Source organism: Oryctolagus cuniculus, chromosome 5, assembly GCF_964237555.1.
Source record: "Oryctolagus cuniculus chromosome 5, mOryCun1.1, whole genome shotgun sequence".
Classification (NCBI taxonomy): Eukaryota; Metazoa; Chordata; class Mammalia; order Lagomorpha; family Leporidae; genus Oryctolagus; species Oryctolagus cuniculus.
In genome coordinates, this window is record NC_091436.1 from 1,931,912 (window position 1) to 2,000,285 (window position 68,374).

The 68,374-nt window shown below is 64.2% G+C and overlaps 2 protein-coding genes across 4 annotated transcripts in view; both read right to left on the reverse strand.

Annotated features, from left to right (window-relative positions):
- Positions 1-6,180: 6,180 nt before the first annotated feature.
- On the reverse strand, positions 6,181-31,451 carry LOC103347430 (centromere protein J). 2 transcript variants are annotated; one of them, XM_051854175.2, is made up of 13 exons: positions 31,382-31,451; positions 30,412-30,552; positions 24,796-25,008; positions 23,370-23,507; positions 21,518-21,655; positions 20,745-20,856; positions 20,045-20,145; positions 19,061-19,162; positions 15,916-16,056; positions 13,181-13,265; positions 7,504-7,621; positions 6,760-6,971; positions 6,181-6,316 (listed from the first exon to the last, which is right to left on the reverse strand). In XM_051854175.2, exons 2-12 carry the CDS (start codon positions 30,463-30,465, stop codon positions 6,770-6,772), a joined length of 1,404 nt encoding a protein of 467 aa, XP_051710135.1. In that variant the 5' UTR covers positions 30,466-30,552; positions 31,382-31,451; the 3' UTR covers positions 6,181-6,316; positions 6,760-6,769. The 2 variants fall into 2 exon arrangements, with proteins under 2 accessions (XP_051710135.1, XP_051710136.1); XM_051854176.2 differs by lacking the exon at positions 24,796-25,008.
- Positions 31,452-47,927: 16,476 nt separating this feature from the next.
- The window catches only part of CCR6 (C-C motif chemokine receptor 6), a 22,155-nt gene continuing 1,708 nt past the window's right edge, over positions 47,928-68,374 (reverse strand). The window contains exons 1-3 of one of the 2 annotated variants that reach the window (XM_008252708.4): positions 59,621-59,791; positions 50,534-50,638; positions 47,928-50,432 (exon numbers count right to left, since the gene is read on the reverse strand). In XM_008252708.4, the coding sequence (XP_008250930.1) occupies positions 49,314-50,432; positions 50,534-50,542 (1,128 nt within the window). In that variant the 5' untranslated portion in view covers positions 50,543-50,638; positions 59,621-59,791 and the 3' untranslated portion in view covers positions 47,928-49,313. Of the gene's footprint in view, positions 50,433-50,533; positions 50,639-59,620; positions 59,792-68,374 lie in introns of those variants that run through there. The other variant, XM_051854177.2, reaches the window with a different exon arrangement.

The following is a 68,374-nucleotide window of genomic DNA, read 5'->3' on the forward strand; positions in this document are numbered from 1 at the left end:
TGCACCAAATGTCCCTCACTAGGTGACCACGGGAAAACACAAAGTGCCCTGCAGTAAAGAGCCAGGGAGGGGACACGGAGCCCAGGCAGGGACCTGGAGCCCAGGGAGGGGACACGGAGCCCAGGGCAGGGACCTGGAGCCCAGGGAGGGGACACGGAGCCCAGGGCAGGGACCTGGAGCCCAGGGAGGAGACTGGAGCTCAGGGAGGAGACTGGAGCCCAGGGAGGAGACTGGAGCTCAGGGAGGAGACTGGAGCCCAGGGCAGGGACCTGGAGCCCAGGGAGGAGACTGGAGCTCAGGGAGGAGACTGGAGCTCAGGGAGGAGACTGGAGCCCAGGGCAGGGACCTGGAGCCCAGGGAGGAGACTGGAGCTCAGGGAGGAGACTGGAGCTCAGGGCAGGGACCTGGAGCCCAGGGCAGGGACCTGGAGCTCAGGGAGGAGACTGGAGCTCAGGGAGGAGACTGGAGCCCAGGGCAGGGACCTGGAGCCCAGGGAGGAGACTGGAGCTCAGGGAGGAGACTGGAGCTCAGGGCAGGGACCTGGAGCCCAGGGAGGAGACTGGAGCCATGACAGCAGGTGCACCTGGGCCAGTGCCCTCCGGGCTGTGTGTGAGGAATCAGTGGACCACAGCAGAGGCCAAGGTGAGGCCCTGGGTATTTTCCGAGCCAGGCGGGACCCCGCGTCAGTGTCCTGAGCTGGCGTGGGCACCGACGCGGCAGGCTCAGCTCCGTCACAGCGGCCAGGCCAAGAGTGTGCGAGCCGGGCGTCGGCAGGGCCCCGCTCTCGCAGCTCCCAGCAGGCCCTGCTGCCCTCCCAGCCTCTGCCGGCCCTGGCCTGCTCGGCGCCGCCGGCTCGAGGATGCTTTGCCTCTGAGCACCACCATTGTCACAGGGCCTCCCTCCTGCACCGTGTCCTCACTGCCTCTCCTTGTCCACACCTCTCCTGGCAAGGACAGCCAGGGCCGACCATCTCCTCGCTGAGCTCAGCTCAGCACCACACTGCCGGGACCCTGCCTCCCGGGATGGACACAGTGTGTGTGTGGGGGGGGGGGGCACAATTAGACTCTGCGACAGAGGATGACCCCTCCGGCTGCTGGGTGGAGACACAGAGCAAGGGCCAGGCAAGAAGGATCACGCAGCAGGAAGCCACAGCGTCCCGTCCAGGGGGCCACGGTGGCCGTGTAGGGGTTGGGCCCTGGCCAGGGCTGGGATGTGACTCAGGCAGGGCCTACAGGACACACAGGGGCAGAGCCCGAGGGGCCAGGAGAGGTCCAGAGAAGGAAGCTGCCGTCCTTGGCCTGAGACGCGGGCAGAGGCTCCCGCTGTCAGCACCGCAGCTCCCGGGCTTGGGCTGAGCACCGACCCCAGGCAGGGAGGAGGCAGGGGGCCCTGCAGGTGCTGTTGGATGGGGCGAGGCGGAGCAGGCGCCGGCACTCCCCCGTGTGCACCGCGCTCAGCTGAAACAGTTCCCAACGCACCCCGCACTCTGCGCTCCTTGGTCAGCCAGGGGAGGCTTAACTACACTCGTTTATGCAAAGCTTCCCCACACCCCGGGCTGGAAGGCAGCAACCAACCGAAAAGAAAGACAACTTCTAGGCTGCGTGTCGGGAGCTGCGTTTGTCCTGTTGGGCTGGTGGGAAACGCACACTGCTTCCCTCTCGCCTGCTGCCGCCTGCCCAGCGGCTCTGGTATTGCGGTGCGAGCCGATGCCATTGGTGTGCGATGCCGACTACACCTGCTGACAGGCTGGTGCCCAGAGGGTGCGTGGGGAGTCGTGGCCCAAGCCAGTGGCCAAGCAGGGCCCTGACACCTCCGTAGCCCCGAGGGAGGCTGCCAGCTGGGAGACCTGCGGCGGCCCGGGAGCAGGTGCACGAGCCAGATTCTGTCCAGCTGCTCCTCTTCCAGTCCAGCTCTCTGGTGTGGCCCAGGAAGGCAGTGGAGGATGGCCCAGGTCCTTGGGCCCTGCACCCGCATGGGAGACCAGGAGGAAGCACCTGGCTCCTGGCTTCGGATCAGCATAGTGCTGGCCATAGCGGCCATTTGGGGGTTGAACCAATGGAAGGAAGACCTTTCTCTCTGTCTCTTTCTCTCTGTCTAACTCTGCCTGTCCAAAAAAAAAAAAAAAAAAAAAAGTTGATGAGGCCACCTTTTCACAAAACACACAGAACACAGGCTGTGGGTGTGACTCCCATAACTCTGAGTGCAGACAGGAAACACTCCTGGAAGTTGCTGCTAAAATCCTCAAGGCGTGTCCTTTATGTACAGAAGCCTCCCGCGTCCGTGGGCGCTGTGTGTCTGCGGTCGGGGCCCCTGTCCCCCGCCCCAGCGGGAGCTCCAGCTCATGCCACGTCTCAGTCCTTGACTGCGCCCGTTCACGCGGAGGTCCCCTGGGGTCGCCTGTCCTTTAAGTGCTGACAGATTGTGGACAAACAGCCTATTTGGGAAGGAGGAAGACGCGCACTCTGGGAGCTGCCGGCCGGGAGCCAAGCCCTCTGACTTCGGCCCATCGCCCGGGAAGTCCCCGGGGCTCATGGGCGCCGTCCGGGTTCAGGGGCCACGTCCGCCCAGGAAATCACCCAGCTATGGGGAGGAGGGGCCTTTCCAAGCCAGTGGAGCCCACGGTCAGGACAGAACCGGACGCGGCAGGGGCCCGGGGTGACCCAGCAGTGCATGCTGGGAGCTCCAGGCACCCGGAGGTGGCGCAGGGCTGCGGGCAGGGGCAGGCGGAGCGCCGGCGTCCTGGGTTCGTGTGGGAACACTGTGCGCTGTGCTTTCTTCCAGGTGAGGACGAGCAGCACTTACAGGGCAGTGGCACGGTGCCGGTCCCTGAGCTGGGCCCTGCGGGACGTGTCGCGGCGGCCGGGTCTGACAGACAGGCCCTCCCCTGCAGCCCACAGGGCAGCGCCTGTCCCCAGGACCCGGCTTTCGCCACCTGGGCTCGGGCTGTGTCTCTCCCCCAGGCCGGCAAGCTTTCCCTGCGGGGTCCGCTCTTGGTGGCCTGTTCTCGCCCTCCTGGGCGCTGGTTTTCCCTCCCAGGGTTTTGGGCCTGACCTCAACCTCCCGGTGTCCGTGTGTCAGCCGCACTGGCCAGCGAGCTGCGGTCAGTGTCCCCGGCCACAGGGACCCGCGCTCCACCTGCACCCCACGCCCGTCAGGGGCTCACTGCCACGGACGCCCCAGAAGACCCAGGCAACCACAGAGGAGCTCAGTCGGTGCGAACAGAACCACAGATCTGTAATGTGCCTTGCGTATCATTAGTAAGTTACACCTGGACCCCGGCAGGGCCAGTCCTGGCGTGGGGTGTGGCCTCCCAGCGCGGCCTGGACGGCTCTTCCAGTTTCTCTGGTCTGTGCGAGAATGTTGAGTGCACCCCACGGCTCCCAGAGGAGGAGCTCCCAGTCAGAGGTTCAGGCCCCAAACGCCAGCCCCGGCTGAGGTTGGGCCAGGCTGAAGCCAGGAGCCAGGACCTCGATCCGAGCCTCCGCGTGGTGGCAGGAACCCGGGGCCTTGGCACCGCGTCTGCCCCCAGCACTGGTAGGAAGCTGAGCGGGGGCAGAGCTGGGCTTGACCCAGCGTCCCGACGTGGGGTGCCGACACCCAGACTGCGTCTTCACTGCCCGGCGGCTCTTGCAGTCTGATTTTCCCACTAAGCTCAGGTTTAAGACGGGAGAGGGTGAGCGGGCAGGCATCTCAGTTTATGTCCCGGCCACGCGGCAGATACGGCTAAACAGCCAGCAGCTTCCTACCATGCTCTAGTGACATCTGTATATTTGCATCAAATTATATATATTTTGCATGTTTCCAAAGGCAGTTACAGATAGGTGGATAGGTGATAGATAGATAGAGTCTTCTATCCACAGGTTCACTTTCCACACGGCCACGGGGCCAGGCTGAAGCCAGGAGCTGCATCCACGTGGCCCCCTGGGTGCCGGGGCCCAAGCACTTGGGCCGTCTTCTGCTGCCTTCCCAGGTGCCTTAGCAGGGAGCTGGGTCTGAAGTGGAGCAGCTGGGACTTGAACTGGCGCTGTGACGGGGACGCCAGCACCGCAGGCAGCGGCTGCACCCACTGCACCTCAGCGCCAGCCGCAGCCTCTGGACATTTAGTTCAGGTTCTGTGAGCTTGGCGTGGCCTCGTGGGATAACTGAAATGACTGTCGTTGGCATCGATTGATACACATTGAAGCCGGGGGACCCACCAGCTCCACCTGAGAATAAAGTGCTCCAGACGGGAACAGCTTTAGCAGTTAGGGGCGACCTGCGGACGCTCAAGGCGTTTGCCCTTGGCTTCCTGGAGGGACGAGGGGCGATGACTCCTGCCTCTTAGTTTCCAGACCCCAGCAGCGAGTCCCCCAGGGGGTCCTGCACCAGGGCCCTGCCCCGCTCACGGCTCTCACCGCAGGGGGCAACTTCGGGAGTGCTTCCCCGGGAAATCTCTCATCCACCCCACAGGCCCGGTCAGCACTCTCTCTGCCACTGTGCAACTTCTCACGAACCCTGCAAACCCTCACGAATCACAGGACACCGGCGTTTCCAGCTTTTTAAAAACATAGTCAAGATCATTGACTATGGAGAGTTTGGTACTTGGCCTACCAGTAAGGACAGCACTTACACAGCCGCATCCTGTATCAAGTGCTACGCTCAGTCCCCACCCCAGCTTCCTGCAGGTGCAGACCCCGAGGGGCGAGGGGCAGCGGGCGATGGCTCAGGGATTGGGCCCCAGCCTCCCACACGGGAAACCTGGGTGGGGCTCCCAGCTCCTGGCTTCTGCCTGGCCCAGCCCTGGACACTGCAGGCATCTGAGAGAGGAACGAGCAGATAAGAGCATTCCCTCTCCCCCTCCCCCCTCCCCGTCTCCCCCTCCCCCTTCCCATCTCCCCCATCCCTCCCCCTCCCCCTCTCTCCTTTTCCCCCCTCCCTCTCCCCCTCCCCTCCCCCTCTTCCTCTCTCTCTCTCTTCCTCTCTCCCTCTCCCTCTCTCTCCCTCCATCTTTCCCTTTCCCTCTCCCTCTCTCTCCCTCTCCCAGCCCCTCTCCCCCTCCCCCTCTCTCCCCCTCCCCCCTCCTCCTCCTCATCCCCCTCTCTTTCTCTCCCCCTCCCCCTCTCCCTCTCCATCTCTCTCTCTCTTTCCCCCTCCCTCTGCCTCTCTCCCTCCCCCCTCCCTCCCTCCCCCTCTCCCTCTCTCCTCTCTCTCCCTCTTTCTCTCCATCTCTCTCTCCCTCTCCCGGTCCCTCCCTCCCTCCCCCTCCTCCTCCCTCTCCCTCTCCCAGTCCCTCTCCCTCTCCCAGTCCTTCTCCCCTGCCCCCTCCCTCCCCCCGCCCTCTCCCTCTCCCTCTCCCTCTGTCCCCCTCCCCTCCCTCTTTCTCTCTCCCTGGCTCTCTTGTTCTCTCTCAACCTTCAGTTGCTTTTATTTGACATGCACTTTTTGTTCTTATCACCTTTCAGGCCAATAGGAGTCGCTGCAGGGGCAAGTCTACAATGATCCTTACCCTCGGCCTTGTGAACTGTGTGACTGCAAACCCTGTCCCTGTGACCGCACGTCTGCGAGAACGAGAGAGAGAGAAGACGTGACGAGGTGGTGCCTTCTCCCGAGGCAGCCGAGCGGGGCACGCTGGTGAGGGGAGGCGGCACCACGTGAGGCTGTGCAGTGGGAGGGAAGCGTGGCTGTTACCGTGTGCAGCCTGGTCCCTGGACGCATGGGGGCAGGCGCCCCAGGCTGCAGTGTGGATCCAGCGCTGACCGGAGGCTGCGGCAGGGACTGAACCAGCCCGAGGAGCAGCCCAGCCAGCAGCCCGGCCTGCAGCAGCTCCCTCTGCGGCACCCGGCACTGCCTCTCCCTGAGCTGGGCCTGGTCTCTGGACGAGGCGGTGTCCCGTGAGGACGCAGACAAGGGCGAGCCCAGGACGTCCCGTGAGGACGGCAGGCAAGGGCGAGGCCCTGGAGCTGGGCTGAAGGCGGCTTCGCGAGGTCTGGGATGGCCCCGGGAAGACCAGGCCTCTGCCCGGGGTCACTGCAGTGGGCGTCTGGGTTTGTCTTTTCCCTTCGAAGCCAAGGCAGCCCATCATTCTGGTTCCCTCCGGGACTGCCCAGCCCTGAGCACTACCTTGTGTGCAGGGCGTATTCCAGCGCGAAGCACCCTGGCGCTGAAGGATGAGGTCTGACGCCTCCCAGAGCACACGGGCTCAGCTGACAACCAGCTCACACCACGTCGACGCGACAACGGTCGAGAAATGACTCCTCTCCTCCTGGGTCTTGGGAACTCTCCTTTTTAGTACACACATCACTGGGACGCCCGTTTGCCTCTGTGTTTTCTAAGAAACCTGCAAAACCACAAAAGGGTTGCTTGCGCCTGAGACACCTCCAGGGGACTCGCAGCCAGGGCACAAGCCCCGGCAGCACACGCAGGGTCCAGCCCCGCGTGGGACCCCTGGATTCACTGCCAGAGCTGGGGTCCCCTCCTATCTGGGCCAGCAAGGGCTCGGGGCTGAAGCCTTGGGGTCCTCGGCGGGGAGTAGTCAGACTGTTTTTGAGATGCCAGAGGAAGGGGCAAGGCGTGGTTCTGCCCAGGCAGGGGGAGAGAGAGCTCCGCGCTAATCAGCCCTCGGGGCCCCACCCGCTCCACCCCGCCCCCCATGGCGGAGCTGACTCGGAGGGTGTGGCCTGGGGGTCAGGGTTCTGCCATTTCTCCTGGGCGGGGCGCAGACCACCGGTAGGGGCCTGGCGTTGGTGGTCCCCGCTGTGTCCCGAGGTGGCAATCACGCACCTGGCTGTGCTCAGGGACCCGCTGCCCTGTGGTCCAGGATGGTGCCTCCCGTCTCGTCCTTGATCCGCACCCTCCCGCACGCGTACTTGGTCTCCTGGCGGCCGTTGGCGTACACGGTCTTCACCGAGCCGTCGGGGAAGTCCCTGCGCTTGAACTGCGCCGTGTGGATCTCCCTCTGCCCGTTGCTGAACACGATGGTCCTGTCGCCGTTCCTGCAGGGGACAGCCGGTGGGAGGACACGGCCAGGGTGGTGTGGGCGCGAGTGGGGGCTGGACACCAGCACCCAGTCCGCACTCCTCATCCAGGGTGGAGGTGAGGAGGGGACAGGTGCAGGGGCCTCAGGGCCTGGGCCGGGGGAGTGGAGGTCATGGACACAGGGGGCCCAGTGCACAGCCCCCGCTGCAGGGAAGGGAGGGGTCACTGCGGAGGACGGCCCCCGAGGGGTGGGTAACACCACCAGGAGGAAGACCCGGAGGACGGGGCCACAGTAGCCAGGACAGCAGCTGCAGAACTGGAGCAGTGGACAGAGGCGGGGGCCAGGAGGCGACACAGCCCCCCACTCAGCAGCCTCGGGACTGCAGGGGTGCAGGGCAGTCTTCCCCAGCTGCGTCCCCCTGCCACGCTGCATTCTGGGGTGAGGACGGCCTCCCCCTCTGCACCCCCCAGCAACACTGTCTACATCAGTTGGCGGAAATCCCCGAACTCCAAACCCGAAGCAGAGAAGCTCCTGCCCGCGGTTCTGACCTCCTCACGGTCACGGTGGTGCCGTCGGGGTACAAGGTCTCCTGCTGGCCGTCCCTAAGCCGCTTCACCGTCCCATCTGGAAACAGGATCTCCCTGGAGCCGTCGGGGTGCAGCGTCTCTGCAGAGCGCGGGAGAGCAGCCGTCACAGCCCTGTGCACCCCGGAGCGAGCAGAGGGCTCCCTTCTCAAGGACGCACTAGGGCAGGGCCGCCGGCGGGAGAGCGAGGGCCAGGCCAGCCGGAGCCTCAGGTGAACGGCGAGTAACCTCCACGCAGCCGCGTCCCGGATACTGCACGGGGCACCTGCGCCTCGGGATGCGGCCGCAGACCAGGTCCAAGACCGAGCAGCAGTGAAAACCCTAAACACCTTTGAACACTTGGTGCCCGAAGGCTGCTCTCCCGGCCTCACTCTGTCCCTTCACCTCCCACAGCCTGTGCCCGGGGCCCAGGCTCCCTCATTAGCCCCACAGCACTGGCCTGCCCACCGTGACCTCTGACCCTTGACCTTCCCATCTACTCGGCGCTTTCTCTTGCAGCATGGGGCTGCACCACGAACTCAGAAGAACCGTGATTCAGAGATGCCCAGCCCTGCACAGAGGTGGGCCCTGGGCTCCGCCGCCCAACCACGCAGCACACGCAGCACACGCAGCACACGCAGCCCAGACCAAGCTCCGTGGAGGTGTTTGTGAAAACACAGAAGAGCTCCCGATGCAAACCTAAACGACTGCTTTCTATTTGTTCTTTTTGTTTTTTTTTCTTTTGTTTTTTTTTTCTTTTATTTTTTTTTCTTTGAAAGGGTTAGAGAGAGAGAGAGGGACACAGAGCTATGGGGGTGGACACCCACACCACACCCCACACACAGAGCTATGGGGTAGACACCCACACCACACCCCACACACAGAGCTATGGGGTGGACGCCCCTCACTACGCCCTAAACACAGAGCTATGGGGTGGATGCCCCTCACTACGCCCTAAACACAGAGCTATGGGGGTGGATGCCCCTCACTACGCCCTAAACACAGAGCTATGGGGGTGGACACCCACACCACACCCCACACACAGAGCTATGGGGGTGGACACCCACACCACACCCCACACACAGAGCTATGGGGGTGGACACCCACACCACACCCTACACACAGAGCTGTGTGGGTAGACACCCACACCACACCCCACACACAGAGCTGTGGGGGTGGACACCCACACTACACCCTACACACAGAGCTGTGTGGGTAGACACCCACACCACGCCCCACACACACAGCTATGGGGGTGGACGCCCCACACCACGCCCTAAACACAGAGCTATGGGAGTGGACACCCCATACCACACCCCACACACAGAGCTATGGGGGTGGACGCCCCATACCACACCCCACACACAGAGCTATGGGGGTGGACGCCCACACCACACCCCACACACAGAGCTGTGGGGGTGGACACCCACACCACACCCTACACACAGAGCTGTGTGGGTAGACACCCACACCATGCCCCACACACACAGCTATGGGGGTGGACACCCACACCTCGCCCCAGGATGGCCCCAGGCACAGCCGGGCAGGTCCCACACTATGAAAAAGTGTGGGACCTGCCCACGGGAAGCTGTTGTGGGTAGCGAGTATGTGGGAAACCCTCTGTCTCTCTACCTTTCAGTTAAGGTGAGAGTAATGAACAATCACACACTTCCAGCACCGCACAGGTGGTGACAGGCGGACGGCACGGATGCCCGCGGCACCTGGGGGCGCTAGGACCCCAGGCCTTGTCTCTGGGGTGTGGCGCTCGGCCGCTGGGCTCGCTCTGCTCACCCGGGCAGCCCCACCCTGGGAGGGCCACGAGCCTTCCCTAGAGAAACAGCATTCATCAAATTTGAAAGAACTGGAACAAGGAAGCGCCCTTGGTTTGTTAGCTCGCTCTGTTCAACCACGACGGCTTCCTGTTTCCGACAGCTTTGATCCCGCTACAGCCCCGGTGGGGGTAAGCCTTGTCGTTCACCCAGTTTCTGCTTCTCTGGAAGACCGAGGGCAGTGCCAACCCACGTTCATCGGGAAGGGCGGCGTCACGGTGACGCCCTGACAGACAGAGCACTCTGTGACGTAAAGACGAGCGGGCAAACAAGGCGCCTTCCCGGGAGCCGGGCACCAGCCTGCGCACTGGGCGAGGAGCCAGGTCCCTGTCCCTGGCCACCTGGTGGCTGTGGCCCAGAACCCTGGACAGCTGAGCCCTCCCTGAGGCAGCTCGAGGCCATGTCAGGGCCTGAGGGTTGCTGGGGGAGGTGCGGGAGAAGTGCCCAACACCCACAGATCAGCCCCAGGCGGGTCCACTTCAGACTCACGCCCAGCAGGAAGCTACATTGTATCCCATGCAAAGATCTCTATTGAAACATTCCTGCTGCTGCAAACCAGGCAGAGAACCACACACACACACACATGTATACGCACACACGCACACATGCACACTAATCCAGAGAGTACTATGGTTTCACAAGGCAAGCAGAGGGCTGCCCAGACCACGTGAGAAGCGAGGGTCAGGGATAGAGAGGTTCAGAGACACGAGGACAGGCCACTCCAGGACGGGCCACGAAAAAGCCCCCACAGCGTGGTGGGGTTGTCAGGCCTCCCTGGCGTTGCAGCTGAGAAACCTTCTTATTGAAAACGCTAAACCTCAGGGCTGGCTCTGTGGTGCAGCGGGTTAAGCTGCCGTTTGCAATGCCAGCATCCCATAATCCCAGGCGGACGCCAGTTCAAGTCCCGGCTGCTCCACATCCTATCCAGCCCCCTGCTAAAGGCCTGGGAAAGCAGCAGAGGATGGTCCAAGTGTTTGGGCCCCTGCAACCATGTGGAAGACCTGGAGGAAGCTCCTGGCTCCCGGCTCCTGGCTCCTGGCTCCTGGCTCCTGGCTTCAGCCTGACCCAGCCCCAGCTGTTGTGGCCATTTGAGGAGTGAGCCAGATTGAAAATCTCTGTCTGTCTCTCCCTCTCTCTATCACTCTGCTTTCAAATAAATAAATCTTTAAAGACAAGGGCAAGCCCAGCCCCTGCAGCATGCGGGCAGGAACTGGCTCGGGAGTGGGCGTGGCAGCAAGGATGGCCTCCAGGGACCACCTGAGACCCCCCAGAGACTGACTGAGACCACCAGTGACCACCTAAGACCCCCAGAGACCACCCGAGACCCCCTGAGACCGCCTGAGACCACCAGTGACCCCCAAGACCCCCAGAGACTTCCCAAGATCCCCAGAGACTGCCCAAGACCCCCAGAGACCGCCCAAGACCCCCAGAGACCACCTGAGGCCCCAAGAGACGACCCAAGACTCCCAGAGACCGCCCGAGACCACCCAAGACCCCAGAGACCACCCAAGACCCCCAGAGACAGCCTGAGACCCCCAGAGACCGCCTTCTCGGGTGTTACTGGCATCAGCACCACACCCAACCTTAAAGAGGAAGGCCTGGAAATTCAGGTGAGACACCAACCCCGTAGCCAGTTCTGCCAGCAGAGTGCCACGTGGGCACACACCCTGCCGCTCGGTGTAGATCCAGAGAGGACACAGACACAGGCAAGAATCTATCCCAGACCCCACCAGACACTGACACAGAGCCTGGGAGGGGAGTGCTCCAGGGAGCCCGCGTGAGTGGGGCCGGAACTCTGGGCCTGGCCAGCCCTTCTGCAAGCCCCACAGAGCGTCAGAGACCCAGGCCCAGCCCAGGGGAGGCCGCGGGGCTTCACACACCCAGCACCGTGCGGGCACTGCTGCAGCCAGCGGCGTTCTGCCGCGGGCTCGGGGAAGGCACCCGCCCCACTGCTGCAGCCACGACAGGGACCCGCGCCCGGACCGACCAGGGATACGGTGCTGCCACACGCTGAGCACGCCGTGCCTGGGAGCCGTGGAATCCTCAGCACCGGCCCCCGACTCCTTCTCTGACTCACACGCCTGGGCTGCGAGGTCCGCCTGGCCGGGTCCCTGGTGAGCCCAGGTGGCCTAAGCAAAGAGCGTGTCCCTGGACTCCCTCCCCCACCCAGGAGACCCCGCCCAGCAATGCCACTTCCCAGGTCTGCAAGTGAGAAATCTGGCCTCAAGTCCTTTTAAAAAAAATTTAATTTAGGGGCCAGCACTGTGCCATAGGTTAAGCCTCTGCCTGCAGCACCGGCATCCCATATGGGACCAGTTCGTGACCCGGCTGCTCCACTTCCGATCCAGCTCTCTGCTGTGGCCTGGGAACGCAGTGGAAGATGGCCCAAGTGCTTGGGCCCCTGCACCTGCGTGGGAGACCCGGTGGAAGCTCCTGGCCCAGCTCCCACTGTTGCAGGCGTTTGGGAGTGAACCAGCAGATGGAAGACACCTCTCCCCGACACCTTCTCCTTCTCTCTCTGTATCTCTGCCTTTCAAATAAATAAATACATCTTTTTTAAAAAAAATTTTACATTTATGGTTGCACTTCTTAAAAGAGAAAAGGGAGGGGCAGTGCTGGCATTCCATATGGGCGCCGGTTCAAATCCCTGTTGCTCCACTTCCCATCCAGCTCTCTGCTGTGGCCTGGGAAAGCAGTGGAAGATGGCCCAAGTCCTTGGGCCCCTGCACCCTCATGGGAGACCTGGCAGAAGCTCCTGGCTCCTGGTTTCAGATTGGCTCAGCTCTGTACATTGCGGCCATTAGGGGAGTGAACCAGTGGATGGAAGACCTCTCTCTCTCTCTTTCTCTCTCTGCCTCTCCTTCTCTCTCAGTGTAACTCTTTCAATAAAATAAATAAATTTTAAAAAATTCTGCCGTGTGGGCGGGGCTCCCCTCTGGTGGCTGACAGCACTGACCACTGAGCCGCCCCTCGCTGGGGCACTGCGGGGCCGGGGAGGAGCTCTGGGCAGGAGCATGAGGACACTCGCATGATGGGCGTGTCGGCTCTGGCCAGGAGGAGAAACCCGCAAGGCCAGGCGTCTCCGTCTCCCGGCGGTGCCTGCTCCAGAGAGCAAGGGCTTCAGGAAAGCCCGTGCTACTTGGTGAAAACTAGCGGCCTGTGACACCTGCCACGCCACGCCACGCCACATGGAAACCCGTGCCCAGGGATGAGGCTGGAGGCATCGGAAGCCATAGCCCCGTGGTGAGTTCGTGAGAGTCAGGAGCAAAGCACAGTTGTTTTTCACTGAGCAGGTTAAGCCCTGAGCCCCCTGGGGAGGGTGCCCAGCAGGTTCCGTGCCCGCTGAGCCCGCGTTCTAGCAGGTTCCGTGCCCGCTGAGCCCACGTTCTAGCAGGTTCCGTGCCCGCTGAACCCCACGTTCTAGCAGGTTCCGTGCCCGCTGAACCCCACGTTCTAGCAGGTTCCGTGCCCGCTGAGCCCATGTTCTAGCAGGTTCCGTGCCCGCTGAGCCCGCGTTCTAGCAGGTTTCGTGCCCGCTGAACCCACGTTCTAGCAGGTTCCGTGCCCGCTGAGCCCGCGTTCTAGCAGGTTCCGTGCCCGCTGAACCCCACGTTCTAGCAGGTTCCGTGCCCGCTGAACCCACGTTCTAACAGGTTCCGTGCCCGCTGAGCCCGCGTTCTAGCAGGTTCCGTGCCCGCTGAACCCCACGTTCTAGCAGGTTCCGTGCCCGCTGAACCCACGTTCTAACAGGTTCCGTGCCCGCTGAGCCCACGTTCTAGCAGGTTCCGTGCCTGCTGAGCCCGCGTTCTGCACGCCCCACCGAGGACACTCACCTCTCTGCTTGTTGGGGAACTGCAGCACCTCCAGCCCGCTGGGGTAGGTCGTGTGTGTCGTCCCCGCCTCCGCGTAGTAATAGACCTGTCAGCACCAGAGGAGCTGCTAGCCGGGGTTAAATCCAGGAAGGACTTCCTGCAGGGGTGACAGCCCCCGCCCCCAGCCTCGTCCCTGGGCGCCCTCAGCAGCGGGGTCGGGGAGCCCAGAAGCTGAGATGAGGATGTGGAGTGGCCCTGGCCTCCCCGGGCAGCCAAACCTGCAGGCTGCAGAACCTAGAGCGTGCGGGGCCTGCATCCGACCTGGGGGGTGCGAGCCGAAGCCCCAGAGCGAGAACCAGGCGCAGCTGGAGACAGCCCAGAAAGCACCAGCCCGTCCTCAGACCCCCAGAACCGGGCCTCCCGGAGTGTCACTCGTCAGAAGTTTCCAAGAGTTGTGACGCCTTCTGGTTTCCAGGAAGGTGGTAAAAGGAGGAGTGGAAGGGGGATACGGGGGGCAGCGGTGAGGGGAGGGGGCTACAGAGGGGACAGGGGTGTGTGGGGGAATACAGAGGGGACAGGGGTGTGGGGGGAATACAGAGGGGACAGGGGTGTGGGGAGGGGGCTATAGAGAGGACAGGGGTGTGGGGAGGAGGCTACAGAGGGGACAGGGGTGTGGGGAGGGGGGAATACAAAGGGGACAGGGGTGTGGGGAGAATACAGAAGGGACAGGGGTGTGGGGAGGGGGGAATACAAAGGGGACAGGGGTGTGGGGAGAATACAGAAGGGACAGGGGTGTGGGGAGGGGGCTACAGAGGGGACAGGGGTGTGGGGAGGGGGATACAGAGGGGACAGGGGTGTGGGGAGGGGGATACAGAGGGGACAGGGGTGTGGGGAGGGAGCTACAGAGGGGACAGGGGTGTGGGGAGGGGGCTACAGAGGGGACAGGGGTGTGGGGAGGGGGCTACAGAGGGGACAGGGGTGTGGGGAGGGGGATACAGAGGGGACAGGGGTGTGGGGAGGGGGATACAGAGGGGACAGGGGTGTGGGGAGGGGAATACAGAGGGGACAGGGGTGTGGGGAGGGGGCTAAGAGGGGACAGGGGTGTGGGGAGGGAGCTACAGAGGGGACAGGGGTGTGGGGAGGGGGATACAGAGGGGACAGGGGTGTGGGGAGGGAGCTACAGAGGGGACAGGGGTGTGGGGAGGGAGCTACAGAGGGGACAGGGGTGTGGGGAGGGGGCTACAGAGGGGACAGGGGTGTGGGGGGAATACAGAGGGGACAGGGGTGTGGGGAGGGGGCTAAGAGGGGACAGGGGTGTGGGGAGGGGGCTACAGAGGGGACAGGGGTGTGGGGGGAATACAGAGGGGACAGGGGTGTGGGGAGGGGGCTACAGAGGGGACAGGGGTGTGGGGAGGGGGATACAGAGGGGACAGGGGTGTGGGGAGGGGGATACAGAGGGGACAGGGGTGTGGGAAGGGGGCTAAGAGGGGACAGGGGTGTGGGGAGGGGGCTAAGAGGGGACAAGGGTGTGGGGAGGAGGGGCTTATCCCAATAAGGCTGGGTATTGGGAAAGCTGAGAACTGGGATTTCAGGAGGTTCTGCCCCGTTGCTGAAGGAATCACATTACAGGGATAATTTCTGCAGAAGCCAGATGAGAGTCATCTCCCACGCGGGCGATGACTGCCCAGGCTGGCCGTGTCCACTGGGGCCGGCTGTCCTCCAGGGCCCAGCGAGAGCCTAGTGGGACCCCCAGGGACTTCTGCGCAGACTGCACACAAGGGCAGGACAGGGAGAGGTCCCAGGCCGCACTCTGCATGTCTTAGGTTTGCCTCGCGCTCCACGTCCCCAAGCCCAGCTACGCCACGACTCCTTGCCACTGGGGCCCAAAGCTAATGGCTGAGGTGGGCTCGGAGCTCATCCCCGCGTCGCACACCCCTGCACTGGGCTGAGATGGAGAGGGTCAGGGGCGAGCAAGTGGCAGTGCCGCCTGCTGGGGCCACGCTCCTGGGAGGTCAGGACGCTGTCGCTGGGGCCCAGGAGGGCGGCTCCATCACAGCACATCAGCCAGCCAGGGGGCGTGGTGGAGTGCGTGCGGCCCGGTGCGCCGGCCGGGCCTCCGTCCCCAGAACCCTGCCCTCACCACCAGGACTTCCGGACAAGCTGGGTGTTCCATGTCCCCAGTGATCGGGACCAGGGCCGCCCTGTCCCCCGGCTGCAGAGCCATGCCTCCCGTGTGGAACCCCGGACACAGCCCAGAACCAGGATGTCCCACGCTGACCTCGAGCTCCCACGGCCTGCTGCCTTCCGCCACACCAGGCACGGCCGCACGGGCACAGCTGATGCTGAGTACTAACCCACACCCGGCAACCCACGCCCGATGCGGTCCTCCTCACAGCCCTGGCTGATTCCCTGGTGCCAGGGCACACACCGCCGCCCACGACCCCACCCCCAGCTCCACCTAAGCTGCCTGCGGGGCTGGCGCCCCCTGTGGGGGCTGGTCAGCCTGTCTGGAGGGGAGGGCGGGAGGGCAGCAGTTTGACAAGCAGTTCATCTTCCGATTAGCCACCACGTCTCATGCAGGCTGAGGTTTGGACCACGGCTGTAGCCACACGCAGGCTGGGGGGGGGGGGCTCACAGGACACAGCAGTCGAGGTTGCCCCTTCCCCCTCCCCAGTCCTGGAACTCCCAGGGCGGGAAGGAGAGGGTGAGCATGGCTTTCCCCGGCCAGCCATCGGGCTGCTGCCTGCGGTACCCACCACCTTCCGGTCCGGCTTGATGGTCTTCACATCTCCGTTAAAAAACCTGATGACGGTGGTCCGCCCATCGGCGCTGGTCTCCTTCTGGGTCCCGTCAGGGAAGGTGACGACTGTCCGGCCATCGCCCAGCGTCTGCTCCACCTGGGGGCAAACACGTGTCCGGTGAGAGCCCCCTCCGCGCGCTCTCGTCCCCTCCGCATCCCCCACTCAGCATCCCCAGTGCCAGCTGCCTGCACAGCGTGGAGGGCGTGGCTTGTGCTACTGCCCGAGGAGAACAACACAGTCCTCCATGCTGGCCTGGTGTGAATGGTGAGGCCGCGTCACGATTCCCCCACGAACACCTGTGTGTCCTAAAACACATCTGCCAGCCGTCTCCATAACCTCTGGTCCCTGAACTCGGTAAACTTGGGGCCCCCAGGAATTGTGGGAATCTCTACGTTTTTTTCCCTTTCTGTCCATCCCCGGGGTCCACAGCCCGCTCTGCCTGTCCCACGGGGCACTGATCCCAGTGGACGTAGCCGAGGACTGCACGTGCCAGGCAAACCGAAAACATCACCGTGGAAAATCAGCCCCAGGAGGGAGACCGGGATCCTCACGTGTTCCTGGGAGACGCCGGTGGCAGAGTGTGCCTCTGCTGATTGTACCTGGCTGCTCCTCTCACCCCTACACGGCTCAGAACCCAGCAGTCCTTCAACTGGAGGGAAAGGCACTGCCAGCCACCAGCAGACGCAGTGCAGTGTGCCCCCTGCTGGCCAGCAAGCAGGTGTCCTGACTGAGGGCTGAGCCAGGGCCACTCCTTCCCCACCCTCCCAAGCCAACCAGGCTGTGTGCTCAGCTGGACCCTGGAGGATGAATTCCTAACCAAGCATAAAAACTCCATTACAGGGGCCAGCGCCGTGGCATAGCGGGTAAAGCCACTGCCTGCAGTGCCGCCATCCCATTTGAGCACTGGTTCTAGTCTCGGCTGCTCCACTTCCGATCCAGCTCTCTGCCGTGGCCTGGGAAAGCAGTGGAGGATGGCCCAAGTCCGTGGGCCCCTGTACCCACGTGGGAGACCCAGAAGAAGCTCCTGGCTCCTGGCTTCGGATCGGCACAGCTCCGGCTGTTGTGGCCATCTGGGGAGTGAACCAGCGGATAGAAGACCTCTCTCTCTCTCTCTCTCTCTCTCTCTCTGCCTCTGCCTCTTTCAAATAAATAATCTTAAAAAAAAACACTCCATCAGGTTTAAAGAGCCCATTACCGCTCAGAAATGGAAAACCACAGAAAATTGTTTAAATGTTCCACGTACGAAAATCATGAAACCAAGCATGATTTCTGGAGTTTATATCAGAAACAGAATGTCGGCACCGCGTGGTGAGAGGCCGAGCGTCGGGGACGCCTCGTGGCACCAAGGCCGACGCACACATTACAGCGTTTTGTATGGGGAGCCTGAGCATCCGAGGTGGGGGGGGCTACTTGGAGATTGGTAAAGTCACAGTGGGGCGTGCAGAGCGGCTGACTTAGGGGCCGGTGCCGTGGCGGTGTGGGTTATGTCTCTGCCTGCCACACCGGCATCCCATATGGGCTCTGGCGGCTCCACTTCTGAACCAGCTCCCTGCTGATGCACCTGGGAAAGCAGCAGAAAATGGCCCGGGGGGACTTGGGCCCCTGCGCCCACATGCAAGGGCCGGATCCGGTTACTGGCTCCTGGCTTCAGCGACTGTGGCCATCCGGGCAGTGAAGCAGCAGATGGAAGACCTCTCTCTCTTCCCCCTCTCTTCCTCTTCTCTGCAACTCTGCCTTTCAAGTAAATAAAAAATAAATTGATGACCAACTAAAAACCAGCCTGCTCAGGTTTCTTGGATTCCGAGTCACCTGCAGGGGCTTTGGCAGGGCCGGGCCGGATGATTCCGTGGGCCTCACGTGCCCCGGAGCCGTGACCGACAGGCTACGGTACCTGGGGTACCGCAGGTGCAGGCGGGAGGAAGGCCTGGCCTGCCCACATTGCTGGGGCTTCCTGAGATTGAGTGACTCACTGCACACAGAGAAGCGCCCGTGAGCCCGCCCGCCGAGATGCCAGGATAAGGTATCTGAAATCTGTGGCTTTCCTTCCCGGCAGGCCCGCCTTCAACCACACGAAAGACAGATTGAAGCCCGCTCCGGCCGCTTCTGTGAGCAGCTGCTCTGGTTCTCCCCGATGCACCGCACAGATCCACGCGGCAGAGCGTGGAGGCGCCCTGGCTCCAGGCCAGCCCAAGAGGCTCAGAGGAATGAGTGTCGCGTTGCATAAGCTCCGGCGGGAGCATGACGTGGCCCAGCTCACGTGGCTCGGTCCCCAGTGTCACATGCTAATGATGCTAACAGGAAGGGGCCTCAGGACGAGGCGGGTGTGGGGCTGGGGTCCCTGGGCACTGGGCGGAGGTGGGGCAGCCCTGGGACTGCGTCCTGCCGGCTTCGTAAGAGACCACGTGGGCAGAGACAGAGGCACGCTCACTCCCTGTCTTTTTTTTTTTTTTTTTTAATTTGACAGAGTTAGACAGTGAGAGAGACAGAGAGAGAGGTCTTCCTTCCATTGGTTCACCCCCAAATGGCCGCCACGGCCGGCGCTGCGCCGATCCAGGTGCTTCTCCCATTCGGGTGCAGGGGCCCGAGGACCTGGGCCATCCTCCACTGCACTCCCGGGCCACAGCAGAGAGCTGGCCTGGAAGAGGAGCCACCGGGACTAGAGCCCGGCGCCCACCTGAGATGCCGGTGCCGCAGGCGGAGGATTAACCACGTGAGCCACGGCGCCGGCTCCCCTCCCTGTCTTACACGCTAGCTGCCTGGGGCGTCTCGCAACAGCCAGGAAAACCCAGTGAGCGCGGGGGAGGGGCTGGACAGCCCGTGTTCCCCTCAGGAGTGAGCTCTCCACGGAGCCCACAGAACCTGCAGCCCACGCCGCTCCCAGCCCACCCGAGCCCACGAGAGCCACCAGCCCCTGCATGGCTCCTTTGGGGGCAGGGTTACACACGGAGCATGAGAGGTATCGGCGGCAAGAACAGGTGAATTTTCCTCTTGAAACATGTGTTGCTGGGTTCACCGAACGCTTGCAGGCGGCAGCCCCGGGGACAGGGGCGTGGAGCCCACGGGCCGTCCCTCGGGCACGCTGCCACCCCGCAGCCCCTACCTTGTCATGCGGGTGTTGTGTTCCCTGTGCATCCCCTTTGCCGCTGGTAGCGCCCGTGTGGTGCTCGGCTACCTGGGAAGACGCTCCCTTTCCAGGAAGATCCTGCGGAAGGGGCATGATTGGGTCTCGCGCAGTCGTCGGGGCACAGCTGGCGACGCCGGGGAACGCGCGCTGTCCCGGCACGCGGCGGTGCGTGAGGGCGCCGCCAACGCTCGGGGGGGGGGGAACTTCAGGACAAGTGGGTGCAAAAAGTCCGAGATCCCTGAGAGGGGTCTTCAAGCAGGCGTGGACCACGCACACGATGAAGAAACCGGGCAGGGACCCCAAGGTCGGGCGCAGAGCAAACGCGCCCTTCAGCTGCCTTTTCCACACACTCGGGAGCACCCAGAAATACGGTTCAGCCTTGAGTGTGGCCACCCCAGGACCTCACCTGTGTGTGGGATCCCGGCCAGCTCCCCGGGCGCCAGCGCCAGGCTCCGACTCGCTGACCGCCCGCCGGGCGGCTCTAAGGCGAACCCCGCACCCCGAGCCCAGAACAAAGCGAAGTCCAAAGACCGCTGCCGCTGGTGCTCCAGGTCGGGCGAGCTGGAACCCAGCTCGAGGGAGAGCGGAGGTCGGGCGGGCCGGGTTCTGACTCCCCCTGCCCTGAGAAAGCTGCCTCGTCGGCCGCGTTGCCAATCGGCCCTGGAAGGCGGCAGGCGACGGCTTCTAGGGCCTGGGAGTCGCTTCCCACTCGCCTTTGGTTCCATTCATTGTGGAGAGTTACGCCCAAGAACCCAGCTTTGGTCTGGACAACTCTTAAGTCTACAGGCAGCCAGCCCACAGGAGCCACGGGAGACCACGCGTCTGGGTGTGGGACAGACTGAGCCCGGGCGGAGCCGCCTCTGTGCTGTAGCATGGAAAGGCTGTGGACACCACAGACCCCCACCCGCACGCTGACCGCCCGGCATGGGCACCCCAGGCAGGGGGCTCAACCCCACTCACCTGTGGCTCGGCAGGGTCTGGGACAGAGCAGGTGCGCCCGTCGGGGTGGACGCAGGCGGGAAGCCGGCCCCTGGGACCCACAGTGGCAGCTGGTGGTGGCCCTGAAAGAACAGATGGACTGCAGGGGACAGCGCCCACGTGGCTGGACAACGCCTGACCCAGCATGCTCCCCACAGCCCACTGTGTTTTCCATGAGCTTGTTCTGCACACGTCTGGGCGGCTGCAGGCTCACACGAGAGCAGGACTCGATGAGCAGGTGCGATGCCTGTGCCTGGGCGTGGCAGGGGAAGTGCCCTGGAGTCGGCGTTGGGTGGACATGGGGACAGAGCCTCGGTCCAGGCGACTCGCAGGCTGAGAGGCGGAGGAGCCCGGGGAAGGCCTCTGCTGGCTCCACCAGGAAGGGGGCTCCCGTTCTGCACACACGGGGACACTGAGGCCTCGTCTGGGGGCTGAGTTGAGGTGGGGGTGGCAGCAGGAGGGCAAGGTGGCCAGGCCAGCGTGGGCAGGCGGCGAGGGCAGACAGAGGACAGGGCAAGGTCCAGGGCAGCCCTGGGTTCCAGGCATGGGGCTGGGTGGGTGTGCACCACGCAGCAGGGCGGGTGGGCTGCCCAGCACCAGCTCCCCAGGCCCCGGCCGCAGACCCCTCCTCCTCAGGCCGTGTGCACCGCATGGTGACCCCCGCTGCCCTGCACCTGCTCACCAGGCCGGCCTCCCGCGGGCCCCTCCTCCTCGGGCGCAGCCTCCCCAGGAGCTGGCGCTGCCCATGTCCTGCCGCGCTGTGTCTGCAGACTGCGGGAGCCCTCAGGGGCAGCCTGGAGCAAGGACAGTCAGGGCCCCCGGTCACTCCCAGGCCAGGCCCCCACCCCGCAAGGCCTCGCTCGGCCGTCAGGTTCTCAGTCACGTGCTGAGACTGTGAGACACACACCAAGTACAGAACAGGGCAGAGCAGGCTGTTTGTAATTCTATCTAATTAGTTTACTTTTTCAGTTGTTAAAAAGAAATTTGGGCCGGTGCCGCAGCTCACTAGGCTAATCCTCCACCTGCGGTGCCAGCACCCCGGCACCCTGGTTGGGGCGCTGATTCTGTCCCGGCTGCCCCTCTTCCAGGCCAGCTCTCTGCTGTGGCCCGGGAGTGCAGTGGAGGATGGCCCAAGTGCTTGGGCCCTGCACCCCATGGGAGACCAGGAGAAGCACCTGGCTCCTGGCTTCGGATCAGTGCAGCACCAGCCGTGGTGGCCTTTTGTGGGGTGAACCAACAGAAGGAAGACCTTTCTCTCTGTCCCTCTCTCTCTTACTGTCTAACTGTCTGTCAAAAAAAATAATAATAAAGAAAAAGAAATTCGAGCTTTTAATCTACAGAAACAATGAGATTAAATACATTACAAGGTCTATTCTGAACGACAAATTGCACATTCTTGTTGGACCGGAGTAAAATTTTACCTAAATCTGAATTTCAGGTACGCGTACGGGTCACCTGGTCAGCCTCACGTGCATCCAGCCTCCCTTCAAAGGCAGCCGGTCTTGCGTCCGGAGCGTCTGAGGCCACAGCTTTCCCTCTCCCTCGCCGCGGTGCAGTCTCTGAGCGGACTCTGTCCGTCTTCACACTTCCTGGCTGAAAATACGCGAGGGGGCATTTGTGCAGTTATGTCAGTCATACACCATGCTGCCTCCAGGCTAAACCATTGAGAACCTGCTTCTGCCTACAGACGGGCATGACAGGGACACTGCTTTTAAAGATCTGTGCTTATTCGAAGGTCAGAATTAGAGAGGGAGGGAGAGAGGTCTTCCATCCACTGGTTCACTCCCCAGATGGCTGCAACGGCCGGGGCTGGGCTGGGCTGAAGCCAGGAGCCAGGAGCTTTTTCCAGGTCTCCCACGTGGGTGCAGGGGCCCAAGGACTTGGGTCGTCTTCTACTGCTTTCCCAGGCCACAGCAGAGAGCTGGATGGGAAGTGGAGCATGTGGGACTTGAACCAGCACCGAACCAGTGCCGTGTGAGATGCCAGTGTCGTGGGTGGCAGCTTCACCCCCTGCACCACAACGCCGTCCCTAACACGGTGTCTTCCAAGCCATTCTAGAAGCCCGGCCCTGGGGAACCTGGGACTGTGATGGCTGATATTACAGAAAAGGCTGGGAACCGCAGTAAAATAAAGTCCCTACTACTGAGCTTTCAAACGTTCAATGCACACTGTTTTCCACCCTTTGGACCTCAAACATGTGTGGTTTGAGGTGTGGGTGAGCCAGCGCTTGGCGCTGGTCCACACGGTGCTAAGCGCTTCTCCGCACGCACACACCCAGTGAGTCCTGTGAAACGGCGACAGAGAAGGCTGCATCTCAAAGGAGCCGGAAAACCGGCCCATTTCATCCTGGGCCTCAGAGGCCACGCGCCAGGTCCGAGAAGAGCGACTTCCCGCTGTCAAGCCATGCTGGGAGCTGGAGGTTTCAGATCCTCTTTCAAGGGCCGAAGTGCTCTCGGCTCAGCAGGTGCACGGGGGAGGTGGCAGGCACAGAGGTGGGGGTGCTCTCAGCCACGTCACCCCAGCCCCGGCTGGCTTCCCACGGGCAGGGGGGCCACAAGCTGGGGTGCCGGCAAGCACACTGCTGGCGGAAGCTTCTAGAGAGGAGTCGTTTTAAGAGAAAATAGGACAGAGACACAGCGACATCCTACGCTGTGGCTTCTAAACAAAGCTCAGAGAGGCCACGTGGGAAAGCAGCAGGGACGAAACCAGTGCCGTGAGACAGGAAACAGCGGAGGGCCCTCCCCAGGCGGCGAGGGACCCCTTAAAACACGCCCCGCAGGCCCGCCTGCAGCCCGGGCTGCCACAGCCGCGTCCCCCGCTGCAGTGCCTGGGCCGTGCCTGCCTCTGGCTCCGGAGCCCGGCGTCCTGCGCATGCAGCCCCGGCTGGCTCGTCACGGGGTCCCTGCCACCCGCGTGGGAGACCCGGACGACCTGGCTCCGTCTCAGTCGTTGTGGGCACTTACAGGGGTGAAGCCCTGGATGGGAGCTCTCTGCCTGTCTGTCTGTCTGCCTGCCCCTGTCTCCCTCCTCTCTCTGCCCATCAAATTGTAAACCAGCAAACAGAGAAAGTCCCAGGCTGCCCCAACAGAAGCAGAGCTTGGTGACGGCCCTCCCGCCCCTGGCCAGGGCCCAGCCAGGCCCTCTCTCCCAGGAAAGCAGCCGGCAGAGTCTGGAGCCCGCGGCAGGGTGGCCCGGGTTCCTGTCCTTAGGAGCTCGCGCAGAGGGCGACCTTCCCGCGAGGAATGGTGGAGGCGGAGCTCGGCCCCGGCCTCTGCCCCCCTTTCCGAGCCGGAGCGCCCAGGGTCACCTTTGCAGAAGGCGAAGCTTTGGACCACGGTCTCTGCCCGGGGATGGGGGCGCTGCGGCTCCTGCCGCCCGAGCGTCTTGGCTTCATTTCTTCTTCGGCCAATGGTGGCGAATCGTTTCCAAAAGTACAGTCCGGTGCCTAAAGGCAGGTTATCACAGACCAGAGTCGGGGAAGCTCTCGGGTCACCGAAGCTGCAGCGGCCGTGAGAGGAACCTGGGCCCGGTGCTGGGCTGCGCAGGTGTCTCCGGCCTGGCGTTCTGAGTTATTCACCACAGACCTCGGTGGGGGGCTGGGCAGGGGAGGGGCCGGTGCGAGCTCCCGTCTCACTGGTGCTTCCTGACACGCCCTCCCTGAAATGCTGTCCTCACACAGACGCACCTGTGTTCAGGTGTGGACATTCCATCGCCACACTGGCGCCCGCAAGCCTCTGAGAGCTGGGCTGCTCTGCGCACCGCCTGTGGGGACCGCCCAGCCGTGGGCACCGCCCGGGGGGAATCATCCCGCCGTGGGCACCGCCCGGGGGGACCGCCCAGCCGTGGACACCGCCTGGGGGGAATCATCCCGCCGTGGGCACCGCCCGGGGGGACCGCCCAGCCGTGGACACCGCCTGGGGGGAATCATCCCGCCGTGGGCACCACCTGGGGGGAATCATCCCGCCGTGGGCACCGCCCGTGGGGACCGCCTAGCCGTGGGCTCAGTCAGGGAACCAGCAAAGCTCCAGGGGCTGGTGCCTGAAGACTGAGCAAGGCCTGGCTGACTCCCGGGGGTACCTGATACGTAAGCGCTCACCCAACACACCGTGACCCAAACAGGACACCAGAGGCAGTCTGCGGGGACACGGCTCAGTCTACGGAAGCATCCTCAGGCTCGCAGGCGAAGGTGAGCCACCCGGCTCAGCCTGTGGCCAATCCTCCCCCGACCAGGGTCCCGGCGTGCCCCCAGCTCCCACCCTCCTCCCAGGGACGCACCAGGCATCTCACTCTCCCAGAACTGTCCCCACACAAGCCAGCTCTGTGGAAGCCCGGGACCAGCACCCAGGACCTCTCCCGGGATCTTTGAGAGAAACCCTGGGCCATTGCTGCAGGCTGCTCCGTGCTTCTTTGCCACAAAGCAGACAGAACCGAGACCATGAGCCGTCTGGAGTCGGCCCAGGGGTGTTGTGCAGAGGGAGGGGCCATCAGCCTGGTGGGCGGAGAGCACCACCCTGGCGCGGCCTCACCGCTGCTGCCACGCAGGATCAGGCGCCTGGGGGAGCAGGCCCAGGACGCGGGCGCCGCAGCTCGGGGTCGGGCCGCCCTCCCCTGCACCCTTCCCTCACTGGTGGGTGGGCTGAGCAGGAGGCAGCAGGCCTCTCACCGCTGCAGGGGGACCACCCGCCTGGAGAAGGCCTCCCCTCCGAGGGCCGCTACTTCTGAGGAATGCACACCGTCTCTGGTACCGGAGGGTCCCCCGTGCGTCCCACGGAGTCCCCGTGGGCGTCCAGCCGCTGCAGCCCGGAAGCCCTCAGCTCGCTGCGGAGCTGCAGGTTCTGTCTCAGCAGTGCATCGATCTGGCCCTGCAGCCTGCTGTGCGCCCTGCACCACCGCGCCTCGTGCTGCCGGAGCTGCGTCTGGAGCCCGGCCACCTGCCGCCGCAGGAGCTGTGGTTGGGAGAACGCAGGGGAGTCGCTCAGACACCCGGGCGCACCTGCAGGGGACGCTGGCGGCAGATGTGACGGCCCACAGGTGCCTGTGATGGGCGAGGCAGGCCGGACGGTGAGGGCTTCACCTGACCCCCACCGGGCTCGCTCTGCACGACACTGCCGGGGAAGGCTGGCTGGGGAATTACTGCCCTTCGTCAAAATAGGACCGCGGCAAAGAGACTGTGGCTGTGTTCTGCTCTGGGCCTTGGCACCCCGGTGGGAGCAAGCAGGGAGCTGTGCCTGCGCACTTTGAATGAACCTGACCTGGCCTCCGTCCACACCCCTGTGCAGAGCAGACCTCAAAGTAAAAGCAGGCTGGGGCCGGTGCTGGGCACAGCGGGTGAGGCTGCTGGCTGGACTCCGGCATCCCGCACGGGTGCCACTTCTGGTCGCAGCTGCTAGGATCCAGCTCTCTGCTATGGCCTGGGAAAGCAGAGGAAGATGGCCCAGGTCCCTGGGCCCCTGCACCCGCATGGGAGACCTGGAGGAAGCTTCTGGCTTCTGGCTTTGGATCCGCCCAGCTCTGGCCATTGCAACCATCTGGAGAGTGAACCAGCGGATGGAAGACAGACAGAGAGAGTGAACCAGCGGATGGAAGATCTCTCTCTGTCTCTCTGTAAAGAGACAGAGAGAGACAGAGAGAGAGAGGTCTTCCATCCACTGGTTCACTCCCCAGACGGCCTCAACGGCCAGAGCTGTGCCAACCTGAAGCCAAGAGCCAGGAGCTTCTTCCGAGTCTCCCATGCAGGTGCAGGGGCCCAAGGACCTGGGCCATCTTCCTCTGATTTCCCAGGCCATAGCAGAGAGCTGGATGGGAAGTGGAACTGGTGTCCATGTGGGATGCTGGCACTGCAGGAGGCAGCTTTACCCACTATGCCACAGTGCTGGCCCCATACATAAATCTTTTTAAAAATCTTAAAACTCTGGCAGGCTCAGCCGCTGGGCTGTCGGGACCCCAATTGTTTTTGGACAGAAAGACAGGAAAGCGTCCAGCTCGGAAGTCGCACAGCTGAGACGCTCTACCCACAGGCAGTACGTTCACAGCTCTGGCAGGCGGGGAGAGGGGAGTGTAGCCCGTGCCCCGGGGAGAAGGCAGGCGGGGGTGCCCCGGGGAGAAGGCAGGCGGGGGACAGGCAGACACAGGACCCAAAGCCGGCCCCGCACCTACAGAGTGCAGTGCGGCCTGCCCACCTCAGCCAGGAGCACGGGTGGGCCGTAACCGCTCGCAGGCTCCCTCGGGCACCAGCGAGGGGGGAGCTGCAGGGAGCAGCCCGCCTGCCACCGCCCGCCTCCCCCACATCCCTCCGCTGTGCCCACGACTGTCCCGTGGGAAGGGGCTCGGAGCACAGCCGGGATTCCTGCAGGGAGCAGCCAGGCCCAAGGAAGCTGCCTGGCCCCTCACAGCACTCTGCCCGGGGACCTGGCCGCTGCACACCCACTTAGGACAACGTGCTGCTGTCCTTCCCCGAGGTAATCCTAGAAACAGGCAAGTGAGTGCATTGATTTCAGTCGGATTCAGGCTCTTGTTCTCTATGCCCAGGACTCCAGGGCGGGGCCGCCACCCGCAGAGGCGGGACTTGGAAGGATTCTGCCAATCAAGGCCCCGTCACCCTTCCCATGTGTAGTCTGCAGCCCAGGCAGGGACGGACAGGGAGAGCCAGGGACAGCCAGGGATGGCCAGGGACGGCCAGGGAAGCCAGGGACAGCCAGGGATGGCCAGGGACGGGCAGGGACAGGCAGGGACAGCCAGGGATGGCCAGGGACGGCCAGGGACAGCCAGGGATGGGCAGGGACGGACAGGGATAGACAGGGACGGGCAGGGACAGCCAGGGAAGGCCAGGCATGGGCAGGGATGGGCAGGGACGGACAGGGATAGACAGGGACGGGCAGGGACAGGCAGAGACAGCCAGAGACAGGCAGGGGTACAGCAGGACCCCAGGAGAGGAGACCTGGCTCCCAGCAGGGAAGCCCAGACAACAACCTCACAGCACAGGACCCAGTGCACAGAGCCCCACCCAGCCTGTGCGGCCCCTTGTACAGGCTGCTGACCCGCAGGCAGCCAAAGCAGTCGGGTGGGACTGTGGCTTCACATGGGGACACCCAAGGACAGCAGAGACCCCTCCCCACCATGGAGACCCCTCCCCAGTACAGAGACCCCTGCCTACCACAGAGACTCCTCCCCACCATGGAGACCCCTCCCCAGTACAGAGACCCTGCCTACCACAGAGACTCCTCCCCACCATGGAGACCCCTCCCCAATACAGAGACCCTGCCTACCACAGAGACCCCTCCCCACCATGGAGACCCCTCCCCAGTACAGAGACCCTGCCCACCACAGAGACCCCTCCCCACCATGAGACCCCTCCCCAATACAGAGACCCTGCCTACCACAGAGACTCCTCCCCACCATGGAGACCCTCCCCAGTACAGAGACCCTGCCTACCACAGAGACCCCTCCCCACCATGGAGACCCCTCCCCAGTACAGAGACCCCTGCCCACCACAGAGACCCCTCCCCAGTACAGAGACCCCTGCCCAGTACAGAGACCCCTCCCCGTTACAGAGACCCCTCCCCAGTACAGAGACCCCTGCCCACCACAGAGACCCCTCCCCGTTACAGAGACCCCTGCCCACCACAGAGACCCCTCCCCACCATGGAGACCCCTCCCCAATACAGAGACCCTGCCTACCACAGAGACCCCTCCCCACCATGGAGACCCCTCCCCAGTACAGAGACCCCTGCCTACCACAGAGACCCCTCCCCACCATGGAGACCCCTCCCCAGTACAGAGACCCTGCCCACCACAGAGACCCCTCCCCACCATGGAGACCCCTCCCCAATACAGAGACCCTGCCTACCACAGAGACCCCTCCCCACCATGGAGACCCCTCCCCAGTACAGAGACCCCTGCCCACCACAGAGACCCCTCCCCACCATGGAGACCCCTCCCCAATACAGAGACCCTGCCTACCACAGAGACCCCTCCCCACCATGGAGACCCCTCCCCAGTACAGAGACCCTGCCTACCACAGAGACCCCTCCCCACCATGGAGACCCCTCCCCAGTACAGAGACCCTGCCCACCACAGAGACCCCTCCCCAGTACAGAGACCCTGCCCACCACAGAGACCCCTCCCCAGTACAGAGACCCCTGCCTACCACAGAGACCCCTCCCCACCATGGAGACCCCTCCCCAGTACAGAGACCCCTGCCCACCACAGAGACCCCTCCCCAGTACAGAGACCCCTGCCCAGTACAGAGACCCCTCCCCGTTACAGAGACCCCTCCCCAGTACAGAGACCCCTGCCCACCACAGAGACCCCTCCCCGTTACAGAGACCCCTGCCCACCACAGAGACCCCTCCCCACCATGGAGACCCCTCCCCAATACAGAGACCCTGCCTACCACAGAGACCCCTCCCCACCATGGAGACCCCTCCCCAGTACAGAGACCCCTGCCTACCACAGAGACCCCTCCCCACCATGGAGACCCCTCCCCAGTACAGAGACCCTGCCCACCACAGAGACCCCTCCCCACCATGGAGACCCCTCCCCAATACAGAGACCCTGCCCACCACAGAGACCCCTCCCCAGTACAGAGACCCTGCCTACCACAGAGACCCCTCCCCACCATGGAGACCCCTCCCCAGTACAGAGACCCTGCCTACCACAGAGACCCCTCCCCACCATGGAGACCCCTCCCCAGTACAGAGACCCCTGCCCACCACAGAGACCCCTCCCCACCATGGAGACCCCTCCCCAATACAGAGACCCTGCCTACCACAGAGACCCCTCCCCACCATGGAGACCCCTCCCCAGTACAGAGACCCTGCCTACCACAGAGACCCCTCCCCACCATGGAGACCCCTCCCCAGTACAGAGACCCTGCCCACCACAGAGACCCCTCCCCACCATGGAGACCCCTCCCCAGTACAGAGACCCCTGCCTACCACAGAGACCCCTCCCCACCATGGAGACCCCTCCCCAGTACAGAGACCCCTGCCTACCACAGAGACTCCTCCCCACCATGGAGACCCCTCCCCAGCACAGAGATCCCTGCCTACCACAGAGACCCCTCCCCACCATGAGACCCCTCCCCAGTACAGAGACCCCTGCCTACCACAGAGACCCCTCCCCACCATGGAGACCCTCCCCAATACAGAGACCCCTCCCCACCATGAGACCCCTCCCCAATACAGAGACCCTGCCTACCACAGAGACCCCTCCCTACCATGGAGACCCTCCCCAGTACAGAGACCCCTGCCTACCACAGAGACCCCTCCCCGTTACAGAGACCCCTGCCCACCACAGAGACTCCTCCCCACCATGGAGACCCCTCCCCAATACAGAGACCCTGCCTACCACAGAGACCCCTCCCCACCATGGAGACCCCTCCCCAGTACAGAGACCCCTGCCCACCACAGAGACCCCTGCCTACCACGGAGACCCCTGCCCACCACAGAGACCCTGCCTACCACAGAGACCCCTGCCCACCACAGAGACCCCTGCCTACCACAGAGACCCCTGCCTACCACAGAGACCCCTGCCCACCACAGAGACCCTGCCTACCACGGAGACCCCTGCCCACCACGAGACCCCTGCCCATGACAGAGACCCTGTGCCCCTGGCTTGGGTGTGGAAGGTGCTGAGTGGCCCTGGGAGCTCCCTTAGCAGCCGGCGGTGCTCTCCCTGCGGAAGTGCCCTGAGGCTCCAGGGCCCAGCTCTCGGTGGGAGCAGCTCTGGCACCCAGGGGTGCTGACTCGGGGGGCGGGGCTGCCCCTCAGAGCCTCTGCCACCCCCAAAGCAGTCCCCTGGCTGCCTCCTGCGTCCCCTGACACGCTCGGACCTGGACTCACGTCCGTGTACCCCAGGCCCTGAGACGGCCCCTCGGCGTCTGGGGGGCGTTTGAAACTCAGGACGCCGGGCAGGAGCTGGAGTGGTGGTGAGAGGGGAGAGGCCAGGGCAGGGTGACCTCGGCCCCCGGGGGCGTGGAGGGGTCTGCGTGCAGGCTGTGGCGGCCGCACCCCCGCACCCCCGGCACACACAGACCCCTCTGCTGCCCTGAACAGAGAGGCAGCCCTGGTGCTTCGAGCTCGGCACGCGACCCAGCGCAGGCTCAGCCCGAGACAGAAGGGGCGCGGGGTCCACCACACTGGGGGCTGGGGGCTTTCATGGGCGCACTGGCTGGGCCAGGGCAGGGAAGGGGAGGGCAGGGGCTTGGGAGGCAGGCAAACGTTCTGATCTGCTTTAACAGCCATCTCCCAGGTCCAGGGAGGGACGCCGAACTCTTAGTGCACTTTCAGTCCCCCAGGAGAGGCCAGCACAGGCCAGGCTCATGGTGAGTGTCCCCCCGCTCGGCTCACCTGCATCTCCTTGGTCCTGCCGTCCTTCCTGGGTGCCCTGGCCGCGTCAGCCATCTTCTCCCGGGCCCCTGCTCCTGGGTTCCAGTCCCCCCGGCGGCCTCTGTCTGCTGTCTCCCGGACCTCCAGGTGGCCCTCAACACCCTGGCCAGAGGGAGAGGAGTCACAGGGGGCGGGGCTCCACAGTGCGGCCCCTCCCCCAGCTGGGGGTGGGGTGGGGACGCTCTCTCTTCCATGCTCTGTCTCACCCTGGGGCTGCTCAAAGTGACAAGCCTAGAGTACAAGGGGACCCCACAGCCCATGGGGCCACCGAGCGGGACACGGGTGGCAAGGCTGGGACCCCCACAGAGCTGCGTGGCCCCTAATCACACAGGTGCTCCTGGGACACGGAGAGACAGGTCAGCAGCCCAGTTTGCACGAGCTGAACAGCCCCCGGCCAGGACCCACGCTTCCCCTGGGAGGAGGGGCGGGCAGGTGCGGCACCTGCACAGCCGTGAGGCTCACGGCGCCCCAGACACCCAGGCAAGGCAGGGAACAAAGCGTCCAGGAAGTGGAGGCGCCCTCAGCCCCTTCCCGTGACCCTGGCCGGGGGGGAGCCGCTCACGGGGGAGGAGGCCGGCAGCACAGCCCGACAGAGCCTGCGGGAGCCGGCACGTGGCGGCGGTCCCGACTGACAGAGACTCCAAGTGTGGCGACACGGCACGCCCGCCAGCAGCAGGCGTCTGTGCCGCGTGTGTAAGCGTTGGAGTCAGGACGAACACGGAAGCAGGCGGCTGTTTCCTGAGGTCAGGGTCTCTGGCATCGCACAAAGACCAGCAAGACCCCACCCCACGCCGCTTGCCCAGGGCGTTCTGGAGGGGTCCCTGGGGGGCTGGGGACCATGTCTCTGAGAAATCCTCCAGCATCCTCCCCATGAGCGGCCGAGCCACCCCCCCCCCCCGCCCGGCTACACCAGCTGACCAAGAGGCCTCACCTAGCCTGGCCGGTTCGTTCTGCCAGGACCCTGTTCCCTCTGCCGTGGCGCCCCCACCCAGCCCCCAGAAGTCAGATTAATTCTAAACCGACTCCTGTCTTAAAGGGGCAGCCCGTGCGTTCAGGAGCATGCGTGGAGATGGGACCTCTGCAGACCCGCGATTTGCGTACGGCAGACTCATCACCAGGCGGCCGTCCTGTGCACACGGATGTGCAAACAGTCAGGCGTCTCCTCCCTCTGAGAAAGTGGCGTGCAACACCAGTCGTCGCTTCTCCAGCCCACGTTCTCGGGGAAATGTGCGCTTCATCTGGATGTCCAAGTGAGCGATTTGCCGGAAAGATGATGAACCCGGTGTAAGGAAGAGCTGTATCAGCTGTCGTGGTCCCACACCCAGCACGGCCACCTCAACCGTGCCCTGAGTGTGGGCGTGACCAGGACAGGGCCAGAGAAGGGCAGTGTCCAGCGTGCAACGCCCACCTCCACCTCTCACAGCACCGTGTGGGCGTGGTCAGACTTCAGGGAGCAGGTGGAGGAGCCCCCGCAGGTGCACACCGTTCTGCAGGTCAGGGTGAGGCCGGGACTCAGGGCCACAGACGTCCAAGGGCCAGGGCTCTGACTGTGCGAGGATCCCACAGCACACCCTCGAGAGGTCTGATACTGGGCTCTTGTTCTGTTCCACAGCCCCAGGTTCAAATTCTACCAGGACCAGGGGGTGGGGGCAGCACCCGGGGGCTCTGAGCACTGGATGGTCAGATCGCTGTGTTTGGCCCAGGATCAATGAGGCGCTCCTGGCTGCGTAGAGTCCCCAGTGTGCTTCCAGGCCCGTGTGCTGGTGGCACTGCGCCAGCTTTGATGACGCCACCCCAGGACGCGTCTTCCCAGACCCTGATGCAGGGTTCCCCGGCACCGTCCTTTGCTTTCAGACCACAGCTGAAGGACGCTGGCTTTGAAATGAGAATCGCGAATCGCCGACACTTAGAAAGATGAGCCCGTTGAAATCCGTACAAATGTTCCCAACGGCGAGTCCTCAGTCTGTGCCCTGCGTGACGGGGCGGGTGATAGGCCCCGTGAACACCCACATCCCCTCTTCAGGTGCCTGGGCTCAAGTCCTGGCTCTGCGTCCGAGGTCAACACACAGCGGGGAGGCGGCAGTGGTGGCCCAGACACCGGGGCCCTGCAGCCCACGTGGGAAACCAAGTGGACTTCCTGGCCTCTGACTTTGGCTGGCCCAGCACCCGCTGTTGCAGGCATTTGGGGAGTGAACCAGTGGGTGGGAGGGCCCTCTCTCTCTCTCCGATGTATTAAATGACACAGTAAACCAAAGGCGCACAGTCAGGCCAGTCTTGCACAGGTAATCCAGGTGCGTCGTCCTCAGCCAGCAGGTGTGTGGTGCCCAGGTAGAAGCAGGGGCGGGCAGGGGAGGGGAGGGCTTGCACACCCAGGGACATATTAGAGGGAAGGGCAAAACCCCAGGGTCTCTCCTGGGGACAGTCCCCTGTGCCTGTGCGTGCCTGTGTCCTGCCTTGAGGGCCACACCATCATCATCTTCAAATTCACAAGGCCCTGAGCCACAGCCAGTCTCCTGTCTCCAACCAAGAGCACGGTTACGGCAGGCCTATTACAAGCCAGGGTCCCGTGGAGACAAGCGTCTCACTCTCCCTGCAAAGGGAGTCTGGCCCCAGGAGCCGGCTCTCAGCCCCGGTGCGTTCAGGTGGGGTGACGGGCGGCCTGCAGGTGCCGTGAGAGCCTGCACAGGCACGGGGCAGGGCCACTCCCACAAGCTGGAAACACCCAGGTCTCCCACGGCAGGGGCAGGGACCCAAGCGCTCAGCCTCCACTGCCGGAGGAAGCTGGAGTCAGGGGCCGGTGGCAGAAGCTGACCCAGGCTCTCGGGCGTGGGGTGTGGGCCAACCCGGACCGCCTGCAGCATGGTCGCGGTTAAGCCGGGAGCCGTGGAGACAAAAGAACAGAAGCCCTAGGAAGCAGTGGAGCCTGCGTGGTGGTCCTGACCCAGGTCTCCTCAGCTACAGGGACGAACACGCACGTCCGTTTTCCTGTGTGCGCGTGCATGGATGCACGTGTGTGTACATGCATGCAGGCACTCGGGCGTGTGTGTGTCCATGCATGCACACATGTGAAAGTGTTTACTCTTAACAACCAACTCGGCTACTGAGGCCCAAGACACAAGTCACGCGGAGCGCCCTTCCCCAAGTCCCAGGGACGCTGGGGGTCCTTGAGAAGGAGGGGCAGGGCCAGGCCGGGCTGGAGGGGGGGTCTGTAGGGAGCTGGGGGGAGCAAGACCGAATCACGAGGCGAGCTCAGAACACGGGATTTACGCTTTTATATTTTATATATTTTATTTTTATTATTTTATATGTATATATCTTATATATTTTTATTTTAAATATTTTATTATTTCAAAGATTTATTTTATTTATTTTGAAAGAGTTAGAGAGAGAGAGACCGCCTAGCGGCGCCGGCACACCGGGTTCTAGTCCCGGTTGGGGCGCCGGATTCTGTCCCGGTTGCCCCTCTTCCAGGCCAGCTCTCTGCTATGGCCAGGGAGTGCAGTGGAGGATGGCCCAGGTGCTTGGGCCCTGCACCCCATGGGAGACCAGGAAAAGCACCTGGCTCCTGGCTCCTGCCAGGATCAGCGCGGTGCGCCGGCTGCAGCGGCGGCCATTGGAGGGTGAACCAGCGGCAAAGGAAGACCTTTCTCTCTCTGTCTCTCTCTCTCACTGTCCACTCTGCCTGTCAAAAAAAAAAAAAAAAAAAAAAAAAAAAAGAGAGAGAGAGAGAGAGAGATCTTCCATCTGCTGGTGCACTCCCCAGATGGCCAGGGCTGGGCCAGGCTGAAGCCAGGAGCCAGGAGCTTCCTCCAGGTCTCCCACGCGGGTGCAGGGGCCCAAGGACTTGAACCATCTTCCACTGCCTTCCCAGGCCATAGCAGGGAGCTGGATGGGAAGTGGAGCAGCCGGGACTTGAACCGGCGCCCACATGGCTGAACCCTCTGCACACAGAGCTGGGCCTCGCTCGGGCCTGTTTCAGAGTATCAGGAGCCGTCGTTTACGCCGGGAAATCGTGCGTGGTGAATGAGGGCTGCACGGCACATGAGCGTGGGAAGACAGCGAGGAGGCGGTTCCCAGGCAGGAGCCGTGGCCCCGCAGTGGGTGCAGGTTGGCCGGCTTGGGGTCTGGGCTGAGCAGAACCCTGGTCCCAGAGCCGGTGGGGGGGGGCCCTGGATTCCTGGGGAGGCCCGGATGGGGGAGAGGCTGTCACGGCGAAGGCAGTGCCCAGGGAGCTGGAGACTCCGCGTGCGGGAGAGATCAGGGCTCTCCGCAGCCGGCAGGGGCAGGGGTTCAGCTCATCACAGTCGTCTGTGCTGTGCCATGCACATCCCGGGTGGCCCGGCCAGCAGTGGTGCCGGAAGCTGAGGCGCAGGCTCAGTGCAGCCGCCTCCAGTCGCTTGTTCGTGGGAAACACGGGGCGGGGGCGGGGGACGGAGCAGGCCTGGGGCAAACAGCCCCCTCCGGCCCTCGCGTTCTTTCCTCGTGGCTTGGTCAAAGCCGCTTCACATTTCTGCATTTTCTGCAGCAAAACGTTTCGCCTTTATCATTAGAAAATGACCACAGATTGTAAAATAAAGTGGTTGAGAGAAGTTTAACAGGAGAAAGAACCGTTCTGCCTGGAAGGACCAATCCCGCAGGGGGCAGCGCGAGCCCCGGGGGCAGGGATGATGACTGTCACATGGGCAACGTGCCCTCCTAGTCAGCCGGAGCTACCTGCACACCACACACGCACACACACACGTATGTATGACACACACAAACACACACATGCACGCACAATACAGACACATGCACACGCATGCATTGCACACATGCACACATGAGACATGCATGCACATGTGACACACATGCATATGTGACACAGAGAGAGAGACACACACACGTGCACACACGCACACAACCTAGTTTAAGATGCCAGAGTGCTGGGCAGATGGCAGCCCCTGAGACGTGTGTCCTGCGCCTGGGAGTCTGTGAACAGGGGACCCCCCACCCTCAGGCTGTCCAGCTAAGGACAGGAGGGTCCTGGGTCACCTGTCCTCACCGTGACAGGGAGGCCGGCTGGAGACCCAGCCCCGGGCAGTGCCAGGCCCAGGGAAGGTGATTCCAGAGGTGCCGTGGCTCCCGCTGAAGGTGGAGGAGGAGGGGCCGCGGGAGCCAGGAGGGTGGGGGCCGGCCACGTCTGAGCCTGCACCGTGACGCCTGCCGTTCTGTGCTCTGTAGCCAGTGCATGCGTGTGCGTGTGTGTGAGACAGAGACCGGCACAGAAGAGAGAACTCGTGTGCAGCTGAAGTGTGGCTGTCCCACCGTCTCCAGCGCCGAGACCCCTCCCACAGCGCTCATGGCCGTAGACAGGACCCGCCCCCTCTGCTGGGCTCAGAGGGGATGGGGGTACAGCACCCCTGGGAGACGGGGATGGGCTCTGGGCGGTGCGTGCTGCAGCCCGTGGCGCTGGCACGGGGCGTGGAGCGGTGGCGACGGTGGGACCGTTTCCGTCTCAGATCAAGCGTCTGCGTGGGGAGTGACAGCTGCTGAGTTTTTCTGTTTCCATTCACGCGCTGAGAATCGCTCAGATCACCGTCAGAAAACCCGAGATGACTCTGCAAGAATATTTAAAGGTGCAGGGACGGAAAGCCACGTCTCGGGAACTGGGGGAGGATCTTCCGAGCCCGCGCTCTGCGCCGCCCCGGCACAGCCGCTGGGGTCTCGCCGGCTCCTTTTCCTACATCTTCCCTCCACGCTCACAGCGTGCGCTGTGCAAACGGAACACGGTTCTTCCGCCGGCCCCGTCCCGCGACGTTTCTAAAGCGCCTCCAGGCTTGTTTAACTCTGAATGTCCCCCGGCTTCTGACCCTTTCTCTGCTCCCCTGGATCTGAAAAAAGCCACCGAACCAGGTAGAGGCGCGAGGCAGGAGATCCGTCTGAAGGGAATTCCCAGCAATCATCAAGGTGTCACCTGTGGACAAGGGCACGTGGACAGAGTGCGCACGAGAGCCGGCCTGCAGGGGCTCCTCAGGGCAAGGTGGACAGTGGGCCCTGCAGGGGCTCAGAGGGGCCCACGTGGACAGTGGGTTGGACCTCTGACCCCTGGATGCTGTTGCAATGTCTGCATTCGCTCATCTCATTTATGGTAATTTGTGTCCCACGTGGTGACGCATGAAGACGATAAGGGTTTGAAAATCACTTTCCCTGCTGCCTCGTCTCTCGTTCTCTGTCCGAGCCTGGGGAGCTCCAGGAGATGGTGGTCCCGTGCAACTACACTCGCCCCCACCTGGGCTGCACCTGTCCCCCCCACACTCCTCCCCACCTGGGCTGCACCTGCCCCCCCACTCATCCCCTCCTGGGCTGCACCTGCCCCCCCACACTCGTCCCCACCTGGTCTGCACCTGCCCCCCCACTCGTCCCCACCTGGGCTGCACCTGTCCCCCCCCCACACACACACTTGTCCCCACCTGGGCTGCACCTGTCACCCCTGCCACAGAATTTACTGTGGCATGTGCACCGCCCAGGGCCCAGACTCCTGTCTACTGAGCCCAAGGGTGACGTGTGCACCGCCCAGGGCCCAGGCTCCTATCTACCGGACCCAGGGGTGAGGTGTGCACTGCCCAGGGCCCAGGCTCCTGTCTGCTGATTCCAGGGGTGACGTGTGCACCGCCCAGGGCCCTGGCTCCTGTCTGCTGAGCCCAGGGGTGAGGTGTGCACCGCCCAGGGCCCAGGCTACTGTCTACTGAGCCCAGGGGTGACGTGTGCACCGCCCAGGGCCCAGGCTACTGTCTGCTGATTCCAGGGGTGACGTGTGCACCTGCCCAGGGCCCAGACTCCTGTCTGCTGATTCCAGGGGTGAGGTGTGCACTGCCCAGGGCCCAGGCTACTGTCTACTGAGCCCAGGGGTGACGTGTGCACCTGCCCAGGGCCCAGACTCCTGTCTGCTGAGCCCAGGGGTGACGTGTGCACCTGCCCAGGGCCCTGGCTCCTGTCTGCTGAGCCCAGGGGTGAGGTGTGCACTGCCCAGGGCCCAGACTCTTGTCTGCTAAGCCCAGGGGTGAGGTGTGCACCGTCCAGGGCCCAGGTTACTGTGTGCTGATTCCAGGGGTGAGGTGTGCACTGCCCAGGGCCCAGGCTACTGTGTGCTGATTCCAGGGGTGAGGTGTGCACCTGCCCAGGGCCCAGACTCCTGTCTACTGAGCCCAGGGGTGAGGTGTGCACCTGCCCAGGGCCCAGACTCCTGTCTGCTGATTCCAGGGGTGACGTGTGCACTGCCCAGGGCCCAGGCTACTGTGTGCTGATTCCAGGGGTGACGTGTGCACCGCCCAGGGCCCAGGCTCCTGTCTACTGAGCCCAGGGGTGAGGTGTGCACCGCCCAGGGCCCAGACTCCTGGGTGCTGGACCCAGGGGTGACGTGTGTGCTCGTCTCACGGCCTGGAGTCTCTCAGTGGGGGTTGCGCCGTCTTTGCTGCAGGAATCCAGCCTCCTCCTCTGTCACAGCCTGGAAACCCCTGCGGGTGCCTCATAAGGGGTCTGTGCCCCTCGGTGGCTCTCAGTGAACCCTGGGCAGAGCCCTCTGCTCTGCAGGCACAGGGCCCCAGCGCAGGCATCCCTCAAGCTGTGGCTGGCCCTGGCCTCTGCCCCTGTGTGCACTTCTGCTTCCCAAGGTGCAGCCAGGACTGCGGACCCCTGGGCCCGGGGCTGAGGGCAGGGCCCGGGGCCAGCAGGTGGCTCCGTCACTCCTGCACTCTGCCCACGGCAGACCACCCAGCAGCCCACACCTTTCCCCATCTGTGCGATGGAGAAGCAAAACCTGTCTTGGGAGCCCTGGGGCACAATGCGCACTCAGCAGCCGCTCGCTGAGCTTCCGGGCTGCTCCCGCCCCACGCGCTTGGCACAGGCCCCGCCCACAGCAGCTGCTCCTCCAGACAGGATGCGGGCAAGCGTGGTGCTGCCCAGGGTTTGCTGCCCTCCCTCTGTCTAGGAAAACACCCCAGGGGGCATCTCGCCGCGGCTCCGGCCGGCTCCATCCCTGCTCGCGGCTGTGGGCTGGGACTTTCCTGCTGGTGGAAGTGGGGGGCCGTCTGACGCCCATCTGGGGAGCCAGACCCTGGGACGGCCGCCCTCCGGCAGACACAGCTCGCAGGGCACCTGCTGGAGCCAGGAAATGACTCAGGAGGCCAGGTGGCGGTGACGCCGCGGCCCGCGGCAGGTCCTGGTCCCCCTCCCCGGCCTCGCGTGTCGTCCTGCTGGCAGGCACACCCGCCTGCTGCCGCCCCCCACTCGGCTCAGACGCTGAGTCACAGTGGGGCAAACAAGACACAGACGGCAATGCTCCGGTTTTTTCAATTGTACTCGAAAGTCTGGATCCAGAGACAAGGTCAAAATTGGGTCTCAGGGTCTTCCAGGAAGGGGCTGGGGTGGGGGCCTGGGGAGGCTGGGCCCAGACGCAGCCCCTCGGCCTCCACCATCACGTGTGCCCGCGGGGCAGCCGCGCCCCGAGCAAGGCAGACTCGGCTCGCCTGCGGGCCTGCTGCGGGCTGCGCACGGCCTCGCGAGACAGAGCTCCGGACGGTCCACCGAGGTCAAACCAGAGCCGTGGGCAAGACACTTGTGCATGATGTGTGTCACATGCGTGTGCACGTGTGTGTGAGTGTGAACTGCACGTGTCTGTGTACATGTGTGCATGTGTACGCGTGTTTCTGTGTGTGAGTGTGCGTGCGTCCGTGTGTGCACATGTGTGGTGGAATGCACATAACATCGAGCCACCGTTCTGCCGATGTTAAGGTGAAGTGCAACGGCCCCGCATTTGTCCTCTTTGCTGTGTGGCTGTCGCCGCCGTCTGGCTGTCACCACCATCTGGCTGTCGCCGCCGTCTGGCTGTCGCCGCCGTCTGGCTGTCGCCGCCGTCTGTCTCGGGGCTCTGTTCTAGTGAAACTCCAGATCCGTCCCTCTGCAGCCCCTGACGGCCGAGCTCGGCCTCCGTCTCCGCACCTCGGGCCCTCCCAGCACCGGTGTGAGCATTTGTGGCTCAGGCCTGGATGGCTCCGCTCGGCGCCGCACCCTGGAGTCAGAACCCCGTCGCTCTGAGCGTGCCTGGTGCTCCTCGCCCAGCTGTTCCTGGGTGCTTGCGCTGCTGTGAGTGACGCTGGCCTCTGCTCCCAGGTCGCGGCTCCTCGGGGTGCACGCTGAGAACCGGGATTGCTGGCTCTCGCTTTGAGATGCTGCAGCCTTGCTTCCGAAGTCGGCGTGTGCAGTGTTCCCCACCACGGTGCACAGGGCTCCCCGTACCCGGCATTCCCACCACAGTGCACAGGGCTCCCCACACCCCACGTTCCCCACCACGGTGCACAGGGCTCCCCGCACCCCACGTTCCCCACCACGGTGCACAGGGCTCCCCACACCCTGCGTTCCCCACCACAGTGCACAGGGCTCCCCACACCCTGCGTTCCCCACCACAGTGCACAGGGCTCCCCGCACCCTGTGTTCCCCACCACGGTGCACAGGGCTCCCCACCGCATGTCCACGCCCACACCTGCTGTTTCCCGGCTCGCCCTGGTCGCGGGCACCGCAGCTGCCCCTGGCTGTCTCCACCCGACTCCCTGGACCTGAGCCACCCCTCCAGCCCTCGTGACTGCCTTTCTGTGTCAGACCGAGCTGACGGGGTTGATTTGAGCCCCACGGTACGGGAGAAGGGGCGGTGTTTGTCTTCCCGTGTCTTGCTTTACTTAGCATGACATTTTCTGGTTCCGCGATTTTGCCGGAAGTGGCGGGGTTTCATTCTTTCTTATTTTCTAGCTGCCGAGCATCCGTGGTGTGCACGCAGCGTGCTGGCTCTGCCCATTCAGCTGCTGGGGGCCGTGGGGAGCAGGTATCTCTTTGGTAGGAGTTTGTGTCTTTCGGGTGAGCACCCAGCCGTGGGACTTCCGCAGCACAGGGCAGGTCTATTTCTGGCTTTTTAAGCAGCGTCCACGTGTCTCCCACTGTGGCTGTACTAATTTACATCTCCCCCAGCTGCATGTCAGAGTCCCCCCCCACCCCCTCACAGCCTGGATGATGGCCAGTCCGACAGGGCGACGTGGTGTGTCCTCCGGCTCTGATTTGCATCCCCCTGGTGGCTGCTGACGAACGCTTCTTCATGTGTGGCCAGCCATTTGCGTTTCTTCTTTCTAGAACTGTCTGTGCCGGTCCTTTGCCCACCTGGAGCTAGAGGGCTGGCTGCCGGCTGTTGTCAAGTTCCCGACGTATCCCGGATGTCAGTGCTTCGTCAGGTCGTCACTCTCGCTCACAGACCCAGTGAGACGAGCGAGGAAGCAGTTAGTGTGCCCGTTTATGGATGTGGCAACTGGTACTCCAAGAGGTGCAGGGTTTGGCTGTGTCCACACGGTCACAGACGCAGACACAGTCATAGACCTGCAGGAGCTGCCCGTGCCCGGGCTGCCCCTCTGCTCCCTCTCTCAGGCCCTCTGGAGCTGTAACCAGGTGCCCTGGGCCGGGGGAGTTACAAACGAGCCTCTTTGCCCCCACTTCTGACAGCTGGGGGCCAAGACCAAGGTGTGGGCAGCTGGGTGCTCGCTGAGGGCTGCCCCTCTGCTGCGGTGGCCCTGTGACTGTGTCCTCACCTGTGGGAGGTGGGGCAGCTCCCGAGAGCTCCTTTCTCTCTGGGCCGGCCAGGCTCCCCTGTGTGCTGGGGCACCCCTGGGTGCCAGGGCTCCCTGTGTGCAGGAGGACATGGGCTGGCCGGGGCTCCCTGTGTGCAGGACGTGGGCTGGCCGGGCTCCCTGTGTGCAGGAGGACATGGGCTGGCCGGGGCTCCCTGTGTGCAGGAGGACATGGGCTGGCCGGGCTCCCTGTGTGCAGGACGTGGGCTGGCCGGGCTCCCTGTGTGCAGGAGGACATGGGCTGGCCGGGGCTCCCTGTGTGCAGGAGGACATGGGCTGGCCGGGCTCCCTGTGTGCAGGAGGACATGGGCTGGCCGGGGCTCCCTGTGTGCAGGAGGACATGGGCTGGCCGGGGCTCCCTGTGTGCAGGAGGACATGGGCTGGCCGGGGCTCCCTGTGTGCAGGAGGACATGGGCTGGCCGGGCTCCCTGTGTACAGGAAGACATGGGCTGGCAGGGGCTCCCCTGTGGGCTGGGCCGGGGCTCACTGTGTGCGGGATGTGGGCTGGGCCGGCCGGGGCTCTCCTGAGGGCTGGGCCTGGCCTCCCTGTGTGCAGGACATGGGCGGCCAGGGCTCACCATGGGCTGTGCAGGGGCTGGCACACTGACTCAGGAGAAGCAGGAGCCAATGCCTGTGGTGTGGACGGTTCCCCGCCTGGCTGATGGTGAGCCGCCCTCGCCTTAGTTGCGGGCTCACCAGATTCCAGACAGTTCTACCGTGGAATCTGCAGCTTCTCTCCCGTCCCCTTGCAGCCAGGCCCAGCCTGCCCCCTCCACCTCACCAGGCATCTGGGGGCTGGAGAACTCACGCAGAACCCACACAAGGAGCAGGCCACGGGCTGCACATTCAGCCCCTTGGGGGGCTCAGGCCGCCCTCCTACCTGCCGGTGAAGCTTAGAGTGGCGCCCGGCTGCACCTGCTTCTGGAAGCCAGAAGGAGCATGGAGCCCAGTTTGCCAGAGCCGGGAGCTGGCCCGTGACTGCCCGCCCCAGGCACTGGACGCCAGCCCAGGTTGGCCGGCGAAAGGAGACCCAAAGGCCGCCCCAGGCCCCACCGGGGTCCCCACCCGGCTGCTGGGGGTCATGGACTCAACCGGGTAACCCCGGCCCCTGTAAGGAACCAGGGGCTGATGTCAGTGACAGACAGATTTCCATTGGCTCACAAAGCATTTTTAGATTTTCAGTGTTTTGAGCTCATTTTTATGGGACCCTGCATTGTTGAAAGCCTAGATTTTCAGCTCTTCCTGAAAACCGACCTCCGACGCCGGGCCCCTCCTTCCTGCCTCTCAGAGGCCCCGCGGGCGCCGGTGCCGCTCTGCTCTGTGTCATCGCACGGAGCATCAGGACCCAGCCCTGCCCCCCGCCCCACACCCCCCACCTCCAGTCTCTCGGGGCACCGTGGCTCTGACGCTCCCTCCTCCACCGCTGCCAGGCAACCCAGGCCCCCCTTGCCCCGCGTCCCCAGAGGCAGGGCGTTGGCTTCTGCTGCCCCGCGCCACCTCGTGGGTTCTGTGTCTGTGCCGTGCCACCAGAAATGAAAACAGCAGGAGCAGGGGCTGTGTTCGTGATCCCTGAGAAGTGGGTGAGGGAAGAGGCGGACGGAGCAGGAGGAGACGAGGGGAAAGCAAAGCAAACCTGAAGGGTCACCATCCCGCTCACTCCGGGCAGCGCCTGCGCCTCTACCGCGTCCCTGGACACCAAGCGGCGACAGGGACCCGCGGGCCGGAACTGCGGTGGGGGTGCGTACCCGGCTGACCTGCCACACAATTCTGCAGTTGCTTTTATGTTAACTTTTCTCCAGAACAATGTAAAGCCCTAGGCCACCTCCTTGTCACCAGGCGCTTATCTTATCCCCAAACGTCTGGAGCACGTGGCGCACGCGCCTGCTGAGCAGGTGTCTGCGTGGTTGCCTGTGTGGGTTTCACCGCTGTGAAGTCGGGGGTCTCCTCGCCCCCGCCGCCCCCGCCAGGTCCCGCCTCTTCCTCCACCGCCAGGAACACACCTGCCAGGCAGGTTGAGAGGTGACAGGTCAGTGACCGCCCTCTCTACTGGACTCCAGGCAGCAAGGCATTGAGGGACTGAAGCAGGTGCACCCGTCTCTACCTTGCAGTTTCTCGTTCTAAGTCTGACCCAGCCATCGGCCAGCCTGCCTGATTGCCCTGTCTCCTCCACTCAGACTTTTCTGCAGGTGTCTCTCCACTGCTAGAATCAGGTTCTCGGGTGACAGTGGTGCCCTGGAAGCTCCAGCCGTGGCGGCCATTTGGGGAGTGAGCCAGCAGGTGTAAGATCTCCTCCCTCCCTCTCTCTCTCTCTTTCTCTCTCTGCCTTTCCATTATATAAAATGAATCTTTGGGAAAAGCAGCAATGATTTTCAAATTTAGAAAGTGCTTGCAAGAGAAGCCCCCCTTGCCCTGAGAGGAGCCTGGAGCTGGCGAGCTTGGACGTGCCCTGGGAGGGAGCTCCTCGGGGCTGACCACAGCCTGGCCGGGGGAGGAGCGAGGGCTGCGCTGGGCTTCCCCACCTGAGCCCCTGGGGCAGGTGGGGGAACTCCCAGCGCTCGCTCACACATCTGCTGTGCCGATTCCAGCCCAGCTACAGAACAACCACCCTTGCACCTGGACGCCTGCCGCCAGCGTCAACCACAGCTCGCTGGAAGCCACCAGACCTTGTGCTGTTTACAAAACTCCGTGATTCTTGGATGTCAAACGGCAGGAAACTTCACTCCTTAGAGCTTGCTGCCCAGGAGTTTGCGCTGGCCATTTCTTTGGCCAATTCATGGGGTTTAAAAAAAACATGGAAAGGAAGGAAGGGAAGAAAGAAGACAGCGTGGGTGAACCTGCTGGGCACCATGGCGACCTGGCCACGCTCCCCGGTGTGCGGGGCCGAGACGCAGCTGATGTAGACGGGCAGGCCCCTCAGCAGGAAGCTGGACAGAGGACACGGCCGGCTCTCCCGTGTGGGCAGAGGGGCCCCGGGGCGCCCAGACCCTGTCACAGCGCACCCAGCCCTGCGCTCCGTTCTGCCGCCCGCCCTCACTGTCCCCTCCCCCCGTGAGCCCAGGTGCAGCCTGGTGGGCGGCCCAGGTGCCTCTGAGAGCCGGGGCTCCCACCCACTCCCCCAGGGGCCCCTACGGCTGTGGGGCTCATTGTGTCCCCGGCTGTCAGTCCCTGTTGTCTCATCAGCTGACGTCAGCTTTCACACACACCCCTGGTTCCGCATTCCCACGGGGCCCCTCCTCCCTCCTGTTGGCCCTCCTGCAGCTCAGTCACATGTCAGAGACCGGGAGAGGAGACCTGCAGTAATACTGGGCCAGCTGTGTACACTAGAAGGTGCCCCAAGGACTCCATACCACCCCAAAGAACACAGGATAAGATTCTACTGATCACATATATTTATATACATATAATAAACTTTAAAATGCCCTCCAAAGGAACCAGTGCTGTGGCTTAGCAGGTAAAGCTACCGCCTGCAGTGCCGTCATCCCATGTGGGCACCAGTTCGAGTCCTGGCTGCTCCACTCCCCGTCCAGCTCTCTGCTGTGGCCTGAGAAAGCAGTAGAAGATGGCCCAAGTCCTTGGGCCCCTGCACCTTCATGGGAGACCCAGAGGAGGCTCCTGGCTCCTGGCTTCAGATTGGCACAACTCCGGCCGTTGTGGCCATTTGGGAAGTGAACCAGTGGATGGAGGACCTCGCTCTCTCTCTCTCTCTGCCTCTGCCCCTCCGTAACTCTGCCTTTCAAATAAATACATCTTAAAAAAGAAAAGCTGCCCCCTAAGGTAATGCAGGTGAAGTGTGGCCTTCGTAGCTTTGGGGAGTTTGCATACATGCTCAGTAAGGACCAAGGATTCGGGTGGGGGAGGGGGGCCCTGGCTCCGGGCAGCAGCACCCAGGTGCCAAGGCAGTGCGGACCCCCAAGGGCCTGGGTCAGCTGGAAACCCAGAGATGGGGAAGTCAGGAGTTCTGGAAATGCCGTGGGGCGTCTGTGGCCATGTGGGCCCCCTCCCCACAGTCGGCACACCCGGAGCGTCTGTGGAGTGGGAGCCGCTCCACACACTCTGGGGATCTGTGGAGTGGGGGCCCCTCCCCACACTCTGGGGATCTGTGGAGTGGGGGCCCCTCCCCACACTCTGGGGATCTGTGGAGTGGGGGCCCCTCCCCACACTCGGGGCTGTCACAGCAGCTCCGTCTCTTGGGTTCTGTGCACAAAGCCAGGCTGTCATTCATGACGGGGCAGGAGAGAGCAAGGTCCTCTTTTTTTTAAAGATCCATTTTATCTATTTGAAAGACAGAGTTACAGAGACAGGTAGAGACAGAGAGAGAGGTCTTCCATCCGCTGGTTCACTCCCCGGATGGCCGCAATGGCCGAAGCTGTGCAGATCTGAAGCCAGGAGCCAGGACCTTCCTCCAGGTCTCCCACGTGGGTGCAGGAGCCCAAGCACTTGGCCATCTTCCACTGCTCTCCCAGGCCACAGCAGAGAGCTGGATCAGAAGGGGAGCAGCCGGGACTAGAACCGGCACCCATATGGGATGCAGCACTGCAGGCCAGGGCGTTACCCGCTGCGCCCCCGCGCTGGCCTCAAGTAAGGTCCTTGTTAAAACACCCAGCTGTGCCCCTCTTATGCTTGGGCTCACCGAGTCTGGACGGGTGTCCATCTGGGGAGGACGCAGACGGGACAGCGTGGCTGCAGGGACCTGGTCTCGCGGCCTGGGCCCAGGCCTCTGTCCCGTGGGAGCCCAGGCTGCCGCTGCTTCTGGCTCTGCTGGCTGTGGCACCCTCACCCGGCCCCTGGTCTCCCCGCCGGGTGCCTGTGTCTCCGTGTCCGCACACTCCTCCCGGGCCCTTCCGCCTGTCACCAGTTACGGCCGGAAGACTGGGAGCAGGGTGATTTCCACAACCTCGGTCTTTGCCTTCAAGAAAGGGAAAAGCCCCCTGCTCCCTGTCCTCCCTTCTGTTGGCTGGAATGCGGGTAAGAAGCAGGGAGCTCCCGCAGCCCCCTGGTACCCTGAGGACGGCAGAGACCAGCTCAGCGTCCTGGACTGTCCTTGCGCCCCCGTCGTCCGCGGAGAGACAAGTCAGGGGGTGGAAAGCCAGAGCTCCGCCCCGGCTCCCACCAGGAGATCCTCACGCTGAACCACGTGTGGGATTCGCGCGCTGAGCTGTCTCCACTGCGCAGGCGCGGGCTCCGCTCCGTCCGGCGCGGGGAGCGAGGACACCGGGTGCTCCAGCCCGCGGGTGCAGCATCAGGGCGCCCGCCGCGTGCCCCCCACAGACGCGCTGTACAGAGGGACGGGCAGAAGGGGGCCGCGCCGGCACCGCCACGGCTTCCTGGCCGCCGTTCTCCCTGCGCGGAACGTGGGAGCAGCCCCGGGTGGGGAAACTGCCCCCAAGCAGCGGAGCAGACGAGAGGATGGGGAGTGGGAGGCGGGCGGGGTCGAGGGCAGGAGGTGGCCAGCGCGTGGCAATGCGGGCGTGGGGTCCCTGGGGACGCCCCTCCTCCTGGCGTTTGCATCTGAAAACTGAGAAGCCGCTGAGTACTGGAACGAGACTTCCTGGAAAGGAGGGGACCACGCGGAGACAAGGGTCTGGCCTGGGCTGGGGTCCTCAAGGGGCGAGGACCCCCCAGTCTTCAGGGTCGGCCCTCATCCAGCCTGACGCCCGCCCTCCAGGAAGCCCCCGCCCACGGGGCTCCGGGAGAAGCTGCCCTCAGCCCGGCCTTGGCCGCCGGAGCCCCCGCGGTGGCAGGGAGGCTGGAAGGAGGCTCCTGCGAGCACGCGTGTTACACGTATGTCAGCACACATGACCGGGATCTGAAAAGGACTTGAAAACGCTGTGTTTTCCTGGCCTCGCTGTCGCCTGTCCGGCCTCAGAAGCAGTTGGTGCAAAATTTCCAAAACGGGAGGCCTGAGTGCTCACGCGTGCCGAAATCGACCAGAAAGCATCGAGACCGCCCCAGCGACTTTCCAAGAGGACCCTGGGAAAACCGCCTTCCGTCGGGACGAAGAACGGGATTATGTGTAAACGTGCACGCATGTACGCACGCGTGTCACACGTATGTGCTTGATGAACACACGCGTCTGATTGCTCACTAAGAAAGTACCAGCGGATCCTGGCTCACTGCCTCCTAACCCACGGACGTGTCGAGGGCAAGGGGCTGATTCCCAGCCAGCGAGTCAGGGAGGGGCCAAGCAGAGCCCGCTGAGGTCCGGGGGATCCGGGAACGGCAGGAGGAGAGGCCCCAGGAGCCACTCAGAGCAGTGCAGGGCCCACGGCCCGCCCGCGCCATGGGGCCACGGCTGCAGGTCAGGCTGGCAGCGCCCTCGGGCAGCCGGGAGACCCCAAGATGGTTGACGCGCTATGTGAGAGGAGTCAGGTGTGCAGCGAGAGGCGCTGGTGGCCTTGCTCCCGCGACCTGAGCGCGTTCAACGGGCAGGAAACCCGGTTTCCCAGCCGCGCCCCGGGAGCAAACTCCGTGCCAGCTCCTGGATCCGCGTAGCCAAGCCCCATCCCGTGAGAGGGGGCGGAGCCACATGTCTCATTTCTGCAGTGGAGTCTGGCGGGGTTGGCTGGCCGGCGGCACCTGGCGGCCCGGCTCTCTGGACCGGGGATCCTCTGAGCACCTGAGCTGGCCGCCGAGCCCGGCTTCACCCCACAAGCAGGTTGATTCTGCAAAGCCTGGAAACACAGCGCGCGCGGTCGGAAATCCTGGGACACCGTCCTGCATCCCGCAGAGGGGGGGAGGCCTGCCTGAGCAGCGCGTGTCAGGGGACGCGTGGGGCAGGACTGGCGGGGCAGCTCTCCGAGTACGCCCTGCAGCACGTTTGCAATTCACGGCCGTACTTTTGTTATCTTTACTTTTTAAAGATTTATTTATTTACTTATTTGTAAGGCAGAGTTACAGAGAAGCAGAGACACAGAGAGAGAGAGGTCTTGCATCCGCTGGTTCACTCCCCAGATGGCCACGATGGCTGGAGCTGGGCCAAACCAAAGCCAGGAGCCAGGAGCCTCTTCCAGGTCTCCCACGGGGTACAGGGCCCAGGGACTTGGCCCATCTCTGCTGCTTTCCCAGGCCAGAGCAGAGAGCTGGATGGAGAGTGGAGAAGCCGGGACTTGAACCAGCACCCATATGGGAAGCAGCACTGCAGGTGGTGGCTTTACCCGTCCGCACAGCGCCGCCCCCCTACAGTACAATTCAAACACGCGCCTGCAGTTCGCTGAGTCGACGGCCGTGCGCTGACGCGGAGCTTCATGGCTTTCTGCGGAGCTGAAGCGTGTTGCTAACGTCTGCCCCTAACGTCGGCCCTGTGAGCGGCCTCAGACGCCGGGCAGCACTGGACAGCCAGCTCAGACGTCCACACCCGCCCACGCACGGCTCTCACGGCCAAGCCCTCGCCAGGCCACGCCGGAACACAGCGACACTTCTTTCTGTATCGTCCCAGCCGAGGTCCTTCGTCTCTTGAAACATTAAAATACAAACAACCAGCTCTGGGCCGGACAGGTCACCCCCGTCTCGCGATGACGCCTTAAGCATCTACAAGCCCCCTCTGTGTGCCACGAGCCCCCTCTGTGTGCCGCGAGCCCAGCTGGGCACCAGGGGCTCGGCCGTGAAAGCCTGGGCGCTGCACAGCCTGGGGCAGTTCCCCGGCCACGCAAAGCAAGCTCCGGTTTTCCTCACCGTGGCCGCCTCCCAGGCAGCTCTGCACGCGGGCACAGGAGCCGGGCCGCTCTCTGCCTCCTGACAGCCTCGTGCGTGATGACCGTGTCCGGGAGAGGGGGAGGCTCAAACACGGCCACTGCCACCGCCTTTGCTGCCAGGCCACTGCTGAGGGCGTTCGGACAGGAGGGTCTTGGCGCGGCTCCCCTGCGCCTGCGAGGGCTTCCGCTCGTTTTCTCTTTGCCTTTGGAAGACGGCGGAATCTGTTGTGTTATCCAGAAGACGCTGCAGGCTAGGGCTGCTTCGCGGATGTTTCTGGAAACTTCTAGGCTTGCAAATGGTTCCTGTTAACGCAGTTTCCCCAATAGTGGTTTTGTGGAGCAGCAGCCCCGTGGGACCCTGTGGGGTCACAGAATTTTCGGGAAAGGACGTTGGGGGAATGCTGCCTACCCAAGCCCACCCCCCACCAGGACCACGCCGAGTCCCTTAGCCTCAAGAAAGAAGCCTGCTTGATTCTGACACCTGCCTCCCCCGGGCACATGTGGCCGTGGCCGCGGCCGCCTCCGCGCGTCACATGGTGAAAGACGACACGTTGTCGTTGTCCACGGTCTCGCTGGCGGGCCTGGCGGGGCAGGTCTCCGAGTACACCCTGGAGCAGGACAAGCCGAGCGCCTGGTGCTTCCTCCTCGCGCACCACAGGTCCCTCGCGACCTTCAGGAAGTAGTTCCTGAACCTGTGGCCGACGAAGGCGTAGAGCACGGGGTTGAGGCAGCAGTGGAGGAAGGCCAGGACCTCGGTGACGTTCTTGGTGTAGCCGATCAGCCTCTCGCTGGCGCAGGACCGGTCCAGGCGGCCCAGGTTGGCGGCCGTGACGAGCAGCACCACGTTGTGGGGGATCTGACAGGCCAGGAACACCAGGACCACGGCTATGATGACGCGGATGGCCTTGTGCCTCTTGGAGTTCTGGGCCTGCACCAGCGTCCTGATGATGAACGCATAGCAGAAGACCATGCAGAGCAGCGGGACGAAGAAGCCGAAGAGCAGCTCGAGCCCCAGCACCAGCAGCTTCCACACGACGGGCTCCGAGACCGCGTGGTACCGGGGCTCGCAGACCTCGCGGCCCTGCAGCTCGTACTTCTGGTTGAAGGTGAAGGTGGAGCTGGAGGTGACGACGGCCACGAGCCACACGGCCAGGCAGACGACCTTGCTGCGCGCCAGGGTCCTGGAGCGCAGCCGGAAGGAGCGGGTGGCCTGCACGATGGCCACGTAGCGGTCCAGGCTGACGCAGGTGAGCAGCAGCATCCCGCAGTTGAAGTTGATGGCGTAGATGCCTTTCATCAGCTTGCACAGGGCGCCGCTGAAGACCCAGGCGCCGGCTGCGTGGCTGACGGCCCAGAACGGCAGCGTGAGCACGAAGAGGATGTCGGCCAGGGCCATGTTCAGGAGGTACACGTCGGTCATGGACTTGGCCTTCTTGTAGCAGGCGAAGGTGACCACCACCAGGGTGTTGCCCAGGAGGCCAAAGACGCAGATCAAGGAGTAGGCGATCGGCACGAACACCCTGGAGAAGTCCCGGACCTCCTGCAGGGAGCAGACCAGGGCGCCGTCGTCCACCGGGTAGTAGGAGGTGTTGGCAAAGTCGGGGTAGTCTTCCCCGAAATAGTAGGCGTCACTGGAGTTCACGGCTTCCTGGGAAAGCGGGCGAAGGTGGAGTGAGCGCTGGGGCAACCCCCAAGGGGCCACAGTTAGGCCAAGGGACCCTGCCCACCCAGACGGAGGGGGCTTCTCACCTCGCCCATCGTGGTGCTGGATCTGGGCCGGAGACGCTGGCCTCGGAGAGGAAGGGGCGCACACGGGCCAGCCGCTCGGGCTCGCTGGCAGAGAACGGCGTGAATCTGCGGAGGAGAGAGAGCAGCGCTTCGGTCAGACGGGGATTCTGAGAGCCGAGGGTTAAGCCGCCAGGACCCCGTGCCACGGGAACACGGCACCGCGCTGTTCACACACACGCACTCCCCGAGAGCAGGCGGCAGCAGCCCCTTCTGCAAAGGGCCACGTGAGTCCGGCTTCCGGCCCTGGGCCCCCTCGGATCTGCCCCTCGGATCTGCTTCTGTGGCTCTGCTGTCACTCCCGTGCTAGGATTCTGTGGCTTCTGTGGCTCTGCAGCTGCCCCCGTGGCCGGGCCTCACCAGAGTCTGCCGGCTGCAAACGCCCACCCCTCGCCTGTGGCTTTAAGAAGAATGACTTCAGCGACACCCAGGTTTCCACCTGCACGAAGTGCTCAGGGGAAAATCCGTAAAACCGCGATAGACACAGCCCTGCTAAGCAACGTCTGCAGCAGCCTGGTTGGGCTCCGTGGTCCCCCCCTCGCCAGTCTGTGCAGCAGTGAGACGCACGGCAGAGGTTCTCGGGGTGGACGTGAGGTCACTCCCAGGACCATGGCCGAGGCCTCTATGGGCCTGGCGAGGCAGGCAGGGGTGGAGCCGCCCTGGCCCGGGCCCCTGCACTGGGCACCACGGTGAGCAGGCACTGAGCTCACCCCGAACCCGTTCCTGCATGGAGAGTGAGCTCACACAGCAGGGACACTGGCAGCCGCCGCCGTCGGTGGCGCTGAATGCACACTGCAGCACGGTCCCTCCGGAATGGCGGAAATTTGTAAAGCGGTCGCTGCGATGGGTGGGGCCATGGGGCTCTCAGGGCAGCGGGAGGAACCAAACCACAGCCTCTCGGAGCAAACGTTCGCGGTTGCTTGTGGAGTTAGGAGCACACCCAGCTACCCTGAAAAAGTGAGGTGACCCGAACGTGAAGGCTCCGGGCAGGTGTGTCCCCAGGGGCCCAAGCCAAGACGCCGCACGTGTCCTGTCCACCAGACAGTGTTTCCCTTCCTTTTCGTTTATTTCTGACCAGGATGGAGGAACGAGTCGCAGTAAGCCAGGCTCTGTCGATTCCCCGCCCCCCCGGATGGTGCTCGGTGGCTTCCGGGGCATCCTCGTGGGGTCGTGGGTGCGACCAACTCCCCGGGCTGTGCACGGCTTGCATCTGTGCCCGCCGCTCCTGGCAATGGGAAGTGATTCAGCCTGCCTCAGACCCCGCAGGGCCACGAACGCGTGTGCATTGTTTTAAGGACGCGTGGTGGTGACAGGGGGCCTGCGTGGGCAGGCAGTGCAGCACGTGGAGAAGCCGTGCACAGCCCCAAGTCCAGCTGTCAAGGGGCAGGAACAAGCTGTGCATTTTCTGTGAGGGTCGGGCAAAGCCGCAGCCTGCAGTGCCAGCAACCCAGATGGGTGCGGGGTTCAAGTCCCGGTTCCTCCACTTCCCACCCAGCTCTCTGCCATGGCCTGGGAAAGCAGCAGAAGGTGGGCCAAGTGCTTGGGCCCCTGCACCCACGTGGGAGACCTGGAAGAAGCTCCTGGCTCCTGGCTTCAGACTGGCCCAGCCCCAGCTGCTGTGGGCATTTGAGGAGTGAACCAGAGGACAAAGATCTCTCTGTCCCTCTCTCACTCTGCAACTCTGCCTTTCAAATGAACACGTTTTTAAAAATCTTGATGCAAAGACATTAAAAAGTTTTGAAATAAACATTTCTGTGCCTTCTTTAATGACCTGAGGGCAAACGATGCTGTCAGCCGCCCGCGCTCGCTCAGTGGACGGCGCTGGGTCTCCCATCCTCGTCCAGTGAGACGCGGCGGAGCTGCCGGCCCCGGCTCGCTCCAGCTCGTTCTGAGGTCATTGCCTTCTTCCTCACCGACTCCCTTCGACCACCAGTCCTGCACGTCTATTCTTAAAGTGTCATGGATTCTTTTTTTTTTTTTTTTTTTTTTGACAGGCAGAGTGGACAGTGAGAGAGAGACAGAGAGAAAGGTCTTCCTTTTGCCGTTGGTTCACCCTCCAATGGCCGCCGCTGCAGCCGGCGCACCGCGCTGATCCTGGCAGGAGCCAGGAGCCAGGTGCTTTTCCTGGTCTCCCATGGGGTGCAGGGCCCAAGCACCTGGGCCATCCTCCACTGCACTCCCTGGCCATAGCAGAGAGCTGGCCTGGAAGAGGGGCGACCGGGACAGAATCCGGCGCCCCAACCGGGACTAGAACCCGGTGTGCCGGCGCCGCAAGGTGGAGGATTAGCCTATTGAGCCACGGCGCCGGCCGAGTGTCATGGATTCTTAAACGTTTATTGAGAGACACAGAGGCAGATGAGAGATCCCTGCCGAGGACCCGCCCCGCAGATGCTGTGACAGCCGGGACTGGGCTGCGCTAAGCCGAGAGCTGGGGATTCGGCCTGGGCCTCCCGCATGGCTCCTGGGGACCCAAGCACTTGAGGAGCACCTGCTGCCTCCCGGGTCTGCGCGGCGGGAGGCGGGGGCTGCGAGCAAGGCCAGGATGGCGAGCCCAGGCGCTCCCACGTGGGAGGCGGGCATCTCTTTTTTTTTAAAAAAAGATTTATTTAATTTATTTGAATGGCAGAGTTAGAGAGAGAGAGAGAGAGAGAGAGAGAGAGGTCTTTTATCTGCTGGTTCCCTCCCCAAATGGCCACAACAGCCAGGGCTGGGCCAGGCTGAAGCTAGGAACCAGGAGCTCCATCTGGGTCTCCCACGTGGGTGCAGGGACCCAAGCCCTTGGCCCATCTTCTGCTGCTTTCCCAGGCCATTAGCAGGGAGCTGGATGGGAAGTGGAGCAGCCGGGACTCAAATCGGCACCCGTATGGGAGGCCGGCACTGCAGGCGGTGGCTTTACCGGCCGGGCCACCGTGCTGGCCCCCTGGGAGGTGGGCATCTTAGCTGGCTTCCTCACCACCGGCCAGACGCCCTCCCCCAGACCTTATCTGAGGTCATTACAGGGCCGGCGGTGTGCACCTGGCTCGGTTGTAGCAGTGTAACCTGTGCTGTTCGGGATCAAGGCTTCTCGATGGCGCAGGTCTGGGGACGCTCGCACACCACGCACGGGTGCAAGGGTCAGCAGGGCGGCCGCCAGCAGGCGTCCCCGGCTGCACAGGGGGGGTCCTGGGCCCGGTTCCGCTTTGCACTTCAGACTCTGCCCTTTCAGTGTCAGGCGGCCTGGAGTCCCGAGCTCACCACCACCCCTGCCTGCAGCGCGGGACGGCCCCCAGGGGCCCCCCAGGAGACAAGATGGCCTGGGCACCCCGCTGACAGTGAGTGTCCCGTTGGCGGAGGCCTCTGTGCCTTCTTCGAACCCAGGGAGCAGGATTTCCCGACCGCAACGTCCCTTCTCTGCTTTTCAAAGAACTGTCAGGTCGGAAGTTAGAGCTCAGCCCGGGTGAGCGGGGCCTGAGGAACAAAGCTGCTGCAGGAGCTGCCCTGGGAGCGGCCCAGGACTCACTCTGCCAAGTCCCGCCCAGACCCGGCACCTGCCAGGTGGTCTCACCCCCCCCCCCGCCGAGGAGCGCTCCCCCAGACTCCTCTCTGCTCAGCACCGCAGGGTTCCTCGGCCTGACAGCACAGAGCCACCCGACCATCACAGCTCCGCCCAGCAGGCCCCGGGAGGCTCCTCTGCCCAGCCCGACAGGCTCCCCAGCCTGGCGGCAGTGAGCAGTGCACCCTGGGGAGGACTGCACCCGAGCCACCACGCTCTGCAAACCCTGTGTCCTGGGGGGGGGGGACCGCGGGGAGAGCTGGACCCTTCCCTGAGAAGCCGCGGCGTGAACACAGACTGCGCGCTCGGCCCTCCGCTCTGCTGGGCCGCCCGCCGGGCCCGCCAGGTGCATCTCTCCGCGTAACCACGGCCCTTGCTCTGCCAGTCTGAGGGACGGGCGCCGCTGGGAGTCTGTCCCATCCCTTCTGACGGATGCCCTAACCCACTCAACCTTGCTGCCTTGCTGCCCGCCGTTCCCGTCTCCCGTCTGAATTCCTCCTTGTGTGAAGACCAGAACCCACCCCACCCATCTCCGCTCACAGAACCTCTTCAGAAAGTCCACAGAGCAGGGACGAGAAATCCAAGCTCTTGCAGAGAGAGAGATCGCGGCTCCCCGGGGGGCGGCCAGCCCGGGCCCTGAGGGGTGTCTCGAAGGACCGCCAGAGGGCCTGGGCTGCTGTCTGGTCACGCCGAGCCCCCCGCCCCGGCGGTCACGGTCACTGGACAGCAGATTAGGGAAGTGCTGCAGACGTTGCAAATCCGTGATTCAACCTGAAATCTCGACGCCATCGGCATGGGGAACTGAGCTCACTCGCTGCGGTGTGGACAGCTGCCCAAGGGCGCGCGTCAAGAGCCGCTGGACGCCAGCTGGACGTGGGACCGCGAGCACGGAGCCCCTCCCCCAGCTGTGATTCGGACCACACAACTGCATGCACAGACTCCACAGACTCCAGCGAGGGGCCACGGCTGCTGTGAGAAAACTCAGCCGGGCAAACGAAGTCCTGCACCTGGGTTTAAGCAAGCCCACCCACGGGCCCCGCACGAGCAGCCGCTTCAGCAGAGAGGCAGCTGCCCTACGCGGGCAGGCTGTCCACCCAGCTGCAGAGCCAGCCGGCTCCGCCCTCACCACGTGGCCTCCCGGGTCACTCACCGCCTCTCGCAATGCAGGCACCCCTGGGGCATGAACTCCGCCCAGCGTGAGTGGGGCCTCTGCTGCGTGACGGGGGTCAGGCCCCGCTGGACATTGGAGAGGGCGGGGCTCACAGGAGGCTGCCCCTCCCCTCTCCCCGCCCCCCGGGCTGGGGGCCCCAGAATGCCTCCCGCACGCTGCCATCAGACTCACGTCCACAAAGCCGGATGCCCCGTGCGGCACGTGTTCAAGCAGAGAGGTCGCGTGCCCACAGGGCTCATCGCATCCACGCGGGGAGTGTGGGTGATGGCGCGTGGGCCACGAGGGCACGCAGGCAGCCAGAGGAGTCTCCTGTCTGGTGGTCATGGTCCACACGTCACGTGATGGTAACTCAGCTGTGTCCCCGGCCAGGAGTGCTGCGGTCATGCCTGGTGCACGCCTGTGGCTTGGGAATCACTAGAATTTAGTGTCAAGTAGGGTCTGTAGGTCCTATGGACATCCGCTGTTGAGCCCAGCTCTTCACTGTAGCCCAGTTTCCACGGCACAGCTGTCCACTGTCCACTGTCCAGTACGGCTCTTCACCGTGGCCCTGTCTCCACACCTGTCCACTGTCCCGTCTGGCTCTCACCGTGGCCCAGTCTCCACACCTGTCCACAGAGTCCACTGTCCCATCCGGCTCTCACCGTGGTCCAGTCTCCACACCTGTCCACTGTCCTGTCTGGCTCTTCACCATGGCCCGGTCTCTATGACACACCTGTCTCAGAGTCCACTGTCCAGCCCTTCACCGTGGCCTGGTCTCCACAGCACACCTGTCCACAGAATCCACTGTCCAGTCCTGCTCTTCAGCATGGCCTGGTCTCCACAGCACACCTGTCTACAGAGACCACTGTCCAGCCTGGCCCTTCACTGTGGCCTGGTCTCTACAGCACACCTCTCCACAGAGACCACTGTCCAGTCCTGCTCTTCACCGTGGCCCGGTCTCTATGACACACCTGTCCACAGAGACCACTGTCCAGCCTGGCCCTTCACCGTGGCCCGGTCTCCACAGCACACCTATCCACAGAGTCCACTGTCCAGTCTGGCTCTTCACCGTGGCCCGGTCTCCATGGCACACCTTGGTTGGGGTTCACTCCGTCCGACAATGCAAACCAGGGTAGCTCGGAGCAGCGTTTGAAAGGCATCCACAGAGATGCAGAGGGAGGGTGAGGGAGAGGCGGCTCCGCCCTTGGGAGAGCCCCCCCGACCTCCCCTGAGGCCCTGTGGGAGTGGCTCACTGCACCCCAAACACACTCTCCCGTGGAACCCTCTGAATGAGGGAACACACACTGTGAAACGCTAACACGGGGGGACCATGGGCTCCATCACTCATCCAGAGCCAGGCACAGCCGCTCCCGGGCCCCCCCCCCGGTCTAGGCACAGCCACTCCCGGGCCACCCTGGTCTAGGCACAGCCACTCCCGGGCTCCCCCTGGTCCAGGCACAGCGGCTCCCGGGCCTCCCCTGGTCCAGGCACAGTGGCTCCCAGGCCCCCCCCGGTCCAGGCACAGCCGCTCCCGGGCCCCCCCAGTACAGGCACAGCCGCTCCCGGGTCCCCCTGGTCCAGGCACAGCGGCTCCCGGGCCCCCCTGGTCCAGGCGCAGCCATTCCCGGGCCCCCCTGGTCCAGGCACAGCTGCTCCCGGGCCCCCCTGGTCCAGGCACAGCAGCTCCCGGGCCCACCCTGGTCCAGGCACAGCAGCTCCCGGGCCCCCCTGGTCCAGGCACAGTGGCTCCCGGGCCCACCCTGGTCCACGCACAGCGGCTCCTAGGCCCCCCCTGGTCTAGGCACAGTGGCTCCCGGGCCCCCCCGGTCCAGGCACAGTGGCTCCCGGGCTCCCCCTGGTCCAGGCACAGTGGCTCCCGGGCCCCCCCTGGTTTAGGCACAGCTGCTCCCGGGCCCACCCTGGTCCAGGCACAGCAGCTCCCGGGCCCCCCTGGTCCAGGCACAGCGGCTCCCAGGCCCCCCCTGGTCTAGGCACAGTGGCTCCTGGGCCCACCCTGGTCCAGGCACAGTGGCTCCCGGGCTCCCCCTGGTCCAGGCACAGTGGCTCCCGGGCCCCCCCTGGTCTAGGCACAGCAGCACAAAGAGTAGCTGAGCACCGAGGTGCCCTCGAGGCCCAGGCTCCCGGCAGCCGCCCTCACCCCACCTCAGCAGCAGGTGCGCCCCTGAAGCAGCAGCCGTGGGCACCTCCCATAGGCTCGTCTGGCTGTGGACACCCCGCAGGCCGAGAAGTCGGCTGTTGTGAAAGGAGAGGGCCGTCCATGGCCTTTCTTCCTCTTTCAAAGGCGACTGCTGGTAACCCAGGCTTCCCTACGGCGTTTGCATCTGAGGTTGACCCGAGGGGAGTGTGGGACGCTGCCCGTTGGGCCGAAGGCACCGAGATCCTCCAGGACGGAATGTCTGCACACTGCTCGCTGCTGCCGGCCAGGTCCTTCACTCTCCCACCTGCTGGCTCACTCCTCAAACGCCTACTGGGCCAAGTCCAAAGCCAGGAGCTGGGAACTCAGGATGGGCCACCTGAACCATCCCCGCCGGCTCCTGGGCCTGTGGCAGCGGGCGCTGGGGTCAGGAGCCCAGGCGCCTCGCCCGGCGTCAGCCACGATGCCAAACACCCACCCCGACTTTCACTTTTAGCACGTCAAAGGTTTTGTGACCAGCTTGGAAAAGCACATGTCACTTTCAGAAAAGACAATTCTAAAGTAGCATTTTTAACATAGCACTTAAAATATTGACTTAAATTTGTATTGCAACCAAGTACTGTGGCTTCCCAGTACACTTCTCACTGGGTACAACATGCAGAAGCACGTGTCTCCCAGGTAACAACTGACCAACTCTGAGACGTGAGGACAGCACCCAGTAACCCATCCTGCACAATGCAGATGCCGCCCAGGAGCCAGGAGGGACGGACGGAGGGAGCAGCCCGCAGGCTGCCTGGGACACGCAGGCAGCGCCACCCCCACCAGCCCCACAGCCACGCTCCTGCCCCGCGGCTCCTCTGAGGCCTCTGGGGTCCTCCAGTCACTGCAGGAGACCCCAGCAGGTGCGCAGCAGCCCAAAGCCCTCACTCAGGGTGGGCAGTGACTCAGGACCACCACCGTCTAGGACCGCTGAAGGGACCAAGTTCCCGGATGTCCCAGGGCAGGGCAGGCTGCAGGCAGGCAGGCGGGGCCGGAGCAGCAGCCACTGCTTGTCACCTGGCCCAGGGCAGACCCAGCCAAGGACATCACACGCAGGGCACGGCAGGAATGCTAGCTGCATAGTCAGGGGAGCTTGCTAGAATCCTCACCCAGAAGCAGGCTCCGTGGCACATCGGGTTCCGCTGCCGGCTGCGACCCCGGCATCCCACATGAGCTGTGGTGCAGGTCCCGGCTGCTCCGTTTCTGATCCAGCTCCCTGCTGATGCGCCCGGGAAAGCCCGGGGGGGGGGGAGCTGGGCCCCTGCACCCACATAGGAGACCCGGATAGAATTCCAGGCTCCTGGCTTCAGCCTGGCCCAGCCCCAGCCGTTGGGCAGTGAACCAGCAGATGGGAGCTGTCTCCCTGTCTCTCTCTCTCTTTCCCTGTAGCTCTGCCTTTCGAATAAATAAGTGCATGTTAAAAAGGAAAAGTGTCCTTTGAGCCCACGGGGGTTTAACTCCGTGTGCGCCGAGGCGGCCCCGCTGAAACCGGCCCCGCTTCCTTCTGCTTTTCAGTGCCGGCCACAGACAAGCCAGGTTTTTTCCAGTGATTTGTTTATTGGTTTGTCATCTCTCGGGTTCCTTCCTGCTTCTTGGGAAGCTCACTTCTAGGCCTTCTCTTTTATTTGCAGAAGCGACAGCCTTAGCCTTGCGGGAAGAAATGCAGGCTCCCACGTCTCCGTCCCCCCGGGCCGGGCCCAGCCGGCTGTTTCTGTGACCCCTGGGGCTGCAGCCAGAACGCAGGGCACGCGTGGGGAGCACTCGGTCCTCAAAGCTTCGCCAGGACTGCGCTGCCCCTCCCCGCGGTCTCTCCCACGTAGCCCCATCCCCCTCAGGCCCCACGCGGTGCACAGACCGCTGGCTTGGCTGAACTTCCACCTTCCGGAGTCTCTGCACCCAGGTAAATGGAGGCGGCGTTTCTCTGCAGCCGGCGGCTCCCCTGGCCGGGGCGCAGCTCCAGTGCAAGGTGGTCAGGGCTCAGCCAACGCTGCCCCCCTGAGAAGGCAGGGAAGCCCCTCCAAGCACAGGCCTCCTGCTAAAGCCGGGAGGGCCACGCATTTGGGAAAGGGAGGGGGTCCCTACCGTGCCAGCACCCGCAGCACTGGCAGTGAACCTGCTCCCGTCTCGGGTCAGGCTATCAGGTTGCCCAGGCGTCGCGAGAGGAAGCGCACTCACCTTAGGAAGTGCCGTGGCCCGCGGCGACCGCTCCCGGCCCCCACCGCCCCAGCGAGGCCACCATGTGTCAGCCAGGGGCAATCTCTGACGGTCATTAAGAAAGGGCAGTGCGATGCGCCTCTCGGGGCAGGTTGCCGAGTTACCACTTCCTACTCAAGGGCTACGCCTATCTGCCCGAACGCCGATGGTTAACCGTGTACATCCTGCCGGTGATAAAATAATCTATGAAAAAGAGCAGCCACGTGACCCCCTCGCCATCGGTGTCACACCAATGGTGGAGTGGATGGGAGGGAGGGGCCTGGCCTTGCCGTCACCCAGAAGAGAGCCTGGAGACGGACGCCCACCCCAGGCCGGGGTCTGCTCAGGCCCTGCGCCTGGCGGTGCCCCGAGAGCCCGGAGTCAGCGGGCAGTCTCGGGCCGGCGTGCCCGGGGTGTAGTCCTGGCCTCCCTGGAAAGCAGAGCGGCACAGAGAGGCTGTCACTGCTGCCGGCTCTGTGAAGCAGGACCCCCATGGGGAAGGGGAGACCCCAGGCCAGGCCTCGGGCCAGGGCAGCCTGGCTCTGAGCCCCAGCTGTGCCCACTGCAGAGCCGGGAGCCCCCGAGACGCTGGGCGACAGGCATGGGCCCGGCCCGTCCTTAGCCGTAACCGGGCAAGCAGCTGACCGGGCTCACGGGAACCACACCGAGGTGCACGTGGCTAAGAACACGCAGAGCAGAGGAATTCCAGGATCGTGAGGTCCTTCACACCTGGGGCTATGAGCCAGGTGTCGGGGACGCGCGGCTAGCCACACGGCAGGCCTGGACTCACTCACGCGTGCTCGCCGGGACCGTCCCCCGCGCGCCGGGGCTGTCGCGACCCCACTTGACCCTGCCTGCTGCACCCAGAGCCTGAGAGAGTGCAGGAGCAGCACAGCCTGGCCCTGGGTGGCCTCCCTCGGGGCAGCCAGGCCCCACGACTGTCCACTGCCCTCCTCCTCAGCCCGCAAGCAAAGCCAAGCTCTGCCCGCTGGGACACGTGTGCACAGGCTGTGGTCACAGCCCCAGTGCCTCTGCCCTCTCCTGCCCTGCGTGAGCCGGCCCTGCTGTTACAGCCCTGCGATGGGACACCCTGACTCCCCTGGCCACGGGATGGACGGCGCCGAGGCCGCGGTGGAAGCTGCTGGAAGGGCTGCTCACCGGGGGCCCCGTGGGGAGCCAGGAGCAGGCCCTGAATTTCCTGCCGCCGTGCCTCTGCCGTCCCCACGGCGGGGCTCCTGGCACGTTGGGGAGGAAGTCAGCCGTCTGCACCTCACCAGCCCTGCCCGCAGCCTGCCCGGGGACGGAGAAAGAAACAGGCACTCTGCTCAGGCCGAGAAAGAGCCAGGACCCTGGCAGGGCCACACTGGAGGGCTGGGGGGGCATGGGGGCCCCCCAGGACACCCAGGGCGTCCACGCTGCAGGGGCAGGGGAAGCCTCTCCTGTCCTGCTCCTCTGCCCCCACCCCAGGCAGGAGAAGTGAGTGGACAGAGCAGTCCCTTGCCCACTGCCCCTGCTTTGGAACAGCGTGGGGCTGGGGCAGGTCCCTTGTCCCTCCCCCACCCCTGTATTTCAAGTAAACCCTGCAGGAACCCAGGCCACGGTTCTCTCTAGCAAACGCTCGCTGTCAAAGCTCCTCAGAGCTCGGTCTTACTCAGCCTTCCTCAAACTGCAAACCACTGGCTTAGAAAGATACGGAGGCGCACAGGCCAGCCCTGTGCACCGTGGGTAAAGCCACTGCCTGTGGCGCCTGCGTCTCATATGGGTGCCGGTTTAAGTCCCGGCTGTTCCACTTCCAATCCAGCTCTCTGCTCTGGCCTGGGAAAGCAGTAGAAGATGGCCCAAGTCCTTGGGCCCCTGCACCCACATGGGAGACCTGGAAGAAGCTCCTGGCTCCTGGGTTCAGATTGGCCCAGTTCTGGCCGTTGCAGCCATGTGGGGAGTGAACCTGCGGATGAAAGACCTCTCTCTCTCTCTCTCTCTCTCTCTCTCTCTCTCTGTTTTGCTCTGGCTCCCTCTCTCTGTAACTCTGGCCTTCGAATAAATCAATCTTTAAAAGGGAAGCGTCGGCTGGCACCTTGGCTCACTAGGCTAATCCTCTGCCTTGCGGCGCCGGCACCCCGGGTTCTAGTCCTGGTCGGGGCGCCGGATTCTGTCCCGGTTGCCCCTCTTCCAGGCCAGCTCTCTGCTGTGGCCAGGGAGTACAGTGGAGGATGGCCCAAGTGCTTGGGCCCTGCACCCCATGGGAGACCAGGAGAAGCACCTGGCTCCTGCCATCGGATCAGCGCAGTGCGCCGGCCGCGGTGGCCATTGAAGGGTGAACCAACGGCAAAGGAAGACCTTTCTCTCTGTCTCTCTCTCTCACTGTCCACTCTGCCTGTCAAAAAAAAAAAAAAAAAAAAAAAAAAAAGGAAGCATCAGCAACAGCCGCAGGCACAGGCATGCGGTCCTCGGGGCCGCACCCCGGCTGGTGCACCCTGGAAGGTGTGCTCCCAGCCAAGGCCCCAGCGGCTGGGTGGACGCGAATCCCAGCTGCGAGACGGGAGTTTGTGTCAACGCTGGTGCGGCCCTGGCACCCAGGAGTCACTCCACGCCTGCCCTGCCCCTCCCCTCCGGTGCAGAGCCGGCTCCTTCTGCTGAAGGGTCTGGGGACGCACACAGAACACCACCAGCTTCCCTGAGAGGGGACAGGAAGTGGCAAAGCAAGGTCGGGTCCGCCGGAAGCGCGAGCTCCTTCCCGGGATAAACCGAGGTTTGTGTTGCAGGCCTGCGGTGCAGCGGGCTGGGCCACCGCCTGGGGCACCAGCAGCCCCAGCAGCACAGACTGCCCAAGGCCTGGCTGCTCCACTTCCAATCCAGCTCCTGCCGCTGTGCCTGGGGGCAGCAGATGGGTCTCTGCGCCTCCGTGGGAGACCTGCATGGAGTGGGGAGCTCCTGGCTCAGGCATCTGGGGCGGGAGCCAGCAGAGGGAAGACCGTCTCCCTCTCCCTCTCCCTCCCCCCCCCGTCTCCCTCTCCCTCTCCCTCTCTCCCCTTCTATCTCTCTTCCTGTCCCCCTTCTCTGTCTCCCTCTCTCCCTCTCCCCACCGTCTCTCTCTCCCTCCCCCATCTCTCTCTCCCTCTCTCCCTCTCCCTCCCCCCGTCTCCCTCTCCCCCCGTCTCCCTCTCCCTCTCTCCCTCTCCCACCCTCCGTCTCCCTCTCCCTCTCTCCCTTCCCCCCCAGTCTCCCTCTCTCCCCCCTCTGTCTCCCTCTCCCCTCGTCTCCCTCTCCCTCTCTCCCTCTCCCCCCCCCCCGTCTCCCTGTCTCTCTCAGAGGACTGCGTGAACGAATCTTTGAGAAAGGAGCAGAGGACCCCACATTTCCCACTTTGCCACTGCTTTCAGAAGACGACCGAGCATGCAGCCAAATGGCGTCCGGACGCTCAGATGTCCCTGATGGCCCGGCTGCCCTTGGCGCCCCCCAATCCGGGGCCCATCGAGCAGCCCTGGCGGTGCCCCCGGGGGTTTTGGTGGCTGGATGTGGAGGTGGTGGGAGCTGGCCAGCAGGCCCGGCCACCCATGGCACCACTGAGGGGAAAATCTCATTTCTCCCTTCTCCAGTCTGCCTGGGCTCGAGGGACTCGCCTGACCGGAGGAGGCAGGTGGACGTCAGAATCTTGGATTCTGAGGACAGAGCCTGAGAGGCCAGGCAGCCTCCCCAGGCCACGGGGGACACAGGGAGGGACCTGCGTCCAAAGAGAGGCCTCGGGCAGGCCCTGAACTTGAGCCTTCAGGAACCCACGGCCCCACCGGCCTCGGGATGACTCAGCTCTGGGCATCCTGCCCGAGCCTGCCGGGGAGACCCCAGCGAGCGGCCGCCTGCCCCAGAGCAGGGAGACAGCGCCACAAACCGCTCCTGGGAGCCCGCGGGCTTTCGGGCAGCTGGCTAAGCTGGAGCCACTCCCCGTCCCCACGCTCCCACAGCTCAGGGAGCATGAAGATGTGCGCAAAATAAAACAAGATAAATCTAAACAGAAGCCTAGCTTGCTTGCTTAAGGGAAACTCCTCCCCGACAAGGCCATCGTGGGCACAGGTGCTGGGGTGGCGGTGAGCCCACGGGCCAGAGCAGCCGGGCGCCACGGGTCTGAAAACAGGACCTGACCCAGCGCGGTTTGGGTCTGCGCCGCGTGCTGTGCGCCCTGCACCTCCCCTGTGCCTGGGAGAAGCGGAGGCCCCGGGAACGCATTTCATGGGAGGAGTCGCCAGCTGGCCTGGCAGCCCCAGCCAGGGGAGCTTTGCCAACGTCAGGATGCACAGCCTCCGCGTTCCGCACACAGACCCCAGGCTGGGCCCCGGCAGCGCTCTCCAGCGGTTACCGCGTGTGCCAGCCCCCCGGCTGGGCGCCGTGCCCCGAGAGCCCAGGGAGCAGGGACACCTCGCAGCTCTGTCCCAGTGTTTCAGTGTCGCTGCACTCGGCACTCGGCGCTCGGCGCTCGGCGCTCGGCGGCGCTCAGAAGTAGGCCGCCTACTACTTCCTGCTCTCAAGAAACACACAGCTGGAACATGGAGGACACAGACCGTGCCACAACGCAGGACAGCGACGAGGCCCCGTGTCCCCCTGAGAGGCCCCAGGACCCAGGAGGGTCAGGGTCAGAGAAGACTCGGAGACCGGAGACCCGGAAGGCACAGACTACCCGCTCAGGACGCGCCCACCCCAGGGCCCTGGTCCCAGCCTTCTGACCCAGCTCTTACATTCACACCCAAGTTGCAGATAGGCAACAGTGCCCACTGGTCAGCACCCAGCCCGCGGAGGGATGGGCGTCAGCCCCCATCCAAGGAGCACAGGACCTGGCCCCCACCCGAGGAGCAGGGCCCGGCCCCCACCCGAGGAGCAGGGCCCGGCCCCCACCCGAGGAGCAGGACCCAGCCCCCACCCGAGGAGCAGGACCCAGCCCCCACCCGAGGAGCAGGACCCAGCCCCCACCCGAGGAGCAGGGCCCAGCCCCCACCCGAGGAGCAGGACCCAGCCCCCACCCGAGGATCACAGGACCCAGCCCCCACCCGAGGAGCAGGACCCAGCCCCCACCCGAGGAACAAGGACCCAGCCCCCACCCGAGGAGCAGGACCCAGCCCCCACCCGAGGAGCAGGACCCAGCCCCCACCCGAGGAGCAGGACCCAGCCCCCACCCGAGGAGCAGGGCCCAGCCCCCACCCGAGGAGCAGGACCCAGCCCCCACCCGAGGATCACAGGACCCAGCCCCCACCCGAGGAGCAGGACCCAGCCCCCACCCGAGGAACAAGGACCCAGCCCCCACCCGAGGAGCAGGACCCAGCCCCCACCCGAGGAGCAGGACCCAGCCCCCACCCGAGGAGCAGGGCCCAGCCCCCACCCGAGGAGCAGGACCCAACCCCCACCCGAGGAGCAGGACCCAGCCCCCACCCGAGGAACAAGGACCCAGCCCCCACCCGAGGAGCAGGACCCAACCCCCACCCGAGGAGCAGGACCCAGCCCCCACCCGAGGAGCAGGGCCTGGTCCCACCCAGTGGGCTCAGGCTCTGGGCAGAGGGTCAGCCCTTGACCCCAGGTGCAGCCATCAGTCCTTGGTCCAGGGGAGCCGGGACTCGACCCTCTGCCGACCCAACAGGAGCCAGGCTTCCCGCAGCCGCGTCCTCCCGGTCCTTCTCCCGGTCCGCCTTTCCCTGCCTCACCAAGGCCCTCCCAGACTGCGGAGGCCTCTGTTGAAACCAGGCGCGTCCTTGCTCCCCGGGGACTGGTCCTGGTGGAGTCGGAGCCGTAATGGCCTCGGGCAGCTGTGGCTGGGGTACAGGGGCGAGGCAGGGCGAGGGAGGCCGCTGTCCCTGGGACTCGGGTTGGCGGGGATGTGGCCGCCCGGGGTGCGAGGATACGGGAAGCGGAGGAGGTGGGCTGCACGGGCGTCGGGAGCTGCCGCCTCTCTTCCGCTCCGTGCCGTGGGCTGGGCGCTGTCAGCAGAGCCCCAGATTCCGAGACCTCAGGCGGCCAGAAAGGACCAAGAGCTGGAGGGGTGACGGAGGGAGACCTGGGAGGGCGGCACGTGCGTGAGCGAGCGTGGGTCCCCGGGCAGGGCTCCAGGCCGCCAGACAGCCTGCGGCACAAGGAAGCGCTCCTTGGGAGACACGAACAAGCGAGACGGCGCCCCTCAGCCCCGCGTGCCGGGGGGTGTCACACGCCCATCATCAAGACACACGAGGTGTGGCCGGAGTCCTGTCTCAGCCCCGCGTGGTGGGGGGGGGATGTCACACGCCCATCATCAAGACACACGAGGTGTGGCGGGGTCGCCCTCTGTGGGACAGCTGTGCCCTTGGCTGTGCGAGAAAAGGAAGCTTTTCAAATCCTTGACGTGGAAGGGCGGCCGCTTGGAGAAGCGCTCCCGGTGGGCTCCAGCGCCGGCCTCCAGACCACGGCACAGCCTGCTCGACGGTGCTGCAAGTGGACGTGAGACGCGGACACCCCTCACCCCCGCAGCCCGCGGCCGGGAGACACACGTGGCGAGGATGCTGACACGCGTGCTTTGCAGGAGTGCAGCCCGCAGACGCGGCTGCAGAGCCGGGAAGGCCCCACTGCAGGGCTGGGCAGAGTCCCCACGCCCGTGGGCGCCCGGTGGGTGCCTCCCTCCCCTGCGCGCTCCTGCATCAGCCCCAGAACAGAGCCTGCTGCCGGGCTTCAAGTCTGAGCCAGGAAGTGCTGGGAAGACACCAAACTGTCGGACCAGAGACCCCGCAAGGGTCCAGGGCAGCCGAGTGCAGGGTGCTGCTGGCCTCGGGGGGTAGCTGCAGTCCACACAGGGACTCACCCCAGCGCCCCTGTGCGATGCCAGCGTCACAGGCGGCAGCTAAACCTGCTGAGTTACAACACCGGCCCCACCGCAGACTTCTTGAATATACCACCAGCCTGTTCCACGAGGGTGTGATGGGCCTTTCTGGAAAGACGGCTGGCCCACAGCTAGAGAGAGGATGATGGGAAGAAGGGCTGGTCTAGGGAGAGGATGATGGGAAGAGGGGCTGGGCCACAGGGAGAGGACGATGGAAGAGGGGCTGGCCTAGGGAGAGGATGATGGGAAGAGGGGCTGGCCCACAGCTAGAGGATGATGGGAAGAGGGGCTGGGCCAGAGGGAGAGGATGATGGGAAGAGGGGCTGGTCTAGGGAGAGGATGATGGGAAGAGAGGCTGGGCCAGAGGGAGAGGATGATGGGAAGAGGGGCTGGGCCAGAGGGAGAGGACGATGGGAAGAGAGGCCGGCCACAGCTAGAGGATGATGGGAAGAGGGGCTGGCCTAGGGAGAGGACGATGGGAAGAGGGGCTGGCCCACAGCTAGAGGATGATGGGAAGAGGGGCTGGGCCAGAGGGAGAGGATGATGGGAAGGAGTCCCTTCCATTGGTTCTACAAATCCAGAGGCCAGTGGGCCCTGTGAGCCGCCCAGTGCATGTCCTCCTCCTCCAGGGGGTCCACAGTGGTTGGCAGGGAATGTGGGGCAGCCCTGGCCAGCCACTTGCCTGACCAAGGGGCCCCAAACCGTCTCAGCCCATTTCACAGACTGCCCAGTGGCAGGCCGAGGAGAAGGCCCAAGAAGGAGTTGCTTTGTCGCCCATCGCCTGCCCCCACCGGCAGAGATGCTCCTGTGGGCTAGCCCGCCTGCTCTTACGCCAGTGAGAAAACCGGAAGCCGCCCACTCCTCCTGGGGGCTGGGGGCCTGCAGGGGACCTGATCTGGTGGCCCCCGAGGAGGCTGTGTCTGAGCCTCGTCCCCTCTGTCGGTGGTGACATCAGCCGCTCCTCACCTGCTGTGCTGACTTAGAAAGCTGCTACCGAAACGAGAGGGGGCGGCAGTGGTGACGGCGACCACAGAGCCACACTGCTTTCCCGGCAGGCGCAGCTACCGGGGCCTTGGGTAGAAGGGGCCAGGGCGTCAGGGTGAGCGACCCAACAGCGGCAAACCGCTCCTCTCCCACACTGAGGGCCCTTGGGGAGAGGAGGGAGGCGGGTCTGCCAGCGCACCCCCCAGCCAAGCCGCAGGGGAGCCGGAAGGAGCTAGGAGGCCCCCGCTGAGTGCACAGACTGTGGCTGGCTCAGCCTTGGGTCTCCCTGAGCCCCGAGACCGTCAGGCAGCTGAGAGGGGCTCAGGAGAGGGAGACGCAGAGGGAGAAGCCCTGGGAACCCTGGACCTCGCGAGAGGCAGGGCCCAGCGCAGAGGAGCCGGGCCGGGGCTCCAGGCCGCCCTGTGCAGATCCCTGCTTTGCATCTCAACTTCCTGCTGCGCTCTCAGGGGGCCCAGGGGCACCGCTGCTTGAGCGGCCGGCCGCGGGCCCAGCCATGGCTGCCACGCCACCCCCACGGCTCTGCTCGTGCCCCTGCCCTCCACCCGAAAGCCTCTGCCCCGCCCGCGCCCCTGCTCCCCTCGCTCCGTCTTCTTTCTCCGTGTCTCCTCCGTCTGTGCTCCAAACGGAAACAGGACAAGGGGAGAGTGGTCCTTGTCTGGACGCGGAGTCCTCTCCACTGTGGAACCGTCCTCAGCTCTGCAGCCTGTGCGTCCCCGGCGTGCCTGGCCCTGCCTAACACCCGCACTGGAAGCCCGTGCCACAGCAGCTCTGAGCATCCCGACCGCGGGATCCGAGGCCCGCCCGCCCGGGACAATCTTGCCCAACACGTTTTGCGGGTCCCGGCATCCGGCTGCACCGCCACGGCCCCGCCCCGCTGCCCCCTGTGCCTGCTCTGCTCTGGCAGC

What these genes read in the sequence shown, in the direction of transcription:
- LOC103347430 (XM_051854175.2), bottom strand. Translation starts at nt 30,465, where the DNA reads ATGGCTGACGCGGCCAGGGCACCCAGGAAGGACGGCAGGACCAAGGAG. An exon ending in ACCCTCCGGTACCAGAGACG is followed by an intron (nt 23,508 to 24,795) that starts GTGTGCATTCCT and finishes ACCTGCCTTTAG; the next exon opens with GCACCGGACTGTACTTTTGG. An exon ending in CACAACACCCGCATGACAAG is followed by an intron (nt 16,057 to 19,060) that starts GTAGGGGCTGCG and finishes GTTTGCCCCCAG; the next exon opens with GTGGAGCAGACGCTGGGCGA.